At 40.6% G+C, this 61,409-nt stretch overlaps 3 protein-coding genes across 3 annotated transcripts; all 3 read left to right on the top strand.

Moving 5' to 3' along the window:
- Positions 1–2,629: 2,629 nt before the first annotated feature.
- Positions 2,630–7,861, top strand: tdh (L-threonine dehydrogenase). The gene is made up of 9 exons (XM_080047800.1): positions 2,630–2,677; positions 3,518–3,712; positions 4,075–4,117; positions 4,221–4,291; positions 4,940–5,089; positions 5,235–5,407; positions 5,540–5,630; positions 6,029–6,298; positions 6,705–7,861. Exons 2-9 carry the CDS (start codon positions 3,526–3,528, stop codon positions 6,842–6,844), a joined length of 1,125 nt encoding a protein of 374 aa, XP_079903926.1. The 5' UTR covers positions 2,630–2,677; positions 3,518–3,525; the 3' UTR covers positions 6,845–7,861.
- A 5,272-nt stretch (positions 7,862–13,133) lies between these two features.
- pinx1 (PIN2 (TERF1) interacting telomerase inhibitor 1) lies at positions 13,134–32,261 on the top strand. The gene is made up of 7 exons (XM_080047643.1): positions 13,134–13,171; positions 13,891–14,000; positions 14,095–14,187; positions 14,509–14,593; positions 15,056–15,145; positions 19,236–19,318; positions 30,292–32,261. Exons 1-7 carry the CDS (start codon positions 13,153–13,155, stop codon positions 30,949–30,951), a joined length of 1,140 nt encoding a protein of 379 aa, XP_079903769.1. The 5' UTR covers positions 13,134–13,152; the 3' UTR covers positions 30,952–32,261.
- A 2,917-nt stretch (positions 32,262–35,178) lies between these two features.
- On the top strand, positions 35,179–38,718 carry sox7 (SRY-box transcription factor 7; the record flags this gene model as incomplete). The annotated part of the gene is made up of 2 exons (XM_080048411.1): positions 35,179–35,410; positions 36,500–38,718. The coding sequence occupies 2 exons, from the start codon at positions 35,179–35,181 to the stop codon at positions 37,474–37,476; spliced, it is 1,209 nt and encodes a 402-aa protein (XP_079904537.1). The 3' UTR covers positions 37,477–38,718.
- Between the last annotated feature and the right edge of the window lie 22,691 nt (positions 38,719–61,409).

Raw genomic sequence — 61,409 nt, 5'->3', positions numbered from 1 at the left:
TTGCCCTCTCTCAAGTGTCAAGTGGAAATTAAGCGTTTCTCATACTTTAAATTGCATTTTTAAAGTTGCCGTCAGCAATTCTGGAGAATGCTTGTTGTCAAAATCTCTTTTTGTCAAAATCAGCTAATATCTCATCATGATCCTCTACTTGTCCATACTGTGTTTGTGCTGAAAGACGATGTGTTGTTAATACATAGCCTAAGCTCTGTAAACTGGGAACAAAAGGGACCCATCGTAGCTAGCAACATGCCCGTTTACAGAGCCTAGGTTGTGTATTAACAGCAGTTTTTTTTCTTTTCTTTTTATAGTTATACTTTATTGTTTTCCAAAATGATTCTCCTCTTTTTTTTCAGCACACACTCGGACAGACAAAAAGTGATTTTGACAACAAGCGTCCTCCAGAATTGCAGTTTCCACCTTTAATCCCTATTCAATTGCGTCATTGATTTCCTTCATCATAACACTAACACAAAAGAAAATGTAAGCCAAAACTGTGTCATCCCACTTTTATCAGGTGTCCCTTTCCCGTTTTTGTTTTTGGCAAATGTGTGTCAGTTTGCTGAATGGCTTGTTTTTTTTTTCGAGCAAGTAATTTCCTTCCAAGTGATGACAGGCCTGGGGGTGTGTGCGGCCCGTCCACCACTCATCTTTCAGCTCAGGGCTCATGCCCATTATTTGCTCTCTCCACGTCACCCTCTCTGGCATTCCACAATCTACTGCAAATAAACTTCAAAGTCAAACAGAGTGTGTGCACATACATCGTAACACACATTGCCGAGCTAATCATTAAAAGTGTTTGTTTACAAGGATGTTTTAAAATGATGATCACAAATCCAGATCATTTCCATTCGATGTAATGGAGCAGCCATAAAAACATAGTCATTGGTAAACAACATCAGTTGACCAAAGTGCTGTACAAGATACAATACACAACAACATATTGGATACAGGAAAATAAAACAAAAGCTCAACTTGTGTTAAAGGCCAATGCTAAAAAAGTGAGTCTTCAGCAACGTTTTAAACTGGTCAATAGACTGGGCATTTCTCAGACTCAGGGATGAAGACAAAAGTTTAGGTAAAATAGCTGTGAGGGAATTTTGGGTCTTTAGTTGTAACATTAATGGGAAAGATTAATAAGTTTTCCTATAATAATAATTGGCTAGAAATGACTAATTGGTGCTTTTTTGCACTTTGTTTGCATTATGATCAGTGATCACCTTGTTCTCCTCTAGGCCTATTGTTTACATCTCCTGCACCATGAAATAGCCTAGGCTATAACTTATTGACCCGCAGCCAGTATTAAACTCAGCGGTCACACGGCTCCAAGGACGTCCGTGTGTGGTGTTATTGTTAGTTAATTTATTGCACTTAGACAACGCGTAAAAGCGAAGTCGTGCCTTGAACTGCAGTGAACGGGACTGTGAAGCCACGCTGCCATGGTGACGCTCTGTGGGAGGGGTCTGTGAGGGAGGACCGCACCTTCGAGACCCCACCAATCCGATGGTATATAGGCAAGCCTGGAGACGCAGCTGATGCAATATTGGACGAAGATATCACCGACATCAAGTTATAGCGCTGTAGTAGGCGACGGTATCCACTAAAAAGAAGAAAGCCGGGTCTCATTCTCGTAAAGCAATTCCGACTGGAGTTTTGACTGATACTAGCCCTGTAGATTCACCGGTAAGTAAACTGCTTCCGTTTTATTTCCTGCATTTGTCCGCTTAGAAAATAAAAAGCGTTTTTAAATGAATGTTTTAACCCAATTAATTAATTTGTAGCCTGTGTCTGGGTTTAATCTGACGCGACCACGTGCTGCCTCTATTAATGTGCTTCTTTCATTTAACTCTAATGTAGGCTTAACCGATAGGATACAGGTTATGTGCCCATGTGGTGATGTGTTGTAACCCGTTCTTCCAGTTGCGACCCTCATCCCCTTTTTTGTCCAAAGTCGTTAAAATGATTGAGATCTGGCCGACACCTTCTCTCGGGCGCACTGGCCTATAGTTTTCTTTGGATGGATGGTTGACTGACACACATCACCAATACAAAAGACAAAATAAAATGTAGTCCTTCACCTAAAATTGTTTCCAATTGGTATTAAAGCTGTTACAGCTACCCATAAATGGAGCTTGTCAACCTTAGAATGAATTAAAATTGTGGACATTTCTTAAAATATCCACCAGGACGCGCCACATCCGATCCCAAAGGGGACACTATGTGCAGTCCCCCCTTCTGTTACATTAAAAACGTGCTCACATGTGCTCACATGTGCACGTTTTAAAACATGTTGGCACAACATTCAACTACACATGTTAAGAGGAGGGGGGAGAGCCCAGCACATCAGATTCTACGATTTACGCTTAACCTATGATCACCCGAATTATAGCCTTATTAATTATGATTTTATGAGGAAAACTACATTATATATTTTCACTCCAAATGAGAAATAATTTAATAGTTGTTCCCAGACTAGATGTAATTGGGAGGGTGGGGTTCCAAAAATATTTCCTATGTTGAAAAACTTTATACAGACATTGTCAGCCTGATCTTGGCACACTTTTCGTGCGCCTACTGTACCTCCTCGCTCCCTGATTGGCTGTTGTTTGAAGGCAGGGCAGTATAAATACACTCACGTTACTCTCACCGGTCCTTTTTGGGGAAGCTCACATTGCTCTCGGTAAGTTCACTTCTAAAACACTGAAACGCTGAACTAAATGTTCTGTGCCGTTTACGCATCAAATGATGACTCGCTTATGGACGCTGCTCTCAGTGCGCTGATTTATTGATCCATCTGTTCCGTACAGTAGCCTGCTGTGCGCGTAAAAATATTGCTAAGAAATAATGCGTACTTGTATACATAAAGTTATGCCCCATTTAAGTTTTCTAAAAGTTATAGCCTAATGCGATTGAGGTGCAAAGCGTTGCTATGCGCCTTGGTGCTCCGCTGCGTCTCCTTGAAACAGTATACCCTATCATTTGCAGTTCAGAACAGCCTACGTGTCTTCCCTGCTGGCAGATTTTCTCGCATCTCATACGGTTTTCATTGTTCCGCAGATGTCACTGTTGCGAGTTTTGTCATTTTCGTCGTAGGCTGGATGGAATTTAAGGGTTGTAAATTAGATCGTCTCCTTTAGTGCAACTTTTTAGACTTTTTTCGTCTAGTCTCCAGTCAGTCTGACTGTCTGTCTGACTGTCTGTCTGTCTGTCTCTTGGCGCCCGAGGTTTTTGGAGTGCTTCCCAAATCTTACAAAACTGCCTGCCTTTCAAAATGTTTTATTTTATGAGGTCACCAGATGATGGCAGCCAAATATATTAAAATGTCACGAAGAAAATGATCCAACTGTACATTTATTTTCAATAGATTGATTTGACTTATATTCTTGATTTTTCTCTAGAAAAAGATGGGGGGTGGTGGGAATGATGACTCGCCAAACTCCGCTTTAGAATGAACATGTGTATTCTCAGCAGCGCCCCAGCTGTAGTCCAAAAGCATGAACACTTTCTTTCCCTTGCGCAGGTACCAGCATGCCTGTCATCAGAACTCTCAGCAAGGTGGCCAAGCGTGCCCTGCTCAGCACCCCGGGGTGCGGCTGCCAGCCCCTTACTGTGGCTGTACGCAGCATCAGCTTCTCCCCTCGGCAGGTGACGTCTGACGCCAGCTTCCACTCCGTGTCCTTCTCGGAAACAGACCACCCCAAGGTGCTCATCACAGGTACAGGCATCTGTTAAATTTTATCTGTAGTTTACAACATGTCAGAACCCTTTAAAAAAAGAGGTCCAAAGAGTTAATTTATTTTAAATGCATGTTAGTTCAGTGGAGGATTATGAAGATGAGTGTGAGCTGGTGCCAAATGTGCTTCCTCATAGGGATACCAGATTAGCAGGATGTATTTAACAAGTTTGCCAAAACAAAAAAGCATAAAGGGATGACTGTTTAAAAGCATTGTAGATGTGTAGACATTTCCTTCTTGGGTAACTTCAGTCTCCATGGAAACCAAACCTGATGATTAGTATCCTACTTCTGATTTAATGTGTGTGCATGACACCTAATGTTTCTTTCTCTCTGTCTTGTAGGTGGCCTGGGTCAGCTCGGGGTGGGGCTTGCCAAGTTGTTGAGGTAAGATTTCCATCTCTTTTCTGTGCACAAAGGGAACATTATCATGTGCTTACCATATCTGATGCACATTCAAGTTGTATAACACTGGCTTCGTGCTCCACAGGAAGAGGTATGGAAAGAACAACGTCATTCTGTCTGACATCAGGAAACCTCCAAGCAACGTTTTCCACAGTGGTGAGTCAGTGGTTACATTCCTTTTCAAATTCAGCTTTTTACAATTAAATTTTTTTAAATTTTACATTCATTTGGCAAATGCTTTTGTCTAAAGTGCACTCAAGAAATAAGAGCTAGATGTTATCAAAATGCGGCCTCACCTGACTGGCTTTGACTTATACCAGACGACTTTTAAAAATTCTGACATTTGGCAATACAGGATGTTAATGTGCTACAAAGCTACAACAGCTTCTTAACCTCTGTCGGGAAAAAAACCCAGAACGACAGTGTTGGCAAATAAAGCAAGTCCAGATCTCATTGATTTTCAATAATTTTTGCTCAAGAGAAGGTCACATTTCCCTGAAACATGCGTCACAATCAATACGTGACGCATGGCCACCTTGTTCTGCTTATGTCCAGTAATACGCTGTCCAGAACGACGTGACAAATGTAGCGGGAGAGCAGCAGTATTTTGTGCCGATAGAATGTGTGTCGGCGTAAAGAAACACAAATCAAGAGATGGTGGATTTTGTTCATTTTAGAATTGCTTCTGAGAAAATTGAACGACAGAAAAGCAGACTGTAGTGCACTCTCTATATAAACTCTAAATAAACCCTTTATACCAGACGGTATTTTAATAAAATCTTCAATCATCTCTATCACCGTCAGGCCCTTTCATCTACTCTGACATCCTGGACTACAAGAACCTGCGGGAAATTGTGGTGAACAACCGCATCACGTGGCTGGTTCACTACAGCGCCCTCCTCAGTGCTGTCGGAGAGTCCAACGTGTCCCTGGCTCGCGCTGTCAACATCACCGGTGAGTAAACTAGTGACCTGCCCAACATGCATCTCTTAAAGATGGGGTCTTAAAACCTTGACGGTATATCAACAATGTCCACTCATACATCAGTGAATTTGCTGCGTCCTCCTAATGATGTATGGTCCTTTTGTCTGTTTCTCAGGGCTTCACAACATCTTGGACATCGCAGCGGAGCACGGCTTGCGTCTGTTTGTGCCTAGCACTATCGGCGCCTTCGGTCCCACTTCTCCCCGCAACCCTACGCCAGATCTCTGTGTGCAGAGACCTCGCACCATCTACGGTGTCTCCAAAGTCCACGCTGAGCTGATGGGAGAGGTAAGAGTCTTTTTGGTCATTAAAAAAAAAGACCTTGCAGCCTTCTTCTTCTTCTTCTTCTTCTTACCATATTTTTAATTTTTTAAATGTAACGTGTTTTTAATAATGGATTTCCCTTCCATTCCTCATCAGTACTACCACCACCGTTACAGCCTGGACTTCCGCTGTCTGCGCTACCCAGGAATCATCTCTGCTGACTCCACGCCTGGGGGCGGCACAACAGGTGAGAGAAATGAAATTCAGACCATACAGGCCTATAAGGTTTCAATATTAATGGCCGTCTATTCCTGTAGCGCTCCTGGTCATGTCACAAGTTCGTTACGCAACTGACTTGACTCCTGAGAGTTGTCCCGACTTGTCGTATTTTTAGGCCAGCGGATAACTCGATGTGCCGTCTCCATATTTTCACGTGTCTGTACAGCTACCACAGCCACAAGCTGCTGTTGTTGTTATCAGTTTGGTATTTCATACCTCTCTATGTAAAGCTTTACCATTAAATACTTTGATTCGAATGCTTCTGCACTGCTGTACTTTGTCCCCCCTCCCCTCCTGTAGTTAATCAGAAGGTTTTGTTTCAGAATCAGTGGGATCATAACTTTTTTTTTTTTTTTTCCTGACCAGACTATGCCGTCCAGATTTTCCACGATGCAATCAAATCCGCCAAGTTCGAGTGCAACTTGCGACCGGACACGCGGCTGCCCATGATGTACATTGACGACTGCCTGCGTGCCACGCTGGAGGTGATGGAGGCGCCAGTGGACACGCTGAGCATGAGGACCTACAACATCAACGCCATGAGCTTCACCCCCGAGGAGCTGACCCAGGAGCTGCAGAAGCAGATGCCTGAGCTGGAGGTCACATATGACATTGACCACGTACGGCAGGCCATTGGTAAGTCACCTTCTGAGTTGTTTTGAAACCATTGCTATTGCCAAAACTGATAAATACAGCACAAATGTACACATGGAAATTGCCTCCATCTTTCTAAAGACTGGCTCAGTACTCCAGTATACATTTTAAATGTAAAGCCACTATGAGCTACAGGTCATAAGTAAGACTATAGCGGCAAAACCACTTTGTGTATAGAACTGGGCAATTATATTTCTCACAGATTGTACTTTTTCATTTTCATGAGACAATTTGTGTTTTTCTTCTTTCAAAAGTTGCACATTCCCTCTTTAATGTAAAGAAGGTGTATATGTTATTACAGATCTGTAGTCAGTTGACCTTATTCTAATGAGGCTGCAAATCAATTGGCATGTTTTTAAATCAAATCTTTTGTCTCTTTTCTTTTCAGCTGACAGTTGGCCAATGAACTTCGACGACTCCAACGCGCGGAGGGACTGGGGCTGGAAACACGATTACGACCTGCCAGAGCTCGTCCAGACCATGCTCAACTTCTTCGGCGCAGAGAGGCGCATGGCTCGTGCCAACTGAGGGGCGCGCGACATCGGTCCCGAGTGTTCTTTGTACATAATGTAAAGACTGACCAAAGAGAATAGAGAAACGTGGCCTGTACATAGTCGTTCTCTCTCGTCTCAAGTTCTGTCAAATCAGAAAGGGCTTTTGCTCTGCCTGGCACAAGGCCAATCATGTCTCCCAAGAATGTGACGGTCAGTGCGGGCTCAGACAATCCTGTCCCCCTGCTCCCTGCCCCGCCTTCCCCTGCTTTTCACCTCAGAGATTTGGTGAAGAGCAGTCTGTCAGTGGAAGGATGTCCAGCAGTATCAGGGATAACAACGTGGCCTGTGAAAACTTTTTTTACATTTTTGGGAAGGGGATGGAAAGCAAGATGACTTGCATGTTAATGAATTGCAATGTTGTCGTGGCGAAAAATCTATTTTAACAAGCTATGAATGTTACATATTGGTTAGCATATTCTTTTGCCAGTCTTTGTAAAATCCAAAATCAGTCGGATTTGTTTTCTGTCACAGAACAGGTATAAGTGGCCTAAAGCTCCAGGGGCTAAGATCAAGTAACTTTGACTAGAGGGGTGTAAATAGATAGATTTTACGTCTTTTGATGCACTTTAGGCATCTTTTAAAATGACTAAAAGACACCTTAGTAAATGCACCTAATCTGCATCTGTATTTCTAGCTGTGCAGAGCGATAATTCTTATGAATGGTTCTTCTGTTTATTCCATAACGTTATTTATTGTGTCTGTTGGTGTTAAACATGTGGGAGCTACTTGGAGGGAGTGAAAGCATTTTGTTAACACTTTTGTTTCTAAGTGTTCCTGTCCACTTTTATGTTATATTATTATTTTTTCATCAACTTTGGGGAATTGTTTGCGACACAAAGGGGAAATTGTGACTGCACGCCACAATTGGTGGTTTCTGTATTTCAACGTTTTGTAAAAGAAATTCTGGAATTGGTTTCTGTGTGAATCTTAACAGGTTTCGTCTGTTCTTTCAATCTCAACACACTGTGACAATAAAACCTTTTCCCAAATACCTTTTGCAAGTTGTCATTTGTGCACCTTCACAACTTCACAAAATATAATATCTCAAGTTATACTTTACTGTACTCTCTAATGCAAACACACCTCAGATAACGTTACCTCATGTCTTACCACGGGGGTTAAGGAAAACATACCATGGCAAACATTGCCTGAGTACAAAATGTCCACAGTCTTATACTGTGAAACCTTCAGTCCTCAAAACACTGATCCCGTTTGTCATTACTGAAAGAGTTTAAGATTTATTCATTAATTAAAAGCAGAGAGAAGCCAACGCTTTGTTGGGTGTGACTTATGAAAGCTTTCCAACATTCAATGTAAATCACCAGCAGCATTAATGCCAAAGGTGTAGGAAGCCATAGCAGATACAATGTATGAGGGTATGCATTTATTGATCTGGATGGACATTCTGTAGAGTCATCGATCGCTCTTGAAATATACTGTAGTTATCAGATACGCCTCAGATTTGACCTTTGGTAACCTACTATTGGAACCGTCAACAGAAGAAAATGTATTCGATTGCATTCCTAAACAGGTTGAAACCAGTATTGCTTTGTCAGAAATGAAACAAGTGTACGCAGAGGGTGCAGAGATATGTTGTTCAGTTCAACGTGGCAGGCAGCTAAAACCTGTTATATAAACCAAGAGAAATGTAGTATTTGGTCGAACCAAAATGACACATTGAATCATATTGAAGAAGTATCCAAGAGATGGGAGCTACTTTTGTGGTTGAGTTGTAAATGTATCCCATCTACAATTCAAGATTCAACCTTGAGCATTGTTGTCTTGTGAGAATTTTCATTTGGTGAAATGTGTGACTTCTTCTGTTTGGGGATTATTGTGCAAGTAGCTACTTCATTTGTTAAAAAAAATAAATGTAGTTCAACGACTTGTTTTATATGAGGATGGTAAGTGATAACAGTATTTTCAGTGTATGTCCAGTCATTAAATCTTAACCTATAGTGCCTTCATATTTCACATTTATTGCAAAGTGTATCACAGCTGTGCAGAGCTGAGACAGACGCAAATCTGTGCATTAACTTTTAATGCCTTGCTCAATTTTCTGCAATGTGTGTCTAATTTATACAAATATTCACATTAACCTCTGTTGTGATGATGTAGTAAAGGGCAGTAGGTTTAACATGGTAAGCAAGCAATTATCGAGATGACATTTTTTTGAGCTACAGTCTTGTCAGTGGGCGCAAATATCTCACCCAGATGAGAAAAGTGTCTTCCTCAGCAACATCCATGGCTGCACCGAGTGAACGAACAAAGCAGATGGGATCATAAAGTGTAACCCTGCCAGACAGCAAGGTCCATCACTGCACAGTGGAGCCTTTCTTACATTTCTCTGTGTCAGTAATTGCAGCTGCTCCCCGTGACCTTGTGTGCTTTTGTTTTACACTTGTGCTGCAGAGAGAAAAGACAAACCGAGGGCAGACGGCCTGCCTGGCTGAGACGCTGAGAAATCACCGCACCAGACTGCATTCACTTTGTAAATCACTGAGACTGACAAGCACCCAAACACTCCATAGGCTCTCATCACTAATTAACGTCGCTCCTCTGCAAATGTGTGTCTATGGAACTCATAGATAGTATATAAAAGATGGAACTACATCATGGAATGAGGAAATGAAATTATTTTCTTATTACAGATCCACCCAAGCCTTTGTATACATTTGTAAGCAGGTTTATTTACATCCAGCAGAAGTTCTGCAAATAATATCAAGTTTGTTTTGCAGCTTGTATAAAAGGGGAAGTTAGCGCCTTGTGCAAATGCATTCTAGCCTAGTCACTGCAGTGAGACAGCTATCAAGGAAGCAAACATGCCACACCTTTTGTGTTTAGGTTACAAGTGCCCTCAGTTGTTTAAAAAAAATCTGTTCTTCCTTCAAGGGCTTGGCAGTACAGTAATGTGGAATTGCAAATGCATGTCAGTATTTGCAATGGATAAGCCATGTCCAAATATAGATGTCTTTTAATGTAACTACCGGCTGGGAACAGGGTGTCTTTTTGCTGACATTTACAGTAGATGCGAATGTGAGACGGTCTTATAGGACTGAGAGTAGCCTACTGTAAACTAATCAACATTTCTTTCAGGATTTACAACACATATGCATATGTGTTTGAGGAGATGCAATGCACACACATAGACATTATCAAAAATATTTGTAAGTTGTATTTCTGTATTAAGGTGACTGACCCTGTGTGTGACTCACAAACAAACTTTCCAAGAAGAAGAGGCACTGGAGGAGGTTGTTGTGAACAAGAAACAAAGAGGCATGTGATGTTTCACTCGCTTTTTTTCTCTCTCTAGTAAGGGAAACCTTGCTTCTTATGTAAGTCGCCTCCGTGGGTGTACCCACACCCTTGCAGGCCCGCCTCTCACAGACCAATCAGGGAGCTTCCTGGGCCGCCAGGGCCCCAGTGTTGTGTTCGTCATCATGTAATTAGATTCGCACAGTGTGCAGCAGCTTATGTCAGAGCACGGGCAGCCAGTGAAGGACGAGACGTTGAGAAGGTGAGGGGTGGGGGGCGGCGGGACAAAAACGCCATAACAACTCCATGCCACAGCTGGTCTGCCACATGGAGACCTGTTGCTATGGTTTACAGGGCCAAGACCCCACCATCAACACCTTCCACCCAACCCCCCACTCCTTAGAAGAAATGCAAGAGCCTACTGTATGTCACTCCCTTACAGTTACAAGCTTGTACTCAGCAGAGCCAAAACAATACATTACAGTCTTCTCTTTTTACTCATTTGTGACAATGTTTCAGCATTACAAGCACAAGTGAGTGGCACAGAGTACTGCTTATTTTTGTCTCCTTGAGGTTTTTTATGTAATCATGTTTTAGTGTTTTTATTGCTTCAAAGGGAACTTCCTCTTATGGGATGATAAATAATTGATAGTCTTGTTTATTTTGTTGTTTAAAGCAAAGTTGGCGTACAAAGCAACTGAATGGCTTTTTCACTGCTGACACAATGATGGTCAAAAAATCTATTTGGACCATGGACACATATTATGAGCATTATGATTCAATATTCGTCCAGATGACGCAATTCTAACCGGACCTGACCTTTGCATTATGAGCATGGATGGAGTTGGTTGAATGTGTGAGCTGCACGCAAACGTCTTTTTAACCATTTAAATCTGGTCCAGGATCGGCTGTAAAGAAGTATAGTGAAGGTGAAAGGAGAAAAAAAAACGGGGAAGGTAAAATGAGGAGATGAGATGCAGTGAAAACCACAGGAAAATTGATAGCTCTATTGTACTGTACTGTACTTGTAAGACAATCTGTGTAAGTCAAATGGACCGTGTTGCTCTCTCTGATCCCACTCAGGCTTGATACTCTTACACAACCTCGCCTTCATCCCACGCCTGAGGTGGTAACCGTAACCACAGATATGGGCTCAGATTAACAGCTCATCGGCTCAGCCCCAACCATTATAGAGACCAACTGATGTCTGACTCTGGAGCAGCAGGTGGGATTTTCTTCTTGACTTTAATCCCACAGGTAAAACTTTACAATTAGCACAAGACACTGTGACATACAGATCTGACCTCAAGTAGTGCATGTTTCATATTTTCAGTAGATGCTGTTGGAGATGGAGTGGGTGCCAGTGTTACGTACTTGATCAAACTGGATATTGGGAAACCATAACTTCTCAATTCAAGGATGCAAGGATGAGATAAACACACTTTATATCTAAATATGTTGATTAGACTAAGATTTAGATTAGAAAGTAGATATGCCCAGTGGAAGTGGTGATCTAGAGTGACACAGTATGGTATGTGACTAGCAATGCAAGGACAATAACAATTGCAATTGCTATGATATCATTCATAAAACTTCTATAATCAAACCATTTTTCACTTTTTAATTCCCTTTTTTTCATAACTCATTGACATCACTTTAAAAATTCACATGGGACATTTTTTTTTGTTACTTACATAAACCTAGGACAGGGGTTCTTTCCCAAGGCAAACAACTCCTGAAGGTGATCCCAGTCAGCATTTCCTTTTTCTTTTTTTCTCCGATGCAAATACCTTCACGGGCTGTATAGCAAAAACAAACATTAGGCCTGCGTCAACGTCTTTTCATATCAAGACCAAGATTTTTCCATCTGATAGAGGTAATACATATTCCAAGAAAGCTTTTATAACCCATAGGTTACTCAAGGACACCAAGGAATCAGAGCCTGGAGTTTGCCATTGAAGTGACAGACTCTTATTGTAATTAGTTAATGAACTGAGACACTCTAAACAATACAGGCTCCATATACGATAAAACCCTGACAGCCCTTCTGCTTTGCTCATTGGATGTTTATATAGGTTATTTAGTAGCTCTATATCAAAATCAGTTTAAATGTGATCCTGTACTGCGGAGGCTAAGAGAACCACATGCATCAGTGAAAACATTTTGACATCGTGACATTGGCAGCAGGTGTTGCTGAAAAAACATCTTATGCAATGCTTTGTTTGAGTTGGGCACCTCATAGGTCCGTTTCTGGGTGGAGCTTGACTAACAAATGATTGGGCTGATATCACCGATAGAGGCTGATCACATGTACACATGTTGGTATTGGCATAGGCTACACATTGAAAGGAACACAACATATTTTGCATTGTTTAAAAGTTTTTAAGTTTGCATAGTATCATAATGTTTTTATTTTAATGATAATATATGTTGTGCTATTTGTGTTTTTACGCATATTCATTGTAATTGGATATGAATTAGTTAAACACAAAATACTATTTTCTAATATGCTTTGCTGTGTAGATTATAGCCTACTGTAGATTTAAATATAGTTTTTCACCTATACGAACAATTCTTCCTCAGCAGATTTTAGCCACACACAACTCTATGTAGGCAATAATCAAATTAATTTAGCTTTAATTTTTTTTGGTACTATTATATTTTATTTATGTCGATATATCAGAATTATTCTCTGACAAATATAACATTAATGCTGTAGTTTGGATGTCATGAAACATTGATGATCCAGCAAACTTAGTATGATTGTGTGCTGTGGCTTTGGCGCCTTCTGCTGGCGGAGATAATCATTTACCGTGATACAAATAATATAACTATGATATCAATAATTGAAGCAATTGAATAATACAAATACTATTATCAGTGTGGAAAACGAAGCAGAATAAACATTTTCTGTAAATCTATGTGACATGTAAAATTCCAAAAAACTACAACGTGGTCAAATATTGCCTTCAGGCACTTTCTTTGCTACCCTACCCGACTGTCATCAAGCTGTTTGAGGACCCCAGGATGTCCATGCTCGCCGAACGTAAGTACATTTCCCCTACAGTTTTGATGAGTTTCCCCCCTTTTCTTCTAATGTAACGACATGTATTTCTATGTTATGTGTTTGCAACAAAAACACCACTACCTTCGCCTATGATACGTGCTTCTGAAAGCATGTAGTATTTCGTAGTCGTTGGACGTATTCGGGTGGCTAACATTAGCATTAGCATTAAACAGTCTACGTAAACACGTGTTGTCTATCGCAACCATGGACCTATAAGATCGCAACTCGGCGTCTTCTTCACCTCAGCAACTTTTCAGTAGCTGACTTTTAGATACCAGTGCTGTCCCAAATGGATGACGTTTATTTTATTTGCTGCCTTTGCGATCAACTTTGGGTAAGCTGTCACACGTTTAGTGTAACACATTGCGGCTGCTCTTATTCCTGTAATGGTGTTGACAGCCGTCATTCGCTTTGTTTATATGCTCGTGACACCCTAGCGTCCTGACTGTGCGAAATGCAAGTATTTAAGTGGCCAAGATTCCACGACTAAGATCAATGTGTGTGACATTCAACAATCGCTGTTGCAGTACATATAAACCTCCTTTCTGCATTCTCATCTTTGGACAGCACTGTAATCATTATTTGTGTGTGCTCAAGGACCAGTGCAAGCCGCTTGTCCTCTTCGTTTATGTAATGTTTGGTTGGATCAATTCTTATGTAATATGTAATGATACCTGCTGCAATCTCTCCCCCTCCAGCCCGGAGGAAACAGAAGTGGTCTGTTGACCCCAGGAACAGCGCCTGGAGTAAAGATGAGTCCAAATTTGGCCAGAAGATGCTGGAGAGAATGGGCTGGTCCAAGGGCAAGGTGAGAGAGGGATCTGTGCTGTTTCAGGTTGGGTCAGCAGTGACTGCGTGGATGATATTTTTATGACATCTGTGTCACATTTTTATGTCAAAAGGGCCTGGGCAGAGCCGAGCAGGGTTCCACTGAGCATGTCAAGGTGAAAGTTAAAAACAACAACCTTGGTCTTGGAACCACTGCAAGCCATGAGGTGAGCATATTTAATGCTTGAATAAAGTCATCTTGTTGCTCTGTTCATTTTAAACTATTTTATCAACAAAAGTGATTTTATTCTAGAGGAATATTATTAGTCTCATTTTTAAATGACAACAATTTCAGTACAGATTTGCATGACAGTTTTGCTACACAAATACTTCAACCTGTATACCTGATTTAATAGCAGCATAGTAATACTCCGCTACTATTGCAGAAGTCTTTTCAGTTTATTATTATCAAAAAATATTTACAGGTTTTAGGCATACACGTTTGCAGTTCTGCTGTGTCATTGTTTTGAGCTCTGCTCTGTTCACAGGATAACTGGATCGCCCATCAAGATGATTTCAATGAGCTTCTTGCTCAACTGAACAACCATCATGGTCAAAACAACAGCAGCGCTGGTGTGTACAAGCAGCAGCGTTAAGATGTGTAACAGTGTTGGGGGGGCTGTTGTGTACTGTTCAAAACGTTGTCACTTGTTCTTCAGACTTCTTTCTTTACTTGTGTAAATTGACATTGTATGTATTTTCTAATCCAGCATTTAGAGCTGTTACATGAGGCATGCTTAGTTTAAGCGATCACCTTCCCAACTCAGTGGCTCAAATTCCTTAAGACTGCACAGCATTCTTCTGATTGCTTGGTCTATCTATTGGACAGCAGAGGGTGCTGCACCGCAACATTTAGGAGAGGAAACATTTTCATACAGTCGCTGTCACACAATGGACATCCACATTATTGTTATTCTCGGCAACACAGCCCATATACGGTTCTATCTGACTTGGTAAAGATGTCAAATGAGACTGTACATCTTACATTTTAAAGTATGTGACCATATTTATTCATATTTTCTTTGTTATCTATAGAGGCTCCACTGAAGGAGCAGAAAGGATTCAGCTTGGAAGAAAAGTCCAAGACTTCCAGAAAGAGGGTCCATTACATGAAGTTCACTAAAGGTGGGTTTATCTTTTGGCAGCCAACAGTTATTTACTAAGCTCAGCACACTCAAGTGTGTGCCGTCGCTTTTTTAGTTTTCCGCCCTTCATACATTCCACACACGCACGCACACACACATACAGAGACAGATAGACACACAGAGAGACAGACAGACAGACAGCCTCTTTTACCCATGGTTGAGCCTTGTGCCCTTGGCTCAGACCTCATATGCTGTTCCGAGGTCTGTCAGCCTGTGCTGGGTCAGTTGACCCGGTCAGTGCTAGGGGAGGTTATTAATAACTCTTCCTTCTACTTTCATTACTCCTTTACACGTCAGGAAGTCAAGATTTGCTGGTCAAGGCCAGTACACTGATAGGAACCAGGAGGAATCTGGTGTTCAGGACTGCCACAGACCAAAATGAATAACCACCAGCCCATATTTTACTGCTGATTTGCTTTGCTTAAGCATGGAGCATAGTTGACTGATAACAGGCCAGATTCCTTAATAAGATTGTCAGGCTATTCATTAGTAACAGGGTTTTGTGCCAGGCTTAGATTAGCGTGTTTTTTTCTTATTATTTAATATAGACCTGCAATTCTACAAGTTCTTTTGCAAGAACATATTGCAAGCTCATCAAATACTAACCATGTGTTAAAGTGATTAATCTGTAATCGTTTTTGTTATTGGGTTCAAATGCTTCATCAGGTCAGAATACAGGGGAAAACAAAATATCTCAACTTCTGCCTCACCTGGAAGAGCCTTTTACATTTTACGTCATTCAATAGCAACTTCCTTTTTCCTGTTTGGGGCATCTGGCATGTCCATTTACTGGCCCCCCCAAAAAAACAACACCTCCCAAGGGCTGTGCGACCCATCAGATGACCCTGCCAGATAACAGCCAGGCCTTGGTCTCTCCCCCAGACCCTCTCACCCTGTTTTTGTGATCTTAATTTGGCAGGAGCCAGAAAAAGATTCAGTCCCTGATGAATGAGTTGCACCACACACGACACACTTAACATATTAAGCTGGGACATTAAGGCTGTGACTTTGACTTTGACTTTTTTTTTTTTTCTTTTCTTTTTTTCCCGAGCTCTCTCCTGCGTTCTGCCCTCACTCTCCATCAATACTTTTTTTTGAAGTAAGACACCTCATGTAACAGCAACATTTTCTGACACATGCAGAAGTACATTTGCCTCAGTTGGTGTGCCAAGTCGCGAGCCTACATCTATTTGCTTCTTTTGATTATGAATGCATCCATGTTTTTTCTAATATCACTTCACATTGTTTAGTGTTACATTATTGCTGCATTTGCCATATTTGTTTTGGAAATGTGGATTTGTACCAACTAAGGAGTTTTGAGAATGTTACTCTATCTAAGCATGATGACAATGTAAGATATTATTTGCATACTTTTTTTATTTTTGTATAGCTAAAATCTCTTACCAACTCTTCCCCTCCACTTAAACAACCCTGTTAAAGCCCCGGAAGTCACACATGTCCATTGTGAACTTGTGAATAATTGTCTCTGCATTTAAGATCCACTTGTTGTACCTGACCTGTCATCAGCTAATGAAGTCTGATCCTGCAGGACTTAAAGTTCTTATCCATTTGAGGAGATCCCTTCCATAGCTCCAACAGCTGTTTATATATATCCGGGGAAGCCAAAGAGCAGGTGGCACCTGACACTACTGCTGTTTGAGACAATAAGTCATTTGAACTCTACTCTTTGTCAGTATCTTCAATTTCTTAGACTGTTAGAAAGCAGAGGGAGGCAGTTATGTACGTATGCAGGTGGGAACGTTTTTCACTGGAACTTAATCTTAGGCCTGTTTGTGACATGTAGGCAGTTGAGCTGTCAATTTAACTCGCAACTTAACACCACCTTAACCTGTTTTAAAGATGAGGTAAAGCGTTGTCATGCAACAGAAGCAACGCTGACACAACTTGTTTTTCCATTTATGTCGGAATTGGAAACTTGATAGTTGAGCATGTGGCCCGAGACGCCTAAACATTCAGTGAGCCAACTGTGAAACTGTCAGTTTTGACGTGTCAATGTTGGAATTATGAATGGCCCTCCCACAGTTTGTCGACAGCTCCAGGACGTATTATTCATATGAATAGATTTTTACTATACATTTTTTTAATCATGTCCTTCTATTGACATTGCCCTACTGTGTCGGGCTTGTGGTCGGGATTGGCACCGGCATCTAAGAGTTACCTGGCAACATATACCTTCCACGCCTGTTTAAATGCTTCCACTGGCTGCTCCAATGCCGACTCCCCTCCCTGTGAAGCGGTTGCCAAGCTAAGGCTTGGTAATGGATTTAGTGTTGCTAAGCTTGTTACATGAGAGACAGTAAAAGTCAGGAAGGTCTCTCATAGTTCTGGATGTGCAGAGATCATCCGTCAGCAGGCCAAGGTCAGCCACTGAATCGAGCGCTTCATATCCAGTCACATAAAACATATCTAGCTTAAACTGTAACTGTTTACTTGACTCCGCTTCTAATCGTGCCTTTTTTTTAATGATTGATAAGTAAATTACCCTTGATATTTAATCTGTAAAACCATTCCTGTAAAAAAAAAAAAACATTGTGGCTACTGTAGCATCTGAAAACCTTCCAAACATCTCCCCCTCAGTCTGTGCAGGCCTCCTCCGTACGCTCCTGCTATTTTTTTTATTGATATCCTGTTCAGGCTGGCTTTCTCACTGCTAGCACTGAGGATTGATGGCCTTTGTTTGTGGGGAAAGGCACCAAAATCTCCACTGCTTAGGTCCTGGGCCCACAGCATAAACCAGTAACCCAGTTTTAATTGCTGCCTCCATCTATCACCTGCGAGGACAGGAAGGGTGGTTGATGCAGGATTTCAATACAGCTCTCCATCCGTTGCCCTCTGCGATTGCCTTTATGGCTTCAAACCAACCAAATGTCTACATTCAACCTTAGTTTTGAGAAGGTATTGCTGATCATATAGTGTATTATCTGTACTAGAAACATTTACCTCAAGTCCTGTGTTTATACTGCTGACATTGATATGGCACCATCAATCTTATTTTTCAGTTTCAATCATTTGTGTGTGTCTCTGTAGAGCCTCAGTGATTTGTTGGTCTGGTCTAACTAGTTGTCTGTGGTGACGGTTGTTGCCATTTCAACATTGTCCTTGGAAACCATCTTGTATTCACTAACACTTTCCACTGCACGTTAGCAGCGCTTCATCCTGCGGAATGGCATTTAGCCACCTTTTGAATGTTTAAGGGGAAAGTAGGGTTAAGCTCCTTGTTATCAGAGCACTGAAAGCTGCACTTTCACCTGAAAGCCTGAGAATTATGACGGGTACTTCCTCTTCCAAACAGCAGAAAGGTCAGATTGGGCATAATTTACGTTTTACCCGAGTTGTCCCGATGACAAACACCACGGGGCCGCTCTCCATTTATTTTAGTTTTCAACACACTTTTTTGGTATTACTTCTTAGACGTGCATGTGCAGCGACTTTCAAAGCCAAGCGTACGGGAGATAGAGGTTTAAAAGCAATAAATAACCAAATGTTATCAGAGCCCCGCTGAAGGAAGAGGATGCAGCTGTACGAACAGGACCCGGTCTTGAGACAGACCACTGTGCTTCAGGAGTCTTTGAGGCCTGGGTAAAAAATGGGAATCCGGAGGCGTGGTGTGTTAGACCATGTTGTCAGTTTATTATTCTTTGCCGTTTTATCCCTGGAGCTAGAAGCAGACCATGCTCCCCCTCCCTTCCCCCATTTATTTACTAAAGACACCACCTCTTCTACCCCCAACACACGCACGCACCCACACACGCAAACATACACACACCTAGAATTTCAGATGCAACAACTACAGGTTTCCTAGGTAAACATTGCCCTTAAATGATTGCAAATGTATTATTATTTGGTTAGGTGTGTGTGTTTGTTAGGTTCCCCTTTTTGGTACTTTTATGTATGCCAGTAATTATTATTTTAGTTTTTAAATGTTTATGTTGTTTAAGAACAATGTTTTGATTTGCCAAAAACCATACTTACTTTTACAGGGAGTTTTAGTTTGCTGTATCTTTGCAGATTTTTAAAAAGTATTTTCCCCCCTTTCCTCCTATTTTTAGGAAAAGATCTTTCCTCCCGTTCTGAAACGGACCTCAACTGTATCTTTGGGAAGAGAGGACAATCTACCAAAGACCAAGAGCAGGTAAGAACTATAAAGATTACATATTATACATAATAAGAAAATCGAATTTAGGCAGCAATTTCAATTTACAATCTTTTTTTGGTTTTTGATCAACTTGGACACAAAAAAAAATAGCATAAACTACACTACATTTGTTTAAATCCAGAATATGCACCAACCAATCATTTTGCACTCAGTCAGTTGTGCTCACTTTACCATGTCATTAAAAAAAATAACCATGAAAAAAGGTTAAATGTAATTCCATAGCGTGTTAGAGATTAACAGTCGCTCCTGTCTCTATGACTTTGTTGTGTGGTTATTATATCGTAAACGGGAAATATGAATTTTTATACCTATAATATATGATCATTCTCATTAGATTATTGTTTCAAAGTGCAAGTGTATATCCGGTTAATTAAGGTCTGTAGAGAATATTCCTAATCCAAGGTTTAAACTAATCTTGTCTTTCTGCAGTGGAAACAGTAGGTTTTAATCCGAGAGCGCTGCCATGTGATCTTTCTTGACCCAGTCAATGTCAAGGGTGCACTGGGGTAGAAGGTGGCATACCTCTGGCCAGGTGGCTCCAGCTTATCTGCCTCTGTTTTGGTAATAAGGGATGACCACTGGTTCTGATGCTTTCAACGGTCACAGTTGCAGTATCATGTGATCCTTGGGTTTGTTCAGGGTTATCGGCCTGTGGCCTTGGATAAGCCATGTCACAGCGTGCAATTTTAACACCGCCAACAGGCCGCTGATGCCTGCAAGAACACCTAAATCCAGTTAAAGGATTTGCACTCTTACCCTCTACTCCTCTCCCCTGCACTTCCTCTATTCTCTACTTATGTCTTGGAGCGCTCGCATCAGGTAGTTATAATGCCAGCGGGCATTATTAGAGGAAAGTCAAAATTTGGGTTAGGTGTGCAGAAATCTGAAATGATGACGCTTGCAAAAAAGTTCCCTTTTTTTGCTCTTGGCATTGGTGGTCAAACGCCACTTTACCATTTGGCGTTATGCTGGCTTTCATGCTTATGAAGCGTAGTTTACAGGTTCAGATGGGTGGGAGCTGCATTTCGGACCCAGTATGTTTCTTTGGCTTACTTATTAAAAACAAAACCTTAGTTATAATTAAATTCACCTAGGTTTGTTCTTTTTCCTTTCTATCTGTCTTGGGTTATTAGTATTGCTGTTGTTATTGTCAGAAATTAAACATACAAATGAAACACAAGCACAAGTATCTGCTTATAAACTTGTAAATAAAAAAACGACTTCAATTGAGTCACATCACCCATTACCAGCTTCACGCAGTTAAAAATACAGATAAGTAAACCTCACTTAAAATAAGTATTCCATATTTTTATGTGCAATCATACCACCAGTGAGATTTGTAGGTGCATTTTATTTTTACATTTATATTTAAGAATTTAAATTTTTACATTTCATTTCATTTATTTACGGCACCATGGTGTGGGGCACAAAGATATAATAATAAAACAATGTTTTGGATGCTAACAGATGGGACATTATCATGGGATTATCATTAGAAAGACACAAGCAGACATATAACATTTATGTATTTCTGAATTAATAATTCATCTTTTAATAACTGACTTCTGGCACCACAAGTTATTCTGCCCCCACACAAGAGCCATAAGGACAATGACAAATGTAGCTTCTGGACTCTGAGAAACAGAAAAGCCTCTTGCTGGCTTCCTCTGTTTATCTCAGGCATTTAGCTTGAAGAAATTGGCATCTTAAAATCCATAAATTGCAGGAGAAAACCTTCTCTATTCCCCTGCAGGTGCCGAGCCATAACATCACAATGGCTGCTGCTCCCCAGCTGATTAACATTGGAAATGCAAGCAATACACACCATCATTTTCTCCCTAATCGTTTGGTTATGGTTTGTTATTTTTCAGCCAGAAGGGACACCATTGACCATATCCAAAACACTGACCACATATACAATGGCTTCCCATGAGGCCTTGTTTTAAAGCCCAGCAACATCTGAGGTTACAGGGAAGAGGTAAAGAGGGTGATGGACCAATCAAGCTCTAGGCATTGTGCAGAATCTCCTGTGAGTGTGTTCGTGACACTGCCAGTGACCCTCGGTGCACCCTGATCTGTGCTTAGACAAGTCTGCACAAAATCTGATCTACAATAAACACACACACATGCAATAATCTCACTACCCCAACAAGTTGTATTCCTAAGCGTTGACAACAATAGAAGCCTTGGTTTAATGGTGGAGTGGATTTTCAGGGGTCTACACAAACCAGTTGGGTTATCACATAGGCCTATCTGCATCCCTGGCCAGGTAGCGCCAGGAGACTTGACCAAATCTGGATAGCTTTCTCCAGAAGTGCCCTCCTTCGCACTCACTTCACCCACCACCCACTGCTGTCTCTCCAGCCTCCCTTCAACCATTCCCCCACTGCCTGGGTTTTCCTTCCTCCACCGTGATGTGCTTCCTGCTCGCCTATTATCGCTGCTCACAACGCTCCCTGAAACGCAGACACACACACACACACACACACGTATGCACACACACACACACACACACTCTGCTGTCCCACATGCCTCTGTTCATCAAAGGCATCACTTGAATTGTTGACCATATGAGCACATGCGACAGATAATTAACCCTTTCATATTAAATGTTAAGTCTAATCCATACCTGACATTCTGTCTTAAAGTTATATTTAGGTGTAATCCCCCTGTCCAGAAGGTTGAGTTTTGTTTTTGGTGAAAATGAAAAGTTTCCTTACTTTCAAATTTTAAGCATTTGAATGCCTTTTTCATTTTGTAAAATTTAGTTGAAATTAAATATAGCGGGAGTCCTCAAAAGGGCAAGATATCACTTCTCACTCAGTAGGTTTTAAAAATAAGAAAAGGTGTTTATTTGGAAAAGTTAATCATTAGATATCTGATAAAAGATTAATTAAACGGCACGGAGTAACCATTTCTCTATAAACTTAAAATGTGAGGCACTGAAAAATGATAAAGAGTGTACACTTTATGAGGTACACAAATGTATACAGTTGTGCATTCCAATTCAACTGTATTGCTGAGAAGTCTACTTTTATGATGCCTATGCTATAATGCTCCTTTTTTTTCTATTTTTGGCCATTATCATAGTCGATGTTAATTCAATTGTGTGTTTAGATTTGAAGTCACAGCTAGTCGTGACGTTATAGTGGACTGCATTATAATGTGAGGTGTTTCAAATAGGTTGCCAGCCTTGTGTTTGTAAATAGGCAGGACAAAAAATTTAAACACAAACTCAATATAATGTAGCCCAGTACAACTACACTACTAACTAACAAAATATTATAAACTTCCAGAGCTAGATTTTATAGCAGTGCTGTTGTATATAAATTGCTGTGGATTTTAAATTTTTTCCCTAATAAAGTAATGAATGTAAATATTACATTCATTACTCTTACTTTTTAATTATATTTTTTAAATACAAACTATCATCTACAAGATAAATGGATGACCGCAGTTTCACCCCCAATGTCATTCCACCTTATGGTGTAGCCTGCAGAAAATGTATGCCTAAAACCATTATTTACACCCCCTGACCAGTGGTGGTTATCAAGTTGTGGTGCAGCACCTGTCCATCTACGTGGTTCTCTGTTATCCATCACCCATCCCACGCTTGCGAGCCCTCTCCATCTCCTGCCTCCTCTTGTGCCCCTCAACACAATTACTCACAGCATGACAAACGACAGGCTCTCTCTGCCGAGATATCAAAAAGCCCCGGCCACTTCTAAATGAAGGCACTTTGGCAGCCCTGTGCTCCCTGTGCTTATCGGCGGGCGAGCAGTGCCCCTGGCCGTCCTGCGTCCCCCAATCCTTCCCCCTCCTTCTCCACCACAGTGCCCTCCTCAGGGGGTTTAGTTAGGGGAGCCACATGGAGGGGCCAGCCCAGCTTGATTTATGTCCCTTGCCCCTCTGCCCGGCCACTCAGGCAGGCCGAAAGAGCCGACGAGGCTCCAACGGGCCTCAGCTCGAAAGCCCAGCATTAGCTGAAATAAACCATTCTGCCGCCCAGTGAAAAATGTCCTCTGATTGGCTAATTAATCAGTCAAAGGGGAGCGACGCGGCTTGTGACTTGAGGGACCCAAGCGGGCGACCGCAGTGGGCCTGCTGATAAATAGACTCCTCGCCGATTCATACATCAACAAAAGTTAGTCATTTTTTAAAGCCGCCAGCTCACATGAAAGGTGGAAACCAGCCATAGTTTTGTTTTTCCGCCGATATTTCTGTCTATTTCCTTTTTGGTGTGTTTCTGTGTGTTAAAGGAGATACTTTTTTTTTAGATTATTTTAATTAAAACTATTTTTTTTGAACACCTATTTCTAATTTATATAAAACTTCATAATATATGGCAATGCCTTAAATACTGACATTCATACTTTGTCATTGTAACAAGTAATTAAATTAAATATATGTTTTTGTCTTCCAGATTCTGGTTTATTAAAGAATCCTCAGCCTAATGTTCTTTTATTTAAATTCAGCTCAAGACAATCATTTAAATGATAAGCCTCCTAATCAGCACTGTAAGAAATATCAATATTCATTTCATATACTGCGATTTTTATAGCTATGATGAATACAGTTTGAAAGTCGAATGAACAGATTTGACGATTTGATTATTAGGAAGAAACAACATTGATACAATCTCAACCCCTTAGTCAGCTCTTAGCTCCTTAAAATGTCAGGAAAGACAAATGGTGGACTATAATCTGGTGCAAGGTTTGTTTTGACGTCTAAACCCTCCAGTCAGACAGTCGGTTTGGCGCAGCCTACTCTCGGGTCAGCATGACCCCTGCGGCCTCTCCCACTCCCACTCCTGCTCAGGCACAAAGGGCCGAGGATCAGGCCTCATCGGGTGGCACCTGTTGCAAGTTTTTCCTGCCCACGCATCGTCCACATGAAGGATCGCACGTCAGCGGGGCCTCCCCCGATACCAACATCTTAAGGAATATGGGACAGGGGTGGTGCGGGTTCGGGGCTTGAGCGTTTGGCAGATGCGTCTGGAAGGCGCCAGGGACCCGATGGGCGGAGTCGAGTCGTGAATTTTGCCGACGCCGTAGTAGCAAAATATTTTTTAGTAGGTTTTGGCATGTCTGCAACTCTAGTACGGGTTTCACAGGTTGCTATCAAGACTGTCTTTTTGGCTGAGTTGTCATCATCAACCTGTTGCAATGATCTTTTGAAAGGAGATGCTGGTGGAAACGTGCATTTGGGCACATTGAATGAGCTAGTGCACTCATGCAAGTGCTGGGCTTATTGTGAGGCTGAGGAGCTTTCACTCTCAGATAACATCTAATTGCCTCTAGGAAAAGCTCTCCCTTTCTATAGCATGTTTGATGACAAACCCTTTTGCTTCTGCCGCCGAAAAATATCAACACCCGCGAAGTAACCCCCACTCCCTACACAGATACACACACACACACCAAACATTTACCACCTACCTCCCTGGCAGTTCTGTGGACTGCTCCCTCCTGGCCATGCCAGCTTGCTGACGCTTACAGATTAGCGCAGGACAAAAAAGGAAAAGTGGGCGTCCGTGTCTTAGTTACGGGCTTTAACTAGAATACATGGGGCCAGGGTAATTACCGCCTGGTGAAGCTAACCGCCCAAATATTTCCAGCCCTCTCGGCTGTTTACAGCAACCGACTACCATTTAATCACTGACTTTTTAATCTAATAAATCACAGCTTGGGATAATAATCACTATCTTTCTTCTCTGGGGTTGCTGTGGGGGACCTCTATGCTCTTGTGGGGGGCATTGTCGGCAAGCGTTTGCAATGTTGAACAAGTACACAGGGCAGTCATAGTGCATGCATAATGTTGTCTTCATTTGTTACTTATGATAAACGTTCTTGCAGTGGAAGCAAAGTGCAATTTTTCAAAACCCTTGTTTTTTTGTCTTAACTACGCACAGAAAGTATGCCTTTAGCAAAAGTATTGCTTTGTAGAAGCTTTCGTGTGTGGCATTAAATGTACTTATTTTACAACAAATTACAGTTTTCTAACTTTGTTACTCTGTAATTATTGTTTGTGCGGAGGACAAAGATAAATGTAAGTTCCACTTCAGAGACAGTGACATTACTTAAGAAATATTGATGGTCAACCAAAGGGTTGCTTATTTACCTGGTAATAAGGTATCCACCTGTTTTTCTGTCCGCCCACTTCATCCGCATGAAAGATGGGCTGCTGGACTTGCGTGCTCATCAGGGAGGGACAGCTGGCTAATCAGGGCCTGATCCATAGACCTTGACTATCGCCAAATTTATTATTGTGGCAGGACAATGAGGGCACACTCGTGCAATTACAGACCCAACCGATATTGGCTTGAAATTATTGGAAGAAAAAAACAGCAAGTAATGCAAACAGGCAGTTTAAGAAAATAAATGGGCAACTGCAGCTTTGTCAAATCGTAACTAACAAGTGAGCCAAAAGGTGACTTTATACTTTTTTTTTTTAAATTGGTAAGATATATTTAGCTATTTTTAGTTTAAAATAAATATAAAACAAGTAAACCACCCAACTTGCATTTGGGTCTTGCCTAGTTTTACTCTAATGTAAGGGGTTACATTTTTCATGACTGATACATAGAGCATAAACAGACACAATTTTTTTTTAATTTCTTTATTATTTTTTAAACCTCATACACACACCAGGACGGATACATGGGAAGGCTGACCTCATCACCTTCTTGTTTCGGGGCTGCCACGGAATCAGCCAGGATTTTACGTTGAAATATTGTGAGATTCATTATTTCAATTTCCCTTTGCTTTATTCTCAACCAAAAAAAGGAATGTTATCCGTGAACCTACCAAGACTTAAGACAGATTTAGATGCCCCGGTTAGCATACATTTTGTAAGCTACTGCATGGTTATATTGTTGCATCCATGAAACGGCTGCAAAATACCAATGCTTTGATGCACATTTAACAGGACCTCTGTCTGTGTTCATGATAACAATTGCGTGATGTTCGTTACAAGTTGTAAACAGCAAATGTTTGATGTCAAGTCAGACGGTGCCCACATATAAGCATGTAGTATGGCAACCAAAAATGATTAGGAATTTCCTCTTGTAATCTTGAAATCAAAATATAACCACATTTTCTCATTGAAGAGCCATTCATTCGTTATACTAATTGGGTGTAACTATTGGAGAGGACTACATTTTAAAGGTTTTGGATTGGTATCAAAAAACTTAATGATTAATTAAAATACTCTTCAAAAAAACTGAAATAATAATCTTTAATTGGACATAAAGTGGACAAAAAGTAATTTACTAATTTATTTCACTGGGGATCATGTTGGGTCAAAAAAGTTTTGCATATACTCTACTGAACCTTTTCCACCATCTTTTTGCTGGCTTGATTGACTCTCCTCCTGAATATGTTGGCCTCAGTATGTTGGCAGCTTGGCACATGTCTTCCCGTTGGCTTCCAGTGGCGACATTAGCAGGGAAAGATAGAACTGGAGTGTCTTGAAGGAGGCGGCCTGTTGAATGTCTTCCCACCCGCGCCTTTTCTCTGGGACCCTCTGCGGGCCCTCCCTGTGTTCCCTGCCCAGCCCCAGCCCCAGCCCCCGCCAGGGGAGAGAGCGGAGCAGGAAGGGCCCGATAGGCAGCCAGACCGCTCCTCTGCTGAAGGAGCCTTATCTCAAAACTGCACACAGTGCACTGAGCGCATCCTTTTCCTGGGGTTCTGGGTCCGGGAGGAGAAGGAGGAGTAGACAAGGCTGGATATAGGTGTGCTCTCCAACCCTCGACTCCTCCACTCCTCAACCCCACTGTGTTGTAGCCTGGGACTGCCTTTTTCAATCAGTCTTCTCTAGTACCATCAATTATGTGAACTGATTTTGGAAATTATAAATTGGTTGTGTCACTCTTAAAGCTGCAGGTGTAAGGTTCATGTAGAAACACGAGTGAAAACCATGAGGAAAAATAAACTACATGAATCTACCATTGACTATAACTTGAGACTAACTGCATTTGAGTGTGCACCAACGGCTGGTCGCTCGAAAAAAAGAGACGTTTCTTTCTTTATAACTAAAAGTGCTCGGTCTGCGCTTTTAATAGGCATGCTGCCATTGCGTCCCATCATAGAGAATGCATTGCAGACAGGCGCTTGCAGCGCAAAAAACGCGTTTGGTGGACACGGGCCCTTAGATAGTATTATTGTCTTTGCTGCAAGGCCACTCACAGGGAGTGTTGTGACTGGTCCTTGACAATTCAGTAATGTAAATTACACTCAACAAAAATATAAACGCAACACTTTTGTTTTTGCCTTTTATTGTGGACAGTCTAAGGCACACCTGTGCACTAATCATGATGTCAGATCAGCATCTTGATGTGGCACACCTGTGAGGTTGGATGGATTATCTCAGCAAAGCAGAAGTGCTCACTATCACACATTTAGACAGATTTGTGAACAATGTTTGAGAGAAATGGTAATATTGTGTATCTGGAATGAATTTAAGATCTTTAAGTCCATCTCATGAAAAATGGGAGCAAAAACAAAAGCGTTTATATTTTTGTTGAGTGTAGTACTATAGTATTTGATATGTAAAATCTACATTAAACAGTTTTAAGAAGCAGTTTTCTCATCATTTTATGTATTGATACTTCACACCACCTTAAATTTCTTAAGGAAAAGTTAAGAAATTTGTAAAATAGCGACGCAGCTTCTACATTTTCATATTGCATCAGTTAATAAAATGCTATATTTTGTGCTCGCAGTATGCTATTTGCTATGGCAGTTGTAGAGAAATGTTGATGGATAATACCAGGCCAGAGAAAATAACACACACCTGGAAATGAAGAAACAAGATCTCAAACATACTGGCCGAGTTGTTTCTTAGTAACATGTTGCCCTCAACACAAAAATCTCCAGGGCTGCCAGTTATGCTGACTGGATCTGTAGGTTTATATCTGTGCTGTGTGTGTGTGTTTGTGTGTTTGTGTTCAGCCTATGCTCAACACAGTACTTTCCCTCCTGTTGGATCAGTCTAATGGAGATCCCCAGGCAGTGAGGACCAACCAAATTCCAAGTTCCAGCCACTTCCCCTGATGAAGGAGATGTTCCTCTCCTCAGTCACTCTCCTCTCCCCCTCACTCATGCACCATCTCTCTCTCTTGAGAGTAATTTCACAGGCAGTTCTAAAGTGGCCCCCAGCCATCTTCCCAAATCCCAGTTACATGTTGTTTGGCGCTGTCAGCTCTAAGCCCCATCTCCACTCTCCCAAGCAGAAAGGATGCCATTGTGCAGTAACAGGGAGTATAGATTTTCTCTGGGAAGTTGGAAAGTTGTGTTTAATGGTGCCTCACCTGAAGGACCTTATCCCCCTTGTTAGAAGTTAGGTTTCTTTCTAATCAAGGTCTGAGGTGGCGGAAAACTTTGTCGCCCGTTTGAACACCTGCCTTGTCATTTAGCCTCAGTCATTTGCCTTTGAACACATCCTTTTTTCAGATGTAATTCTGTCAACAGAATATGCAGTGACTCCTGTAATGTTCTACAAAGTCAGATCCGAATTTCACATGCATAAATTAAAGCTACAAAGACAAAATTCTGAACCTTAGATATATTTACCCATTAATCGCTTTTTACCATATTACTCAATATATTAAGCTGCAAACACAATGTTTTTTTTCCTTTTTATGGAAATATATTGACTATGACGATTTTTTTCGGTGGGTTAAGACTAATAGCTTGAAGGGTTTTTACTGGAGTCCCTGGTGACTAGTTTAAAGGAAATTACACTTTTGGTATATAGATACATGTATACAGTGTACCTCAAGCGCCAGAGAAAAGACGTGTTGGGATCTACGTGCACATTGTTTTGCTAGCCCATCAGTCTTTCTCAATCTTTGTTGAGGGTCAAAGTAACATAATCTAAAAGCTTAAAGACCAAACCTTGAGGTGAGTCAGCACAAAAGTGTTTCCTCTAATCTGTATGGTGTGAAAAATGCCATCCACTCGGTCAACTCTGAGCTATTGTTTAGTGTGATCCTCAGGAGGAGCTTCCGTATTCTTCTGGACGAATCATTATGCATTGAGTAGGCCATTAAGAAAATGAAGACAAATGGGTCACAGGGTTGAGGTGACAAATTATTCAAGCAGTAGAGTTAAAATCTAGACTGTGGAGGTCCTCACAGTTTTAGCTGGCTCTGTGTTAATAATGTGGCCTTAACGTTGGATAGATTAGTCGGTGACCAGACTGACTCATGTCCAGAGACAGTTTGACTAAATGAATTAGTACTGCTCCTTCTTTTCAAAAATGTTTTTGTTAAATCTTTAAGCAAAGAGATCATCTCCTGACTGCCTATCTGGGATCAGAAGCCCTTTGTTTATTTTTTTCACTCAAAGCAGCTTCCACTTGTGACCAAAACTGGGATCACTAAAGCTATTAATTAGAGTTATTGTATTGTATAAGAGTGTTTCAGTTGTTTATTCAATGACTTTCCGGAATAAAAATTATTATTAGCTGTTGTAAGTGTTGATTTACATATTAAATTCATTGTTTTTTGTTAAAGAAGGGTAGTTTGCTTGGGCAAAGTTAGGGATTTCTTGTTGCTTTGTTACTGTGTGAATTGATTTTTCCGTTCTGATGTCAAAGCAGTGCTATAGTGGCACCGTTGAAATGAAAATAAATCTGTGAGGAGCTGTAACAGAGGGGTGGCTGATGGTTAAGGAGCTGACTGTGCAATGGCACTCAGCTGGATCTGTTGAAGTGCTGTGAGAAGATGATAAATGTCAGATGTTTAAAGGTGATCCTTTAACACCTATTGTTACATCTACATCCTATTTTCGTCTCTTTTCACTCACCAAAAATCTGCCCGGTAATCTCTACACGATGATTGACGATCACTTAAGCCACCATTGTGTGCCATCTATTTCTGTGTATATTCTCTAAATGCTGCTTTAAATCCTAACTCTTCCTTCTCATTTGTGTTTTTTTTTCTGGTCTAGGAAAACAACAGCAGTGATTCTCAGGGTGAGACAGAGAATTTAACTCCTGTTACTACTGAACTGGATACAGAGTCCATCACCAAGACTGTGAAAAGTACTCTTAATATGCAGGAGTATTTTGCACAGCGAATGGCTCAGTTGAAGATGGCTCGTGGACAGGCCCCGAGTGCAGAACCCTCCCTGGAGACATCGGGTCCATCTGAGGAACCCAGTCCCTTCTGCAGCGCCAACGACGACTCAGAAGAGCCCAAGAAGAAAAAGAAGAAGAAGAAGAAGAAGAGCAAAAAGTCATCAGACGAACCAGAAATGGCAGAAGAGAGAGGCGAGACTCATGTGGTAATAGAAGACAGTGAGGACCAACAGCAGGAGCCTCTGGGGAAAAAGAAGAAAAAGAGGAAAATGGTCAAAAATGAAGGAGCTACAAATGACAACTGTAGCTCCAGCTCTACTGTGGAGCAGAACTGTGAGGAGCTGCCTCCATCCAAGAAGAAGAAGCGAAACAAACACAATAAAGAAACTGAGCTCATGAACGGACATGAACCAACTGAGGTTCACACTGTAGAAAAAGAGGTGGACAATGTAGTAGAGGAGGACCAGGAGAAGCAGGTGGAGAAGAAACCCAAAAAGGACAAGAAAAAGAAAAAGAAACATCAAGAATAGGTTTGAATGAATACAATTGATTTCTAGTTCCACCAGTCCTTTAGGTGTAGGGGGTACTTTGTACTCTGGTTATCCTCCTATTATAAACATGACCACAGGGGCACACATGTACAGAGTAATGGCCTTTATGAGAAAAACCTAATGCCTTCTTTAGATACAATCTACCTGTTCAGGAAGAAAACTTGGCTACAGTGAGGAGAAAAGGTTAGACCTTTGGTCTCGAGCCTTGGTTGCACCATTGTTGCAGCAGATGGTAAAATTAAAGTTAGACATTTTAGGAAATCTGCTTATACACTTTCCTGCTGAGACATAGATGGGACATTTTCTAGACTGAATATTGACCATCATTTGCGAGTCATTTGGATTGGTCATGTCGGATATTTAAGCTTGATGTAGATTTTTTAAATCTTCCCATCTAAGTCTCAGCCCATTTGAAGTTCGGAAATGGTGCGCAGCTTTCTATAAAAACATAATTTTTACCCTTTGGTTATTTAACTTATTAAATAAACAGGAAATAACATGTAAATGAATAAGCTTGAGAGGTGCCAGTAGGTGGCTGCTGTTACTTTTAGACAGCTCCATGTTAGCTGTTTCCACTTGTTTCCAGTCTATGTGCTGAGTTGGGCTAACCATCTACAGGCTGTAACTGCATATGAACTGGACAGATGTGGGAGTGGTATCAATCCATCCAACTGAGCATAAGTGTATTTCCCAAAATTATGAAATATTACATTACTCTCTTTATCTACATGTGACTCCATAATGTCTAAGATGTATTAATACAGACATAAGTCGACATATTTTTGAATTAGTCTGTTTGGCCATCAAACAAAAAAAATAGTTGGATGATTGCCGACATTTGTCTTATAGAATAATAAGGGTCCTAATTGCAGAATTCCTAAATATTACCAAACAATTTAGGAGGAATGGGTTATTTTATGTTTCACAACTATGTATCAGAATGCCTTTTTATTTTTATTTTCAAATACCATCCTTTGAGTCGTACCATCCTATTTGTATCTGAATTACTATTTCTTTAAGCAATATTTACAGTGGATTTCCTATTTTTGCAATTAGTTACCTTCCAATTCTACTGACAATGTATTTTTCCTATATGAGACTGAAAAGAAGAGAAATTAGGAGCCTATTTATGTTGATGACGTATGACCTGCCTAATCTGAATCGATGCAGTTTGATGTTTTGCTAGAAATCTTGAAAAATGTCTGATGCATTCATGAGCTGTAAGAAAAAAACACATGTTGCTTTAATAGGATCAAATACCTTTTTAAATAAATCCAAAGTCATTCATACATGTTTGATTGTTTTTTCTGCCCTCATAAGTGGAGTGAAACATGTGCATGTAGGTGTATATCCTAAAGAAAATGGTGCCAGAAATAGGCTGACTGCAGTCGAGCAGTGAGCATTGTATGAGCTGAATCTAAATGCATTTATAACTTCAAACAAAGATGGCCAGTCAACCTTGCACTTCCAAATGTGATTCATAACGTTCTGTAACATTTTCTTTGACGTGACTGATGAGCTCTTAACAAGCCAGTCTTGTTCAGCAGAGAGTGGGTGGTATGAGTCAAAGGAGGAAAAAGGAAACTATGTTTTTCCACTCTTGCACATGAAAACAACGTACTATTCCTCGTCACTATTTTGAGTTTGTAGGGTGAGAGAAACTCAAACTGGATAGGTCCATATGTAATCCTATGACGGAAACAGCTGTTACAATATTTTAAACCTCTCCGTATACAGGTGCATCTCAAACAATTGGAATATCATGGAAAAGTTCATTCAAAAAGTGAAATATGTCTGGCCTTTCTTTGGTTTAAATTTGATAATCATATGGCTTACAGCTCAGAATTAAAAATCCAGTATCTCAAAATATTCGGTTTTTACATAAAAACTAATCAAAAACTAATTTATAATACAGAAATGTCAACCTTCTGAACATTCTTTATTCTAGTTTTACGGATTACACTTTATGTGAAATTCATCTACAATATCTGAAAGTTTCACTTTTTGAATCAAATTATGGAAAAAATATACTTTTCATTGATATTACATTTTTCTTTAGATGCATCTGTATGGAGAAAAAAAAACACCTGTCAAGTCATCAGTATTATTTCAGTCTATCTATGCTTCATAATTAAAGGTTCAGTGCAAACTGCATAATTTTATTTCTTTTCATTGATTAATGACATGTTAACCAAACTTTTTAACCAACTTTTTTATCCGAACAAACTGTCTAATGAAGTCTCCAGTAGCCACATGTCTTTTACGCTGAAAGGGTTAATAACAGCAGGCTGATAGAGCTGCCACCCACACAGTGGTTAACACATAGAGTGATTAGTCATTTCAGGGACCCCCTACTCGGAGCTTTCATATGCTTAATTCAAAATTGCAAATACGATGTGAAACTATTTTTCTTGTAAGTTGACAGTCTGCTGTCTGTCTACGACCGCATACTGTACATGACTACATTCACCCTCTCTCACTCCTTGCCCTCCACCATCTCACACTTGTTCTTTTACAGTGGCTTTCACTGACTTTCACATCAATGTGGCCCCGTGTCAAAACAGCGTGGCCCTGTCATGTAGCCTTCATATATCACTGATGTGCTTGCTCTGCGTGCAATCTGTGGCTTCAGGTGCCGTATCCTGTTCCTGTTGGGGAGAGGGGCTGCAAGTTTCACACAAAGCTAGAGCTGACACTTCAGTTTAATGGGTGGGCATGAGTTACAACTTGGAGGAAGAAAGTTGGACTTTAACTTTAATTTCAAGCGTTAACATTTTTTTCTGTAGTCTGGTAACTCCCTCCTCTATAAATATTACAAACCAGGATACTATCTGACCTGGGACCAGTAACTATATTTGAGCTTTGTGTGTGTGTGTGTGTGTGTGTGTGTGTGTGTGTGTGTGTGTGTGTGTGTGTGTGTGTGTGTGTGTGTGTGTGTGTGTGTGTGTGTGTGTGTGTGTGTGTGTGTGTGTGTGTGTGTGTGTGTGTGTGTGTGTGTGTGTGTGTGTGTGTGTGTGTGTGTACGCGTGCCCTTGTATTAGCTGTGTGAGTGTGAGCTACTCCCTGGCTGCAGCCCAAGAGTATCCTGTCAACAGGAACTCCTGGATTTGATATGCACCCGCCTCTGGCCACAGAAGGAAACTGATTTGTTTGTAGTGTGTGTTCAGTGGGTTTTATCTCTCCTCTCTCACCAACAGATGTGTTCAGAGGTTCCAAATATGTATCTACAACCAAACTATTACACCAAAAAGGACCTTTTCCATCTCTAAAGCAAATATAATATATATTTGCATTATGATGTTTGAATGGAATTACCTGAAAAAGAAAAACATTTACGAAGAATTTCTGTTTATCTGCTTATTAGAAACAAGGAGATGTGTGTCTTAAAATGTGTGCGTGTTGGGTTTTTATTCCAAGTCCATGACAGCCTAAAAACTTAAGGAGCTCTTTGGAAATCTGAAAAAAGCACTTACCAGTGTTTAATGCAGAACAGGTTAGATGGGTTTGTCAGTTGAAGATTTCCTTGTTGACTTGCAAACAGTAGTTGCAAAATAACTCTTAAGTCATCCCAGCGGCATCGTGTAGAATAAACAGTACATGTTTTAACTGAAATACACACACACACACCATTTAATTTGACAAACGTTGGTCTTATGTGAATTTAACGTAGTTGACAGCTATGGAAGTTACTGATAGGCTAATCAAACGTTCAAGCATTAACCATGGCCTGCACCTGACTTCTTTGAACTATTATGAGTTCATCTGTCAGTGGAAAGTGTTGTTTTGTTGTGAGGCCGGTGTAAGTAGTTGGTAGTGTTGAAATGCTGTTCTTTCTCTCTCCCCTTGTGAGGGGCTAAACTTGCAATCAAGGAGGAGCCGAGAGTCCTCCGGGGCTTCTCCTGGAACCTGCTCCTCAAATATAAACCCCATCCACCAGGAAAGACTGAATCATAACTCAGTAGGAGGAGCCCTTGCCTGAGCACATCTGTGGTTTCTCCTGACATCTGACTGTAGCCTGTTGTAGCTCCTGTGATATGGTCCGTGTGTGAAACACTACTGAATTTAATTTTTTTTTAAAGAAGGGGAAAAAAGAATCTTTTTCTAGCCTTTTTTAATAAGCCTATATTATACTTCCACCGAGAACACAACTTGCCAAGGAGAAGAGTGAGAAGCGCATCCCAAGTTTGGAGAGGAGAGAGCGCGCACATGGCAGCCCTCATCAGCGCGTACTCGTCTTGGCCGGAGTCCTTCGAGTGTCCTTCAGGAGATGGGGATGTGCCGGACGGTGCAGGCCCGCACAGGACGCCCGTGGACAAGACGCCGGAGCCGCGGATCAGACGGCCCATGAACGCGTTCATGGTGTGGGCCAAAGATGAGCGCAAACGGCTGGCGGTGCAAAACCCAGACCTGCACAATGCCGAGCTCAGCAAAATGTTAGGTGAGATGAAAAAAAGTTATTTAAAGTTCTACGTTTATTATTATTATTAGGCTATTATTATTTGTATTATATTATTATTAGGCCTTTCATTATGCTACATTGAAACCGTCCACAAACTGTGTCCCCCTCGGGCCTCGGCAGTTTTGCAAAAGTTTTCAAGCTGTTTTTAAAAGCCAAAAATAAGTAAATGAAAGTCTGATAAAACAATCTAAATGATGTTATAGAAAAGAAAAAAATACATTTTCAACCGCAGTTTGTTAGATCACGTAAATTAACCACATAGCAACTTCCAACAGCGATTATAGTATGAAGCGCGTCGCCAAAATCCCCAACATTTAAGAAGGTTAATGTTTCTAAACCAAATTCGTTAAGACTATGTGGTTAGAAATGTACAGAAATGCTTCCCTTTGCATTGGGTTACTTGGATTAGTGTTCAATGTTAAGCTCAAAATCTGGCACCCCCGCAAATCATCTCCAAGACAGTTCGAGAAACGGCAATATCATTAAAATAGGCTTTATAGTTAATACTTGTGTTTGTCTTAAAATGGGGCATTTATTATTTTGAAGTAAGTCGCTTAAAAAAATTTAGAGCCGAGAAAGGAGATGAATGTCGAGGTTGCTGTGAAAGTTTTAATGCAGATGTTTTTTCCTTATTTTTAAAAATCTTTTCACTATTGTTTGCATATGAATTTGTTTTTCCTCTTCTTCTTTTTTACTTTATAATTTATTAATCTTATATGTTTTTTATAGAACTATTTAACTTTTGTTTAATTTTGGAAAACATGTTTTTGTGTCCCCTAATAATTCATATAATTAAATATCCTAATTTTCCAAAAAAAAGATGTATTAAGTCTACAGCCTTAATTCATTATTTTAAAGAACATATTCATGGATATTTTACAAGTTGTAGAAATTGCTAGAGTGTGACTTTATATAATCGGTCATTCTAATACTGTCTAGGTATAACAGACTTTAAACTTGAAATAAAAGGGTGCAAAAGTAAAGTGCTAATTTATCTGCAGAACCCCAAACAGGATTTTAGTTCCAAATGAAAACAATCTTCTAATAATCCGTCTCCTCTTTATGAAGGCAAGTCGTGGAAGGCCCTGACTCCCCCTCAGAAGAGGCCCTATGTGGAGGAAGCAGAGAGGCTCCGGGTGCAGCACATGCAGGACTACCCCAACTACAAGTATCGGCCTCGCCGGAAGAAACAGCTCAAACGCATCTGCAAGCGAGTGGACCCCGGCTTCCTCCTGAGCGGACTGGCCCCTGATCAGAACATCCTGCCCGACCAGCGGGTCCTCTGTCACCCCCTGGACAAAGACGAGGGAAGCCCCAACGGCAGGTTCTCCAGCCACAGCCCTGCTCTGCCCGGCGTCAGGAGCTTCAGGGACCCAGCCGCTTCCAACAGCAGCTTTGACACCTACCCCTACGGCCTGCCCACACCTCCCGAAATGTCCCCCTTAGATGCCATGGACCACGAGCACATACCCCCGTCTTATTACTCTACGTCTGGGAACTCCTCGTCCTCTGCCTCCTGTCCAGATGATCACCACCAGACACACATGGGCAGCCCGCCCCCTTACCACACTGACTACACTCAGACCCAAATCCACTGTGGGGGCACACACATAAGTCTCATCTCTCACATGTCCCAAGCTGGCGGTGGTGGAGGTGGTGGTGGGCTGATCCCTGGCCCTCCGATGTCTTACTATAGTACCTCATCTTTCCCCCAGATCCACCACGGGCTGCACCATGGCCACCTGGGTCAGCTGTCCCCCCCGCCAGAGACACACGGTCACCTGGAGAGTCTAGACCAGCTGAGCCAGGCCGAGCTTCTGGCCGAGGTGGACCGCAATGAGTTTGACCAGTACCTGAACTCCACCGGGAACGGCTTCCATCCTGAGCAAGTAGGCCCCATGACTGTGACAGGACACATCCAGCTGACGTCCACCACCAGCGCTCCCGTCACAGCGTGTCCCAGCAGCAGCACCACGGAAACCAGCCTCATCTCCGTGCTCGCAGACGCAACGGCCGCCTACTACAACAACTATGGTATCTCATAGGCTCAATCACAGCAACCCATTCTGACTGATCAGACACTACTTGGTTTTTGAAAATGGGCGAGAACATTTTGGGATGATACCTCACTTTGGGTGCTAGTAAGGGGAAAGATTGTTTTTGTGCTCTAGTCTGTATTTTCAAATCTCGAAATCTTGTTTTAGCATCTATGAGCAGCTTCCTCCCGCCCTGATTCAAACCTGGACTGATCACTGAGCAAAATCATTGTCCGGAGCCGAGGAAAGAACAAAGAGAAAATTGGAGGAATATGAAGAAAGGGGAGATGGACGACTCAGGGATGCAGACGCAATACACTATAGTATGCCACCTCCAGTTGTCGTGAAATGTCCAAACCAGAAGAACAATCGTAAAGACTTTTGTCCACTTGTAAATGTCACCAGTTACTGTTGCCACTGCGGCATGTACAGACGCTCTTTAGAAGCTAATTTAAGTCCTTTTGATGTTTCGCCTAAATGCTTTATGTAATGCTTATTATCGACGCTTTCCATTCGAATGTTTGTATTATGTTTCTCGCTCTCATTAGTTTGGGAGTCTTACCTCAATAGTTTGAATTGAATGAGGTTTTAGTCGGAATTTCTTATGCAATTTAACGAAACGGTGTACAATGAAGAAGAAAAAAAAGGTGTTTATACTCCCGTTCAAGTACTTAATAATATATAATCATAACCTCTACGATGAAAAATAATAATGGTAAATATAACTGTATGCTGATTTTAGGTTTGTGAAAGACAATAATTTAAAAATAAAGTTAAATTTTTATATAAATGCTGCTTGGATAATGTGCCCAGAGACAACACCATTATTACACACAAAAGGGAGATATATTTAATAACTGATTGACTCAGAGACATTTCTACTCATATACAAAACACCTAATTAATACAACATAAGATTCCTGTATAAGGCACTATATAATAAAAAAGTAGGACCTGCTGAGTTTTTTTTTTTTACCCTACAAGGTTTAAGGTGAACAAATGGTGTGTGTGCTACAGTATTCGTCCATCTTTGAATTCAGTGTCACACCATTTAGCCTATTCTTCTATTTTGGGGCTTTGGTGTAGTTGTTGTACTGCAAGTGGCCCATACCGACACCCACTCCCCTGCCTGCCTTTTTCCACCCTCCATCACATCATTCTCCTCCAACCATCTCCTCTCGCTTTCATTTCATCCCGGTTCAGAGGATTAGTGTAAACAGGCACAGCCGTCGCCGCCCGCTTCCATCTCAACAGTCCTTTGTTTTCCCGGAGTCTTATTCTGGGTGCCATTCTTAGGCACTCTGGACCCCCCACCCCCTCAACCCCCTGTATTCTATCTTGCTGATGCAGACCTTTCGTAATCTGTGCAAAATAAATAAATAAATAAATAAATCCTAGGGCCTCGTTGACTGTTTTACACCCTCCTCATTTTTCTCTCTTTTTTCACCCCCCTCTCTTCTCCTCTCCTCTCCTCCCCTCTCACCCTCTCTGGTCTCCTGAATTTTTCTTTTTCGATAAAAAAGGAATTCGGGGGCTTTTTGACAAATCCTGGAGTCTGGCTGGTCTTCCTGCATTTTTTTGGGAATGGTTGAGTCGTGCTCCTTGTAGAGAGGATGTGGCGGAGGAGCGGTGTTTCCTGACTGATAAGGGAAAAGCCTCTCTCCGTCAGGATGTTTGGGCCTGGCTGGGCCCGGCTTTAAAGAGCCAGAGAGAGGGAAGGGAACCCGCTGTTCAGCGAGCGGGAGGAAACACTGCCGTACTACTGATTAGCATCTTACTTACCCGTCTTTACTTAGCCAACATTTTTCAGGAGAGGCTTTTTTCAACCTGGCCTGTTGTACCTTGACCACACACATACCACTCACATTCACACGGCAAATGAGCAGGTATCTTACTCTGAACGCAGAAAACACATGAACCCAAAAATGATTAAACTGACCGGAATGACAACATTCATCAAGTGCCAGTGTTTGCAGCTGGCTGATGTCATGCTCATTTCTTCGGGGTTAGATCATTACCCCTTGAGCCTGCGAGGGGTTCAAAACTCTGCGGAGGGTCCATTTGAGAGCGACCATATTTTGGACATAGGTGGTGCCCCAGGCATACCGGGTGAGAAAGTAACCTAGTCTTTGGTAAGGCATCAGCCCCAGAGTTGTCAGGGTCAGCTGCAGACTCCCTTGATAAAGACGCCCTGCAATGTCTCAACAATCACATCCACCACCTCCGGGTAGGACGCTGGAGCACGGTCAAGGACAAAGACCCAAGCGTCAACAAAGCATCAGTACATTAGACTCAGACTTGTAGGCATCTGAAGAGTATATACATTGCAGAATAAAGCTGTGTTTCCCAGATGCTACTAAAGACCACTGCATATACGTAGGCAAGGAATAAATATACGAGCATGATAAAATGCAGTTAAGGTCACACAATGTATTTTATGAAGCTATTCCTATTTCTAAGATTCTTTTTTTCACGTTACTTCCCATCATTTAATAATTTAATGGCTCATTTAGCTGAAAAGTAGGATCATTTTCTCACACCAAAGGAACCCTTAATCCTTCATTTGAATGGCAGTTTCAATAGAACCCACATTTGTGATGGATAATTTTTACTGGACACTGATCACAATCAAGAAATAAATTAGACATTAAAAACATGTTATTTATTGACACGCAGGCTATTCCAAGTAGAACATGTTTTCATCTACTAAGAATTATACTATATATAATGTGCTGCTGTAATATATATTATTCTCTCTGTGTTTTAACCTTTATTTGACAGTTCAGATTACATAGTGACATAGTGGAAACAGGGAGAAAGAGGTGGATGACATGCTGTAAAGGTTCACGGGTCGAATTGGAACCCGCGACCACTGCGACAAGAACTGAGCCTACAGTATATGGTACGCGCTCTACCCACTACGCCACCGGAGCGGCTGTTTGGTGGCAAACTTAAGATGTGCAAAAAATCAAAGGTAAGCGTACAATTAAATGGATGTTTCGGTTTCAGGTTAGCATTAATATGTGCGGAGAAAAAAGTTTATTTTTTTCTGGCCCTGTCTGCAGCAGTATAGGCTGACTTCTTCTACAGTGACATCCCCCCAAAACTACTAATAGTGACTGCACTGATCGCCATCTACATAAGGTGACCACTAGCTATGACTAAGTACCCCATAGAACCCCACCTCAAAAAAATACTGAATTACCCCTTTAAGTATATTGTACTTTCTAATGACAAACTAATCACTGACCGGATCACATTGCCAATAATAACACTTTTTCTTTGATTAGTGCACCAACATCCCTCAGGTGAAACGCCCTGAGGAGCTCTACGAGACGTTTTTCCAGAGAATTGTGGATCCAGTGACTATTACGTTTTCGGAAGTGAGGGCAAACTACTCGACTTGTTAGTCTCAATCCTTTCCTCGCTACAAGTTGACTCATTGTCATCATAACCTTTACACATAGCCTTCTGTAGAAAAAGGCTGACAGCCATCGGATTCAGTTTATTGTTAATAAATCAACAAAAGAGGAAAGACAAAATAGTGTGTCAACAAACACGGGCATGACATTGGTGTCAACTGCACAGACGTAACCCTTCATACACACAGGCAGTCACAAGGACCTGCCTGTAAATTCCCTTTATTTCTGAGAGAAGGGAGTGCACCATCTCTTTAATTGGGCAAATTGAATCTTTCAAACACTCGCAGATTTACAATATTTGCGATTATAAGGATATAGGCTGAACAAACAACAGAGCCCCCTCTTGTTATTTCTCTCTGATTGCTGACTGGCTGAGTTCCAGTCTTAGGTCAAGCTTGTGGAATGAGTCTGTCAGGTAGTCTGTTATGCTTCCTATTTCCTCCTCTGCCGTCATGTCACTTCCCTCGGCAAACAAACAACTCGGCGGTCTAACTCCACAGCAACTGTCAAGGTAACAACGTAAGGTTCTCTGTGTATGGATGGGGCACAGGGTCTCTGACAGCTGTGTTAGGTATTATCCATCTGCTTGGACCGAGGTGAGCAGTGATCACTTTAAATATCATGTCCTCCGGAGGCGCGGAGGAGGCTCACTGTCTGGTTGGTCCAGCGTTCCATTGTGCGGCCAGCGAGGGAGCTTCCAATCACATCGTCACATCTGGAGGTCGACCATATGTGCAATATGACGTTATCTGCGTACTAACTGTAGGTCAAGAGGAAATGGCTGATTTGAACTACGTGACCAAGGCATATCAATGTCTAGGACTGAGATGCCCTTTAAACCTATACACACTGTAGATACTGTATGCGAAGGTGTGTTTAAGGTTGACTTGTTTTGTAGACAAATGTAGGCCTATGAGCACGACATAATGCTAACTCTACTACAATGAAACCTATACTATATAGATCCCAAGTAATTAATTGCAATTGGATGAGGCTCATTTATCATTTCAAGTGTCTGTGGGAATAATCACGTATTTCCTGTTGAGCCTTGCGAATAGAAAACAACAAACCCATTAAAACATCCTCATCGCAGTAAATGCATTGAACTTCACACCAAATTAAACTACGCTCTGCAACGGATAAAGACACACTTGCAGCAGTAAATACTGAATGTTGTCAGAGTGCATTTCCAGATGGAGTGTGTAACTGCAGCATAATAACATGTTTACAATTTGTACTTGGCCCTAAATCTAGCCAAAGGAGGAAAGGAAGGAAAAAAACACAAACACACACACAAACATACACATCTCTCAGCAAGGGATTATGGGTGCAGCTATTCTTCATCTCATTGTGGCTCAACAACAGGCAGAGTGTTGGGTGGCAGACAGGCGTGTACGTCGTCGGACGAAGAATGGACCAGACTCGTCGAGGGACAGGTGCCATGTGGCAGAGGATGTGCGGGGACACAGATGGGGACCTCTGGATAAAACTTGGGGGACCGCGCGAGCAGCCAAGGGCCTCCCACCCGTACCTGTGCTGTGAATGCTGCAGCCGAGCTGGATCCGCCACCTGTTCTAAGCAGATACAGGCGACCAGCGGAAGCACAGAGGGAGGCCAAGCACACGGCTGCCAACCCAGGGAAGGAGAAGGCTAGATTTCCATTTACCCGTAAGCACAGCCTGATTACCAAATCGGCACAGGCTTTGCTGGAGAATGTTCTTTAAAAAAAGAAAAAAAGAATTGAGAAATGTGTTCTCTACCAAAACTATGTGGACTTTGGTAAACTCCCCCACTTTAATAAGAGCTTATAGTTGTTAAAATGTTTTATTCAAAATAAAAACAGCTCTATTAAGTCAATACTGGCACAGATTTTTTTTTAAACAAGTAATGCAGAATTGCAGTGCATGTCCTATTTTACAGCCCGGCCCACAGTGGTCTCCCTCTCTCTCTCTCTCTCTCTCTCTCTCTCTCTCTCTCTCTCTCTCTCTCTCTCTCTCTCTCTCTAATAGCATGGCTTACACTGCTCTACGTATGCTGCAGCACTATCTGGCTTGTTTTTGACTGCTGCAGATTCTCCCTGGGGTGGTGTAACTCTTCACCTCAATGTGGAGGAGGATGTTCCTATTGTGCTTCCTAATTGCAATGTGGTTGTTCCATTTAAGAGATAGAACGTCCTTATCTGTTCCGTGTGTGTGTGTATGTGTGTGTTTTAATGTGGGAATAAGTGAAAGAGGCAGTACGTATTTTGACTGATGTTTTAGTTGCTATAATTAGGATATCTTTTGCAATATTTTCTTTTCCTGACAAGTGAGTTGTGGGTGAGACATGCGGGTAAATTGTAAAGGTTATGGCTAATTCCTGCAAAGTTTGGAAAGCTAAAATTTAGTCATCCTCTTTATCCCTCTTTGTATATTCATTGAAAAAGTCTGCCAATACCACGTCCACACATTAGGTAAATTTAGATATTGCCCTCTGAAAGTGCTGCATGTCTTTGATCTTGGTTCACTCCCCATCTTTTCCATTTTAGTGGGCCCACATATTGCCGACGTGGTTGTGGCCCCGTCATCCTGCACCAACAGAGTTTACTCAGCGCGCATCCTGAAAAGCAGACGCACTAATGATTTAGATGAGTGATGTTATATGTTCAGCGGTGTGAGAGAGCCCCTTTTAACAGCTACTGTGGAGGATAGACAAAGCAAACCACCACACTGCAATGTCTATACACTAGGAGAGCCATTTAGTTTGAAATATTGCAGAAAATATCATTCATAAAAACTTGGTGTGCTACAATACTGTAATATAAGACGCAGGTGTGATCAGTTTTGCATTGCAGATGTTGGTTGAACACCCTCCATCCATAGCGATACAAATTCATCTTTGACAAACATATTTTAACTGTATCTAAAGAAAAAAAGCAAATGCTCTTCGCACAAAGACATCCTGCATTATCCACATATCTGGAATTTTAATTTCACTCTCCATCACCCAGGAGCCTGGAAAGTGTAGGTGTAACCACATACCTCATTTACCACTGCTTATTCAGAGGTAAAGTACGTCACAGGGCATTTCCGTTGCCTTGATGTGCAGTGTTTACATTCAGAAATTCTGGGTAAGAGAGTGCTCATGACTGACCTTGACAACGGGTCACTCTGGCATCATTTCCATGCCCAGTCCCATTCCTCTAACCTGACGTTATGGGTGTAATATTCGGGATGTTGTTGATGTCTAAGCGTGGAGGAATCCCTTCCTGCTAGATGCTCAACCCGTTTCCTTAAAGACTCAACATCAAAAATGAGACACATGGAAATGACTCACACAGTTGTCCCCAGAGTTGAGACACTTCAACTTAAGTACCATGTTGACGGCTTCAAAACAGGATACGAGCTGGATAGGTCTATGTTTATTACAGATGGCGATAGGCTTAAGAGCAGTGATAGCCGAGAGCTCTGATAAGCAAATCAAGCAGCCACAGTCACGTATTCACTGTGACCTATACTTGGTCAGACATATGCTGAACATATAACCATTAGCACTAAACGTCTCAACTTAGTGTATGTACTACTCATGCATACATAGGTACATTGATAATGAAATTACTACAGTGTTTTCACATTCAGGCTTCCTGGACACTTCAAATGTGCCTCCACTCTGAAAATAGCTATAGCAATTCATCACATGTAGTCAACGTTATACCAAGACATTGGCTAGAATAGCACCTCTGTAGAGCACACACAGTTCTCTGACTTGACCCTGTAGTTTGGAGAATTCTGCTTCTGAAAAATATTACACAGTTTGCAATTTCACAAGGCTGTTTTCCCAAGGTATTTAGAATGTGGAATATAATAAAAACTCATTAATTACAATAGCCCATGACCTTATAGGATAACTTATGCCAGTGATAAACTGACCAATTTCTGCTTAGTAGTGGGATAATAATTAAACATGCAAGAGTCCCTATCAAATTTATACACTAAACATTACCATGCAAAATGCTAAACAATTTTCCAGCAACTATGTGTGAAACATAAATAAGGTATTTGATGCAATTGTTCTCTTCATTGGCTTCAGGTGCTATCAATGCATTAAATTAACCAGTGCAAGCTAAAGACACATGAAGACAGAGGAGCATGAAGGTAGACAGAATATCAAAACTATATTCATAGAAAGTACATTAGTTTCTGTAAAATATGTCTAACAACGTTGCTGTAACTTGCTTATAATCTTTCCAGTGACTTGTTTTAATGGCTTGATATTTTTTTTCCTGACTGCTTACAAACGTTACAGTTGGAATACAGTTAAAAATTGATTTTACTGATTTTTTTTGACCAACCAAAACCTATAAATGTACAGTGCAGCTTGAAAGTATGTGAACCCCTTGAGCCTTTTGGAATTTTATTGAGTTTAACTGTTATTAATCCATTTTTATCAATACCAGTATTTTTTATATGAAATAACAGATGTTTGTTTATCAATTTCACATTTTCCTTTCTGGAAATCAATTGTTAAAAATAATAAACAAATAATTTTCCAACTTTTGTATGTGTTACGTGGAACTTATAAACAAACATCTATTAGTATGTTTACAAAGTTTTTCTTAATGCCTTTGTCATGGGTACACTAACCCTGGAACTACAGCTGGCCTAGTGAAAGCACTCCCGCTTTTGTCCATAGGGGGTGCAAGAATGCAACACAAACTGAAGGTTGCTCTGGGCACCTTTAATACATTTATATCAATACACTTGGTAGGGGAGAACGGGGTAATCTGAGCCACTATTTACATTTGCTCCCCTCTAAGCGAGCTAAAATGATTTATCACTCAAATTTACACATTTCACATTAATTCAGGATGTTTCCTAGAAATGGGCATTAGCAGAATTCTTTCAAGACAAAGGGCAGCGAAAAGATGATTGTTTTAAAAAAAGTTGTCATGTGGCTCACTTTACCCCAGCTGTGGGGTAAACTGAGACAGACCAGAAAAATCAAGGGGGTAAAGTGAACCACTTACTTTTTCCACTCTGAAACTACCATAACAACACATATTGTAACAATCCTGAAAGCTAGCCACACATTCCAGAACTAATGTCGGACTAGTAAAAGAAGGATGGGGTTTGGTCAATTAAGCAAAGCTAATTTTTTTAACACTTGAAAGTAACTCTGAACAAAATCAAATACAACATATTATAATTCAAATGAAAGATAGAACCAGTTAGATTAGAACACAGTCTGGGGGTCAGAACACAGGACCCTTAGAGCCAGCTTGTGTCTGGGGGTCAAAGCATAGGAAAATCAGAACCAGCGAGAACAGCCTGGGACTCAGAACACAGGAGAAGACCCAACTGGATTATAACATCAGCCTGTCATACTCTACAACTAGGCCTACTCTACATTCCAGCCCTGAATGTTACAGGGAAAGATGAGAAGGTGCTCTTTCCGTGTGGTTGCCCCAGGTCGTCTTCCTGGTGTATTTCCTTGGCATGATGGCTTTTCTACAATGTGTATGACATTAAAATAAAACATATGTTATGTAATATTACATAAAAATATGTTTAAGACTAAACTTAACTTGTGCCTCATGGTACACAGCCAGAGCATTTGGCTCACTTTCCCCCACCACCACAATTTGAGAAAAAACTACCTCTCTTAGCATTTCAGGCTAATCTTTAGCTAATATCATCACATGGTTTTATATGTTGGTAGTTCATCAACACGTATGATAGAGGTTTTTCTACATGAATACATTTGCTTTGGCACAACAGTTGATTAAATTGACAGCAAGAAAATGTACTTTTACATGCAAAATACCTATTTTGGTGAAAAAAACATGCTTACCACAGCAACATGAGGTCCTCTCTTTCAGGGCCATGGGGAAATGAGAGGGGCTTGAAAACATATATCTCACATGACCACAAATGTTTTCCGTTGCCTAGATACAGGGGGTGGCTCACATTACCCGATGCCTCAGATTCCCCCGTTCTCCCCTACAAACATGTTATGATTTTTTTTAATTTTCTTTTTTTTATAGGCAATATATATTTATAGTTGCCATTTATGTGGGTTCAAAGACTTGTAGAAATGAGCTTCAATGCCAGACTCTCATTTACACTGAGCAAGAGGTAAGTTCTGAAATCAGACATATTGAATGAATAAAAAATGTTTCACTTGCTGCCAAGGAGATATGAACATGTACTCAGACATGGCCACTGTCTGGTTTTATTATGCAGAAGAAGCTGTTGGAGTACTGTAAGGTCTCACTAATGGGATTATCATGTGCTATGTTGGCAAATGGCACAAATAGTAACTTTGTTCTACAATATATATCGTAATACACTGAAGCATTTGCTAATACACTGTAGTGTCTGAATTTATAAAGTTAAACACACGGAGCAGTACTGTATGTTACAGATGATATGGCATCAACCTTGTTACATATGCAAATCTGTTTCCTCTGCTTGGCTAGACGTAAAGATTTTGACAGCTTAGAAATAAATAATTTCAAACTTAACTACAGGACATTTAAATTGGCATTCTCCCCAGGTTTTATGTAGCAGGATTAGTCCAGAGCGAGGACATGCTATTGTAGGATTGTGTAAATGTGCCTTCTCGGCTCCTTCTCATGGTTATATTTAGTCACCTATCCTGTGATTTGCACTGTGTCCTCACTATAAAAAGGTTAAGGTTTAAGTATGAACAGAGGTCAAGCCTGTCTGGGCACTCATCCAAGATTGGCACATGCTTCTTAACCGTATAGATTTAACTAAAGTGACAAAGAAATCTATTTTTAAATCATCTCTGGGTTTTTCTGTTCTTCCTCAGGTTAAATTGGGAGATGGAGTTATAGATGCAACAATTATATTTTATGTATGAGATGTTAAGTTTTAGTTAGACAATTTACAAGTTACACTATCAAATTGTGACAGCATGTAATATTTTTTTTTCTAATTTTGTTCAAAACAGAATATGTTGTGAATGGATTTTGGACCGAAAGCTATGGATAGACTGCCTTTTGGATTGTTGTCATATAATCCTGTATGGGCCACTTAGTGGCCTGACACAAATAAAAAAGCGTTCATATAGTTGAACAGCTGACGGACAGTTAGCTTTCATATTAGTATGTGGCATGTTTTTCTCTAAATACTGTAGTATATCAACTCGTGAATTTAATAGGCACCTGCATTGAACTTCACATTGAAATGCAGAGTATTGGTATGAGGAAAAACACAGATTTTACAAAACATTTAAATTACTAGAACGTTTAGTTTTTTATTTTATTACATTATTTTTGTTACAATCAATTATGCTTGTATTTGCTGAGTGCTTGTATGGCATACATATGACCACTTATTTTCTCATCACGGAGGGTTATACCTGTAATAACTTTGTTACTTTCTGACAGGTTTGCAGCCTAAATTAATACAATTACAATACAATAGCAATGTTAGTGTTTTGTGACCATCAGCATATCCTTTAGGTGAGAGTATTCATCACATCTTATATTCAACCCTCAACTTGGGTAAAAACCTCCAAGTCTTACCCTTTTAACTGGGGCCATTTATCAATACTTCAACTTCTGGGGTGTATAGCTGTGGTAGGACTGTGACTTACCTAGCAGGAGTCCTGCTGCACAGCAGGTTGCACACTAATTGGCCCTGATACTTTAACCACAGCCAGGAGGGAAGGGCTAAGCCTGAGCGTCAGTGCACACGTGTGAGCTTGATGGATGAAGAGCTTCAGTGTCCCGCTGTGACTGTGATCTTAACAAAATTGTTATGGTTGAGGATAAACAGCTAACAGAATACTGCAACATAATTGTATTCAATTTAATGCAGGCTACATGTTCTGCACCTTCTGAGAGGCTGGCAGTGGATTCAGTGGTTTGTTTCACACATCAGAGAAGACTTTCAGAATTCAGCCATTTAATTAAAAGATAAATCACTTCTTACTGATTGTAACCTCTTTCATTTGACTCCAAGGAGTGAGGGGAGGTGTCTTCCTCAAACAGAAGAGCCCACAGTCAAGATGACACAACTACATTCTCAGCAGTTCTTTGGAGTCACTCTCTCTCTCTTTGTCGCGACTCAGCAGGGGGGTCTTTCCGCTATGTTCTCACATGAGTCAGGACACAATAAATCTGCCCACCTTTAGTCAGCCCCGCCCCACCGCCACCCATCAAGCTCATTAAGACTCAGGATACATGGCAGCATGAGGGTTTTCCCCCCACTGTGTGTGTGTGGATAGGATTCGTGGGAGTGGGTGCCCCCGTGATGAAGCACTTCTCAAAATCTCCCAGCATCCTAGGGAGTGACTGTCTGTGAGCCGCTGATAAGGGCAACCCCTCGTGTGTTCTACGGTAGTTAATTTGTCCTTTAAAAGAGCGAGCTGACCTCAGGTGATATTTAGACAGCTAAGTATTTAAAACAGCTTCACAAACTTCACTTTTCACATGTATGAAGTGACAGGGAAACATGTTTGATTAGGTGACGTAACACATGAAATGCTCCGTCACAACAATAAAGCAGGCATCTGGGTTGAAGCGGGCTCTTATTAGTATCACAATGCTCAGAGGAAAATGCAGGGTTAATGTAATGAGTGACATCTTTGTCCATTTATCTTGATATGACACTTGGGACAACTCTTTGTCTTCTGTTGGCCATTTGCTGCATTGTACGTAATTTGTACTGACTTTGATCACACGGCATGACAAAGTAATTAGCAGAGCTGCTGGTGTGAAGTGGACAAAATCCTGTAAAAAAAAAAGAAACATTTTCACACTGCTACACACAATTATTCAATTCCAGTGCATTCCAGTGACACATTTTAAACTATGACAGGGATATACTGTATATCCAAGCACAACTGCAACAGACACACCATGTCAGGGTTTAGTGCTCCTGGCAATGAAAAAGAATGTGTTCCTGTTATGGACGTGAGCTCACAGAGAGAAATACTTTTTATTTTATTATTTTTTAAACAGATGACCTGCCACAACATGTTTTCTGACAGTGATTGGTTTAATTAGCTTTTTCTTGACTTGCAATTGTTACTATCTTGTCAATACCTGTCACTAAGAAAGGTGTCATGCAACAAATGTAAGTTTCCTTCTGGGAAATGAAGGAAGTAAAACAAAGGCTTCACAAACTACAAGGTGAAATATTGTTGTTGGTGATCTTTTTCTCAAGATACTGTGAACGCATCCTTCCATTATTATCAGCATTAGAACAGAACTAGTTGGTCAATTGTAAAATAAATTCATATTGTTCTTATTGTGGTTTCACACATACTTAGCCAAAAGTTAAACTTATCTGTTGGAGACAAAACACAGGAAATGTTCTACACAGCCATATGACGATGACTAAAGGGACAAAGGGTTGCAGATAAAAGAAGGAACATTATGCCTAGTCACTGAGCCTCCATCAGCTTTCTAAACTCCCTTTATGCAATAGTGAAGTCGGAGTCATGTGTCCAAAGCCTCAGCCGATTTCAGTCCAATCTCGGCGTGATTAGGAAGGCTTTTCATTCTATCCTTAGCTTCCCATGTATGTGATTAGCAGGTAGGCCCGCTACTGGAGGGAGGCTTTTGAACTGGTTTCTCATTTCTCTGTTCACAAGAGCTCTGGAGTATCTTTGGGAGTTTACATCTTGCATGCTGTGGCTTTGGGACTATGTATTCTTTCAGTTGGCTTCTTTTATGATTGTGGATCATGTGAGTATACATACTTAGTCGATATACTTTCTCTCTTGTGTGCAAAAATGTATTTGGATAGCACCAGCAATGTGCACTGATAAGTAAAAGAATGGCACTAGAGTAGTTTGCTTGTGTGATTGGCAAAAATAGAAGATGCAATAATCCATGTCAAACTGGATGAACTCAGCATGGCCTGTGTGCAGGATGTGATTTTTATTTTCCTTGTTTTAAACTTTTTAGGAGCCTCAGTTGGCAAACACCTTAGGGATGAGTAGCATTATTCTAGCGATCCAAGGCCACATATGTTTCCTGGTCATAGTGAGTAAAGAAAATAGTTTTTGTATTTGTAATCTGCTGAGTAGTAAACAGGCACTTCATGTGCTTAGCAGTAGATAGTTAGCAGAATAATTGCCTCTGCCCTGTTTTTGAAACTACGATCTGCATCTTTGCAAACTGAAGCAGACAATTCTTCTTTACAGTGTGGTGTGTTATTTGTACACACAAATACACAGCCTCCCTGTGCCTTTTATTGTTATCACAAATGCCCCAGCAGCACCTGAAATGTTGGCATCCTGCAAAAACGCATCTCTAAAATTATACTTTTATATTTTGTTGTCATTTCTATTCGCAGCCATGCAATTTGTAATTTTATATTTGATGTCATGTTTTGGCTTGTTCCTAAAGTGGTGAAACATATGATGGACAATAGCTATAGGGCTACTTTACTGTAGGACACGCATGATACAATTAGTATTATAACATCAGGGAATACTAGGAGATCCGAATTAAATGAATTGAAACAGAATTCATTTTGATAATCCAGATTATGGAGGACGGACAAACCTCTTTGACTCGAGTTACATACCAAGACAATTAAAATGCATTTGTGGCTTTAAACGGGTAATCTGTATGTTACAGAGACTTAAAGGCCTGGTATGGCAACATAACATGGAGGAGTATTTAACAGCAATCAACTATTTTTCTGTTCCTTGACAAAATGTTCAGCTAGGGGAAACACTTGCTGCTTTACTAAGGCGTCTACAACAATTGCTGATACAATTCCAAGGAAAACATCCAAACCTGTTCTATTTATGTGTCAGTCAAGCTTGGCCTATTTCTCAGAATCATAGAATCATATTATTTAAATCATTTTTATGTTTGTTTTTTAATTTCATATTTATTTGCATTTCATAGTGGACTTGCATCCCTTTCCACCAGGCAACAAATAATTATCTTTACCTCCTAGTATTGTCGCAGGAAGAACGCATAATGCTTATTGCAGATATTGCTGCTTTTTATAGATAATCCTTGCAGTAAGAGCTTACTAAGAATGTATTGTTATTGAAGGTATTATTTGGTGACAGCGGTGATCACAGAGGCAGTGTCCACTTTCACTGCTAGCAGAGCCTTAAGCTCATTATCCTGGCTGTATCCTCATCATCCCTGTCTACATTTAATCTTTGATCTTTTCAGCAGTCTCTTCACACAGCACGTCATGTGTCATGTGCATTGAAATGTAGCAGATGTTTGCAGTGCTGAGTCCCTTCAACAGCTGCTAAACTGTGAATACATCTAGTCCTAGTATGGATATACATTATTTGTCTATTTTATGTCAACCAATTTAATACCAAAACTATGAAAAGTATATGAAAGATTTAACAAGTGCATGTTCATCTGTGACCCAATGCCATCAATAGGGTTAATGTCTACAAATATCCAGTCTTTCTACCAGGTTTTATGATATTTATAATAACTAAATGGTGAACCAAAGATCAGAGGTCAAATATCCTGGAATAATCAGAAGGCTATTTACAGTAGACGCAAGTTAAATTTAGAACCGTGTTAGGCTGATTACACCTTCAGCTCTAGATGTTTCTCTGTAGGGATTTTCTTTTTTTAGACCTAAGTTCTTTAAGGAGAAGCTGAGGTTCCTTGCTGGGTTTACCAATAAAAATATAAAAGTGCAGGTTCACTGTCTGCACACAGGTTATTAGAGGATACAATGACCTTTGTTTCATGTTCTTCTCCCATGTATTTAGTTAATCCCTTGATTAATGTTGAGCTTCTTCTTTAACCTTTTGTTTTTTCACCTCTTGTTTTAATTCCTCTTTCAGCTTGGGATGAGCAGGAGCCATGCAGACGTGTAGCGTGACTCCCCTACGCAAAACAGGAGAACAATGACAACCCCCTTTAACGGTTTGCCTGTGCAGGGCTGCCCTCTTCTTCTGCTTACCTGAGACAACCCTTCTCCCAGAGCAGAGAGGCCAAAATGTCCTCCCACAAACGCAACTTCCAGTGCTTCAATGCTGTAGGTGCTGAAGGCTCCCACAAGTCTTCTGTCCCCTTCAAGCAGCATACCGGCGTCCGGCTCCCCAGGATCCCCCAACATGGCATGGTAGCCCATCATGTACCTTTGGAGGAATGCTACCTTTGCTCTGAGTACAGACATGCCCATGACCTGGGAGCGATAGAGACCCCGGTCACACCTTTATGTCTCTCTCACACACCGTATCATCACCACCATCATCCACACCAGTATGTTCTCAGGAGTCCGACCAGGCCTGAGGAGCCCCCTGTGGCACATCCAGGTCACCACAGTCATCATCACAGGTGCAATAAGAAGCTGGTGCTGGTGAAGAACAGCGACCCCTCATTCAGGAAAACCATCGTTTTGAACCGCAGGAGTATACGCAGTTTTGGGCTTTTCTTAGAGGAAGTTTCGGAGCTCATGCAGTACCACATCAGGAAGCTGTACACTCAGGAGGGCCGTAAGGTGAGGTATAAGACACCTGGAAGTAGAAAGTTATGTAAACATATGTTTGGTTTTAAGGTTCTTTTTTTGTTGATATTCTCTAACATAACCTGAAGAGAGTTTATGAGGTTTGAATAAGATATCAGCTACTATGATTCCAGGAGACTTATAGTTTGTATTTTCCCGAAAGTATAGTTTCTGTGCTTGGCCTTCCCTTGTGTTAATGAATAAGGTACATTGAATTGCCTTTATCTACATTAATTTGGCTTCAAATAAAAAATAGAAAGTATGCTGTTTTAAAGAGTTGTTACACTGTTACATTGTTGCCTGATATTTAAAAACCAGAGTGAAAGAGAGGCCTCTGACAGGACTGAATCCCAGTGGAGAGCTTTGTCAACTGTCAGGCCTATAACAGACAATCTCAAAAAGGGATTTTATTACATTCCATTTTGAATCCTTAAAAATGCAGTCAAGGTATGTAGTATTATATTTGATAACTTGAATCTGGTCATTTAGCTCATTGAACATTAACAAGTGGTAATATTTAATATCAATCAAAGACACAAATGTCTAGGTACATTTTTTTTTAAACAGCAGCGTGAAATTATACAGATAGTTGACACTAGTTGACATTTTTGGATAATGATTTTCTTAAATGCATTTTAATGTTCTGGGTAGATCTTTCAAATATCCATACCATATTATATAAGAAAGTATTATATTCCATAAATGGCTCTATATTGGTAAATAAAATACTTTACCTCAATACAATTAATCAGAATACTGCATCTTTTCTCATGAAAACACATTTGATTGTAAGAACCTGCATGGTGCACCCTCAACCCTTTGTCATAAGAAACTACTCCATGCTGAGCTGAAACGAGAAAGTACCTTGTGCTCTAAAATCCTTCTGAAATGTACAGAAACATCCAAAACCTGATATATATATATATATATATATATATATATATATATATATATATATATATATATATATATATATATATGCATGTACATATGTTTTATTGTTGTTTAATTGGTACATGTCTTTTACCAGTACTGTCATACATCTAGGAGGAAATACTGCTGCAACTAGATGTGCAAATTTTCAGCACTTATTATGTTTATGGTCTTTTTGCCCTCAGGATTTTGTAATAATCCAAGTCTAATGGGATAAATATTTTGAGCGTTGGGAATGAAAGATGGATATTCCCTCGAACATACATTTATATTGTTGGTAACTCTCCAAACCCCATTAATCTTGGTCAAATCAGAGCTATTTTTGAGAGAGGAAAAACAGGTCAACGTTGAAACTGCACTCCTTCTACTTTGATACCAGAGGTGTCTCAGAAACGTATCTTCCAGAGTGGCAATTAATTATGTTTACCCAGGCTTTCTGTGACCAAAGAAGAAGTGATTTGGCTGCCTATACCAGCAGCCAATTTTAAATTCAAAACTGCAATTTCATCAAAACCGACTGCTCATAAGCAACATAATATCAACAGAACTCTCAATACTTTAGTCTACATGTTTTATATGAGTTTCAAAGCTGACGGTAGTGAACAGCTGCAGCAATATTCAATACTAAGCGTCACGAAAATGTTAAAGCAGAGTTACTGAAATATATAAGAATAGCAGTATTTATTAGCTCTACCGACTACTTCGCCACATAGATGATATGAACATGCAATAGAAATTATAAATATTATACACATTATTATTCCTATTGACTTAGTTGGCATTATTTGTGTCTCCTTGTTTTTTTTCAAAATGTACAGTAGAAGTAGTTAAAGGCATTGTTGTCATTGTCTGCAAACTGCCTCACCCTGACCAACTAGCCTGATTTGAAGGTGTTTCATGAGTTTGACTTAACAGCAAATAATGGGATAATCCAAAAACCTAAAAAGATGAAATGCTCTGAAAATCAATGAGTCACAAAACATGCTTTTATCAGACACACTATGCATGTATTAGCACAGAAGCAAAATACCGTAGCTTTTTTTGGGCCTTTGGAGATGCAACGGGAAACTGCTCAATACACATTCAACTTGAATAGCATTCAAGCTTAACACATGTGAGACAGATACCTTGGCTGATGGTGATTATATTTAGCATGCATTACATTAGCCTTCCACTTATGTTAATAATCTTGTGGCACTACCTGTGTAAAGAGACTCTGTGTTTCAGTTATATTATACATGTTTGGAGGAATGAGGACTCCCTACGCAGAATTATTCAAATGAATGATATTTTGTAAATGGAATACAATGCTCAGACCACTGTGTTTGCTTGTCTACACCATGTATTCTCCTACTTCCATGTAGCAAGCTAGAATACTTCTGAGCAATACATTTGGCTCTGACAGATGACAGTGGCAGCTCAACATAACAAAAAAGCACCATCATCTGGTGAAGAGTTTCCCTTGGATGATCCTGGATAAGGATATTTATCTTGTTTTGATTCACTGTATACATCCAAACCTTCTTTTGCAGGAATTAAGAGCATTTAGTTTCATAAAAGAAGGGATGATGCCTGGCCCGAAATCAGATATTGTCATGAGTACACTTGTTTCCTAAATGATAACCAATATATTATGTATGTTGATGTGCTTTAGTCCTATATGTTTTGTAACAAACATCAGAGTTTTATTTTCTATATAGGAAATACAAGCCAATAGTAAGTATATTGTTCCGTTAATGCAGCAGGACTCTTAAGGCTACATGTATGAAACTGTTAAAACTCTGGCAATAGGTGGTGGTGGTGAATGACAGGAAACTGAAAAAATATCTATGTTCTGAAAAAGTGGTCTAGCAGTGTCTGTTTAAGAAAGAGAGAGCATGTGTCTTAAATTGCTATTGCTTATCCACATTCTTTCAAATCACACATAATTGTAATCTCTCTAAATATAAACTTTATATTTTGCTATGATTCTTCACCAAACAGACACACACAAACACTCACTTTTAAACTATACTTATGTTCTTTGATTTCAGATTGACACTGTTCAGAGTCTTGCACAGTGTCCCGGTGTCATTGTCTGTGTGGGACGTGAGCCCTCTCATCCTTTAGTTGTGGAAAATTTTCGAAAAACATCTGATTACAAACTTCCGAAGCTGAGCGTGAGGTCACGCTCCAGTGGCTGCAATGACGGACAAGAAGGTATGAGAAGCAGTCATAGAAATTATGTTTTGAAAATTAATGATCAGTCAGCGATTCTGGTAAAGGCTTGTTGTCAAAATCACTTTTTGTCAAAATCAGTGAATATCTCCTCACAATCTGCTGCCTGTAGATATTGTAAGTGCGCTAAAATAAAAAAGCTGGTGTTACTATACAGCATAGGCTCTGTTAACGGAAATCTGGTGTTACTACACAGCATAGGCTCTGTTAACGGGTGTGTAAACGTGAGGAGTATTTCACTGAATTTAACAGAAAATCTCAGTATAAATGTATTGCACAAAATAAGCAAAAAACAGTAATGTAATTTATTATATGTCTTTTTCCGTTTCTTCATAGTGAACCAACAACTACCAGCAAATAAAAGTGTCAGCAATCCCAAACTAGAATCTAACAGCAGATCCACTAGGCATTCAGTGTCATCTGATAAGTCATTACGAGATGAAGCCGACTTTCCGGATAACGTGGATTCCTGCAGACACCCTGATGGTGAAATTAGAGGAGAGGATATTGAGAAACGGGTTCGCGTGAATGAAGATGGCAGTTTGTCTATGGAAATGAAAGTGCGCTTCCGGCTACAAAATGATGACACATTACATTGGTCCACAGAAGTAAGAAGGGCAACAGGCAGGACCAGTGAGTACACCCATGGACACAATAATCCCTATGTTGCGCAGGTTAGCGATATAAGCTGTTCAGAGTCTGAAAACATCTCTGTTGGTGAACAAGATGAGGATTACATCACAAGGCACTATCAAAGACATAAAGATGAGCCTCACTGTCCTCACTGCTGCAGTCACAGCCAGGATTATGACATCTGGAAAAACGTCCCAGGAACACATTATCCAAGTAGCTGCATTCAAACTTCCAGCTCAAGTGCATCCTCACATACAATCTCTAGGAAGACAGTCGTTGAAAGGCGAACCATGTCTAGGTCAAGTGAAGAGAATGCAGAACAAGTGGTGGAGAGAGAAACTTGTGTGAAGCAGACTGTTGAGGCGACTGAAACTATAGAGTACTGTGTCATCAGGAGTGAGACCTGCTCGCCAAGGTGTGAGGTGTGTGTTGACAGTTCCCCAAATGATCATGTGAAAACTGATCTAACAATAGAGCAAGGAGGAGGAACTGACCATGAGGAGGAAAACAATGATGGGGATGATGTTCCACAGAGTGCTTCTGGACCTTTGCAACATGTATCCCAAAGCCCTACAGATAAAGCATCCAATGCTTCAGGGCATTCAAGCAAGTCAAGAAAATCCCAAAAATCAAACTCTTGTAAATGTGGAGTGTCTAATGATCCTGAGGATGAAACAAAAGGACATGAGACACATAGAGATCAGTCAAGTGCCATATCTGTCAAATCAAATGCCTCTGACGGATCAGATGTGTCACAAAAAATACAAAATACAGAGTCTGAAGATTTAGAGGAATTAAGATCAAAAAGTGCCATGTCAGTTCATTCAAATGCCTCGACAGAATCCAAATCTCTTGTTTTAGATGTTACAGCTGAAGAAATCCAAACACATGATGACTTAGAAACAGAAGAAAGACCTTTAAGTGAAATGTCTGTTAAATCTGAAATATCAACAAAATCAGAAGTGCCAGCTGGACAACATAAATCTGAGGACGATGTTGATGAAGAAAGAGTATTAAGTTCAATGTCTTCAAAATCCAAAGCCTCTTTAACATCAAAGGGATCAAGAGTTTCTACTCTCCCATATGAAGAACACGCTGAGGAGGAAACTGAGCAAAGGATACCCAGTGCCATGTCCTCCAAATCAAATACTTCTGCTAGATCAACTCATTCAAGATCAAGTAGGCTTCAGGACAAAGGAAGTGCTAATGAATCACAAGAGAGAGCATCTAGTGCTATGTCAGCAACATCAGGAAGATCTAATACCTCTGACATTGAGGTTCAACAAAATGCTGAGGATGCAAGGACACCTGATGCTTTGTCGAGTGTGTCAAATAAAGCTGACAGTGAGGAGGTTTTGATTGAAACTGTGGAGAGACCTCCTAGTACCATTTCAGTAAAATCCATGAAGTCAAATGCATCTGTCCGGACCGGAAAATCTAAAATCTCTGAAGGTCTTGTAAATGTAGATGCAGAAATAAGTTCAGAGGGAAATCAACATAGAGCACTTAGCACCACGTCAGAGAGATCCAATGCATCTCACGAATCAAAAGATAGTTCCGCTGATGAGAAACAGGCTGAAACTGTAGAACGAACACTGAGTGCAATGTCAGCATGGTCTTTCTCAAATGTATCCGCAACATCTAGCAAGTCAAAGTGCTGTGATGAAATTGAAGTAAACACTGACGATGTAGGAGGACCAATGGAAAGAGCAAATAGTATTTTGTCAAATAAATCTAATGCATCTGTAAGATCTACCGAATCTAAGCCGTCTGGCCATCGTGCTAGAGAAAGTGTTTCAGACATTTCCGATGATGGAAATGCTGAAAAAGAAAGTGATCAGAGACCACTAAGCACAATTTCGGTCAAATCAGGAAAGTCAGTGAAGTCAAATATTTCAGTGAAATCTAGCAAATCTAAACCTTCTGAATTTCCTAATAAAGAAAGTGAAGAAAACCGAGAGGATGGAAATTATGGAAACCAAACTGAAGAAAGAGGAGCAAGCTGTAATGATGAGCCCAATGAACATAATGAAACTGATTCGGTTGGTTCAAGCATTTCTTTAAGGTCAAATAAGTCCAAATGTTCTACATATGATCCAGCTGAAGAAAGCTATGAGAGCCCTGAGGAAGAAAATGAGCAAGATGACGAAAGAGCAGAGAGTTGCACGTCAGCCTATTCACACTTTTCTGAAGTATCTATAAAGTCTGCAGAGAGAGCACCGAGTGCAATATCACACAAATCTGCAAAATCAACCATTTCTGCTAAATCTACTAAGTCAAAAGGGCTAGATATTCAAGCTGATCATGTGGAGCTTATAGAGAGAGCTCCAAGTAATATATCAACCAGATCAGCAAAATCAGCAAAGTCTCGTGTTTCTACAAAATCTATAAGATCAACTGCTTCTGAAATGACTTCAGGCAAACCTCCTGGCATTCCTGATATAGGAGATGGTGAATATGAAACTCAAAAGAGAGCAAAGAGTGCAATGTCAGCCAAAACTGATCATGAAGAACATGTAGAAAGAGCTCCAAGCAATATGTCAGCCAGATCAGCCAGATCAGCAAAATCGAATGTTTCTACCACATCTAAGAAATCAAAATTAAAAGTTTCTGAATGTCCTGTGGAAGACTGTGTTGACAATCCTGAGAAGAACAATATTGGGGGGGAAAATGAAGGTAGAGCATTGAGCTCAATGTCTGCCCGTTCAGTTAAATCAAACATTTCTGTCAGGTCAAATAGGTCAAAATGTTCAGCTAAAGCTCCAGCTGAGCAAAGTTTTGAGAACCCTGATGATGAAGATGACAAACATCAAACTGAAGAAAACCAAGCTGATCTTGAAGAACATGTTGAAAGAGCTCCAAGCAATATGTCAGCCAGATCAGCCAGATCAGCAAAATCAAATGTTTCTACCACATCTAAGAAATCAAAAGTTTCTGAATGTCCTGTGGAAGACTGTGTTGACAATCCTGAGAAGAAAACTATTGGAGGGGAAAACGAAGTTAGAGCATTAAGCTCAATGTCTGCCCGTTCAGTTAAATCAAATATTTCTGCTAGATCAAATAAGTCAAAATGTTCATCTAAAGCTCCAGCTGAGCAAAGTTTTGAGACCCCTGATGATGAAAATGACAAAGATCAAACTGAAGAAAACCAAGCTGATCATGAAGAACATGTCGAAAGAGCTCCAAGCAATATGTCAGCCAGATTAGCAAAATCAAATGTTTCTACCACATCTAAGAAATCAAAAGTTTCTGAATGTCCCTTGGAAGACTGTGTTGACAATCCTGAGAACAACAATGTTGGAGGGGAAAATGAAGGTAGAGCATTAAGCTCAATGTCTGCCCGTTCAGTTAAATCAAACATTTCTGTCAGATCAAATAGGTCAAAATGTTCAGCTAAAGCTCCAGCTGAGCAAAGTTTTGATAACCCTGATGACGAAAATGACAAAGATCAAACTGAAGAAAACCAAGCTGATCTTGAAGAACATGTAGAAAGAGCTCCAAGCAATATGTCAGCCAGATCAGCCAGATCAGCAAAATCAAATGTTTCTACCACATCTAAGAAATCAAACGTTTCTGAATGTCCTGTGGAAGACTGTGTTGACAATCCTGAGAAGAAAACTGTTGGAGGGGAAAATAAAGGTAGAGCATTAAGCTCAATGTCTGCCCGTTCAGTTAAATCAAATATTTCTGCTAGATCAAATAAGTCAAAATGTTCATCTAAAGCTCCAGCTGAGCAAAGTTTTGAGACCCCTGATGATGAAAATGACAAAGATCAAACTGAGGAAAACCAAGCTGATCATGAAGAACATGTAGAAAGAGCTCCAAGCAATATGTCAGCCAGATCAGCCAGATCAGCAAAATCAAATGTTTCTACCACATCTAAGAAATCAAAAGTTTCTGAATGTCCTGTAGAAGACTGTGTTGACAATCCAGAGAACAACAATATTGGAGGGGAAAATGAAGGAAGAGCATTGAGCTCAATGTCTGCCCGTTCAGTTAAATCAAATATTTCTGTCGGATCAAATAGGTCAAAATGTTCAGCTAAAGCTCCAGCTGAGCAAAGTTTTGAGACCCCTGATGATGAAAATGACAAAGATCAAACTGAAGAAAACCCAGATGATCATGAAGAACATGTCGAAAGAGCTCCAAGCAATATGTCAGCCAGATCAGCAAAATCAAATGTTTCTACCACATCTAAGAAATCAAAAGTTTCTGAATGTCCTGTGGAAGACTGTGTTGACAATCCTGAGAAGAAAACTGTTGGAGGGGAAAATGA

This window comes from Ammodytes marinus (assembly GCF_949987685.1).
Source record: "Ammodytes marinus genome assembly, chromosome: 19".
NCBI classification, from domain to species: Eukaryota; Metazoa; Chordata; class Actinopteri; order Uranoscopiformes; family Ammodytidae; genus Ammodytes; species Ammodytes marinus.
Note: the sequence above shows the minus strand (reverse complement) of the source record. Positions and strands in the feature narration are given on the sequence as shown.

Excerpts from the sequence above, each read along its gene's own strand:
- tdh (XM_080047800.1), top strand. The coding sequence starts at position 3,526 with ATGCCTGTCATCAGAACTCTCAGCAAGGTGGCCAAGCGTGCCCTGCTC. Across the intron at positions 3,713-4,074 it reads CCCCAAGGTGCTCATCACAG|GTGGCCTGGGTCAGCTCGGG; the intron begins GTACAGGCATCT and ends TCTGTCTTGTAG. Across the intron at positions 5,408-5,539 it reads ACGCTGAGCTGATGGGAGAG|TACTACCACCACCGTTACAG; the intron begins GTAAGAGTCTTT and ends ATTCCTCATCAG.
- pinx1 (XM_080047643.1), top strand. Across the intron at positions 14,594-15,055 it reads TCAAAACAACAGCAGCGCTG|AGGCTCCACTGAAGGAGCAG; the intron begins GTGTGTACAAGC and ends TGTTATCTATAG. Across the intron at positions 19,319-30,291 it reads CTACCAAAGACCAAGAGCAG|GAAAACAACAGCAGTGATTC; the intron begins GTAAGAACTATA and ends TTTCTGGTCTAG.